General features: G+C 44.2%; 1 protein-coding gene across 1 annotated transcript; it reads left to right on the top strand.

Moving 5' to 3' along the window:
- The first annotated feature begins 52,299 nt into the window (after positions 1-52,299).
- LOC147727243 (uncharacterized) lies at positions 52,300-55,222 on the top strand. The gene is made up of 2 exons (XM_086963076.1): positions 52,300-52,786; positions 53,538-55,222. Exons 1-2 carry the CDS (start codon positions 52,477-52,479, stop codon positions 55,220-55,222), a joined length of 1,995 nt encoding a protein of 664 aa, XP_086819202.1. The 5' UTR covers positions 52,300-52,476.
- The last annotated feature ends 16,867 nt before the right edge of the window (positions 55,223-72,089 follow it).

The raw sequence follows: 72,089 nt of genomic DNA, 5'->3' as shown, positions 1-72,089 counted from the left end.
GTTAAATGTTCTCACTCTGTGATAAGTCTTGCCGCTGCATTGAGGCATGCTTTTAAAGGTGCTGTGGAAATTTTTGGAAGTCCTGCTAACGCCGTACACCCATATTCAATCCTTGTGATAACCAGTGATTGCACTGATAGTTTTAGATCTGTCTTAGTAAAAAATGATTTCATTTTTCTTAAATAGTTCAGATGAACTTTTTTGCCATTGCTTTGATGTGGGCTTTCATGTCTAGGTTCTCATCCAGTGTGATTCCAGGTGATTTCGCCGTGTCAACTAGAGTGGGGGTGCAATTTAACGCTGTGATCATTTTGGACCATTCCTTCACCTGATTGATTCTTTTGTGGCAAGATATGTAACAATTCTGTTTTATTTGCGTTTAGCTTCAGATGATTGATAGATTGCCATTTTAGCGTCATTTTGAGGGCCTCATTCATTAAGATGATGTCTTCCAGGTACGCAATCTTGATATATATCTGCGTGTCGTCCGCGTACATGTGGTAAGATATTTTGGAATTTCACAGAATTTCTGTAAGGGGTTCGATGTACAAGTTAAACAGTGATGAAGATAATGTAGATCCTTGTGGTACTCCAATTGCATTTGGGCAAGAAGGTGAAAGTGATTGGTTGACAAGGAATCGATGAGTTCTATTCTGTAGGAAGGATTCAAACCATTTCAGCACTTTACCAGATATTCCCATCCTGTCATCGAGTCTGTTCAGTAATGTTTCATGGTTAACTGTATTGAATGCAGAAGACAGGTCAAGGAGGATGAGTAGACAAGATCGATTGTGATCTAGTGCCTGAAGTGCATCATCGACAATGTGAAGGATTGCCGTTTCTATTCTGTGACCTGTTCTAAATCCCGATTGGCAGTCATCTAACAGTGAGCAATTGTCGATGTGTAGGCTCAGCTGATTCTGTAAACATTTCTCTATTAATTTGGCAAGAAGAGAGATGTTGGTCACTGGGCGATAGTTATTTGGATCTGCTGTGTCCTCTGTAGGATTTTTGATGATCGGGACTACTTGACCTGTTTTTAGGCATTCCCTAGGGATCCCCTGAGAAAGAGAGGCGTTTATATTTCTGTCCATATAGAAATCACGATATGTCTGATTTCTTTCACGCATTTTGATGGTAGAGGGTCGTTATAGTGATTGTTGGGTTTGATGTCAGATAGCGTTTTAGCAATCTCATTCTGGTCCAATAATATGAAGGTGTCCCAGTGAGCCTTGTTTTTTTATCAAATTATCCCCCTTTTTTGATGTGGTGTTGTACCATGATGGTGGATGGTAGTCAGGGTTATCGTTGTGGTGACTTCTTGGGCAGATTTTGCCAGCTTATTTGATTGTTGTTTTATGATCTCAAATAGTTTCCGTGGTCTGTTTTTGGCATTATCCAGTTCTGCTCTGATAAATTCCTTTTTAGAGTTAAGGATCTTTTTGTTGTATTCATTTCAGATTTTTCTGATGGAATTCAGCTCAGGGGACGATGAGTGTTGTCTCCATTTTCTTTCCGCACGTCTCAGTTTTCGCCTGTCTTCATTCAATATTCCATTGAACCATGGGTTTTTAACCTTCTCAGTAACTCTTTTCAATTTTAGCGGTTTGGTGGTGTCGACTATTTTCGTTACTGAAGTAGTGTAGTGGTTCGTTAGATCATTCACATTCTGCAAGTTGTCAGGTAGATTTAGGTCTTTCTTGCAGCTTTCAATTAGTAGATCCATATTCGAGTCTCTGTTATCTCGCATCCATCTTCTTCTTCCATGTGGGTATTAGGAAGGTTATGGCATGGTGATCTGACCAATCGCACGGCTCTATTGCGAGGATTGAGATGTTATCATTTTTAGAGATTATCCAGTCCAATGTTGCTCCTTTCGAGTGAGTTGGTTGTAGACATGCTTGGGATAGGTTTAGTTCAGTTAAAAAGTCTTTAAGAGCGTTGACCTATTTGTCGTTGTTGTCGTTCCAGTGTAGATTAAAATCTCCTAAAAATATGTTATTAGCGTCGGTGTTAGCGTTTCCTGTGATGATCTCCATTAGTTGGTCAATGAAGTTCATATTATTTCCCAGTGGGTTATACAGGGCGTGTAGGTTGCAACTTTGCTTGTTAGCCGATCTTATATTAAGACCTAGGTATTCGCATGACACAATAGGGTCGGATTGAATTTGGCCAACTTCTAAGTCCAATCTGTGGATACAGGCTATACCCCCCCCCCCCTTGTCTTTTTGTGCCTATCAAGTCTCACGATGTTATACTGAGGGGGCACCAAAAGGTCCATGACTATGGACGAGGATTCAGATAGCCATGTTTCGGTAAGGATTGTTATGTCTATTTCCTGGTTACTAATGATGTTGGCTATGTTAGAAGCATGTTTAGCTGCTGATCGACAGTTGAGCAGTAGGCATTCTAATGATTTCTCTGTTCTACCTGTGTTCATATTTAACAATTTGGTAATTAGTTGGACTTGTTGTAGGGTGTTGAGATTGGGTTTCCTCTCATTTATTTTAGATATTCTTTTGGCGTCTATCGGTACTGTTTTGATTCCCTCCCCCTTACTACGGTCCGCAGGCTCATAATCCTGGAGTAGGGATAGTGTTTCTTCTTCCGTTAAATATTTCTAATTCTTATCCGGTCGATTTTATCTATTTGAAAATGGCATCGCCATCTTGTTGCTCATAAGTTGAGATGTATATAATAGTTCTCGGATGTGCTCTACTTTGGTTTGAGTATTTTCCGTAATATCACGTCATTTTTCTATCCCTTTCAGGGTGCTTAGTAAGTCCTGTGACAGGTTGCTCATTTGTGTTTGGAGCTCTATGATTTTTCTTATGATCTTGGGTGACGTAGCGGGATTGCTCATCCGTTTATTTCGATGTTCACATTTTTTGTTCCCGATTTTTCATTCTGAGCTTTTCAACTGGATCTTCTTATGATTGCCCTTTGATCGGTTGTTTCTTCTATCATTGTTTACCGTGTTGGAAGCTCTATCCAAGCTTTGTGTACCTAGACTCTTGTTTGTGGAGTATACCGTTCTAGGTGGTCTCCGTGTAGGCGTACTTTGGGATATGAACGGGGTAGCTTTCTCCAAATTAGCTATTCCTAGGTTTTCATTTTGTATTTTGCTCATTGAAGATTTTTCATCATTGAGGGTAGCCATAGAATCTTCCCTCTGGAGAGGTCTGTCATGTTATATGCATGACGTGTGGACATTTCTTTTCTCTCAGGAAAGCTCCCAACCATCGGGCTTCCTGTTCCGTTAGTGTCTCCTTGTTGCGGTGAATGTTTTAGTTCCTTATGGTCACTAATTAGTATGTTGTCTGAGGTTGATTTTTCACTCTGATGGCGTTCTATGTTGATGTTCGCATTTCGTGTTCTCTCTGCATCATTCCCAAACAACGTGACTTCTGTTCCGCTTATGACTCCTAGTTGCGTAAGTTGTTCAGGTTCCCGGAGGTCTCTAGTTGGAGTGCTAAGTGTGGAGATAGTGTCAGATGGGACTGGGTTGTCTTCTAGAGGACTCTGGGGTTTTATTGGGCTTATTTCTCCTGATTGCGTACATTGTTCAGGTTCCTGGAGGTCTCTAGTCGGTGTGCTAATTGTAGTTGTAGTGTCAGATGAGAGATGGTTGTCTTCTAGAGGTCTCTGGTGTTGTAGTGGACTTGAGATCTCTACATTTCTTTTTAAGGATGAGAACATGATGTCGAATTTTTCCAATTCATTGTTAGAAGCTTGGATCATCACTATTCCATTCTTGAAGATAGTTATGCAAAGGTCCGCTCTGAGTCTTGGTGATGCTATGGTCATGAATTTTGTACCATGTGGGATATTAGTTATAGATTTTATGTAAAGCATCTTTGTAATGGTATTGCTCCATTTAGCCGTTCTTCTGGTGAAGAATATCATGTCTTTCGCAATGATGCCTTTATCTGTGCAGAAGGCAGTGTCAGAAATCAGTGTATCAGGGTTTTTCCTCATAAGGTTGTGCTTGAATTTTTTGGCTGCATTCTTGGAAAGATTGGCTGGGTATTTTATGATATATGCGTTCCTACTTATTGGTTCTAGGTAGTTGACCTCCATATTTGTGATTTGCAATTGAGTAATATTTGGGGTGCCCTCTTCCTGGTAATTTTTTGTGATGGGGGGGATAAATACTCTCTCTAAAATAAATAACTCTATTATAGTTTATTACGCTTTTTAGGTTACTTTGTGTTGCCCGCTCAGCGATCAGGATTCCCTTCTTATGTTTCAAAATACTTTCAAGATGTCCACCAGAATAGCAATCTCTCTGTGAGCTGAGTGCCTTTCTCCCTTTCTTTTGTTTTAATAGTCCTCTTTCACTTGCCTTTGTTTGTTTCTGTCATAATGTTAAGCTCCTTCTTCCATTTCTACTGATTTGCTGTCCTCTTTCATTTGCCCTTATTTCTTTCAGTATCATTGAGATTTGGGCACAGCTGAAGTTTGTTAGCGGCAGACTCTATTACATCTCAGCCACTGACATAAACCTCCAATAAAGTAAGGGCCCTCAGAGGTTTGGCCATTTCACCACCTGCCCAATTTAGAGTGGGCAGTCAAATGGCCAGATTTCCCTGTCTGTCATCAGCAGCTAAAATGTTGTGGTAAGAAGCAGTGAAAACGTTTAAATGACCCCTGCGCCATGGGAGAAATCTCCCATGGTGAGGGCGTCTTTGGTATTTTTGTTCTCAAAAAGGAAATCCCTCTCTTGGATTTTGTTTTTGAAAATAAAAAAATACTGAATGTTTGCCATGTGACTCCATCAAACTTTCAATGCATTGACAGGAACCACCATAACAGCAGTTCCTGCTAATGCAAGAGATATCTGTTGAGCTGGTGGGCATGTCTATATTTTGTGGGTGTATACTCCCTCAGGGTGATGGAGTACTTACTCTAGTGCCCTGATGGAGTAAATCCAATCCAACAAACTCAAAATCAGGTCTCAAATGTTTAATATTCTTGTTACATATTTCCTTGTCTCCAATGGAATCAACATTTCTCTGGATGTTTGCAGATATTTAAAGATGTTAGTAACCATCTCCACCAATTCACTAATGAATGACAGACAGGCATGTCAACAAGCTGGTTGCTCAGTGGAGCGGTGAGGTTATACATTCCACTTTCAGAGACTCGTAGACAAACTCTGCAAGTGGTAGAATTTATGAACCACAAAGCAACTGCAAAACCTTGTGCATCTTCAGGTTTGCAGACACTTCCCTTTCCTGGATGTCATCTACTAACATTAGCACTTCATCAGTTTTCCTTGTCGTGGAAGTTCACCTCCATCCAGCTTGGAAGGCTGTGCCTTAGTCATTGCTAATCAATCCTACGGAAGAACTGTTATGAGCCAAGCAAGAAAAGTCAAATGAGAAATTAGTGTGTATTACAATGTTGTGCCCTCGTATGAACAAGGTCACAGCATCAATAAAAAAACATTGGCACCGCCTGCAAGGCATTGATATATTCCATGAGTTACCCTTAGTTGCCTTCAAAAGAGGCAAGAGCATTAAAGACCATTTTGCCCATTCATCCAGCAACCACATGTACACCAAGAAATATGAAGGCGCTTGGGGATTAAAACCAAAAAAGTACCACTATAATTGTGTGAAAATTGTGTGGCTTGCAAGTTCACTCAGAATACTAAACTTTTTGTTCATGATACTATACGTGTTGAACTTGAACAGTTTTAAATTGTAATACATCAAATGTGGTTTACTGTGTTTGGTGTCCATGCAATTATATCTACATCAGACAAACAATGCAGCAGATAAAAAGCATGGATTGACAAGCTTCAGAGTAGGATCAAATGTAAAGTAATGGATGTTCCATTAGTCCTACATTATTGTAGAAGAATCACAGTGCAGATAAACTCAAGTGGCAAGCGATTGACGAGGCACAAATATCAGAGAATGGTGAAGATGTCTCACTGATGCTACAAAGAATTGAATGTAAATGGATATGCAAATGTTATTCAATAGAGAAAGGACAGAATAGCGGTGAAGCATGGCGGCATTGCGTGTCAATATCTGGTGACTGAGCAATGGTAAAATTAACGTACTTTCCTCAAGGGTCAACAATTGTTTTTTGAGGACTAATGTGTGTTTGGTCAGCACAATGATTGGGGATATCTATAGATACATTGATGTATCTCTGTTCATTACTTACTATAAACCACTGCACAGTACTTTTAATTCACATTGTTGAAAATGTGATGATTGTTGTACAGTATTTACTTTAAATTGTGTATTATACCTAATGTGTAATGCTTGACATGTATCAGCAGAGCTCCATTATTAACTTTGGGACGCGCTTGTTATTTACTGGCCCACCTGATCTTTGGAAGAGGCTGCCACAATCGCGCCGTGAGGGGAACGGCATCCATCATTTTTGACGAACGCCGTGAGGGGAACGGCCATCACTCTCACTAACTCTGGGCAAGAACTGCATTACCCAGAGGCCCCATTCCAGGCGCCTGGCAGCAGCGTCATCAGGCGGCGCCTGGCTACTAAAGGATGCAGAAAAGGGGGTGGTGATGAACAGAGTGTCTGAATTAAGCAGATAACTCTTACCCAGTCCAAAGATCAGGGCTTGATCCATCACCGTTTTTAGCTCACTGCACCATCCCAGCTCAGAACCTGGCTACATGCAAATTAGTCTGTTCCTGTCCCAGTGCATGATGGGAACAGGGCAAACCAAACTACCAAGCCAATTCTTATACTGGGAAGGAAACAAGCTTCCGGGGACCGGTTTCTGGCATTTCAGCCGTCGTCGGCCCGGCTTGCTTGAATCCTGATGGTGCAATGAGCAAGGGACTCACATCTGAGTATACCCGTCCACGCTTATGGTGGACAAAATGATTCAGAAAAGGGGGTGGTGATGAACAGAGTGTCTGAATTAAGCAGACCACTCTTACCCAGTAGATCAGGGCTTGATCCATCACCGTTTTTTAGCTCACTGCACCATCCCAGCTCAGAACCTGGCTACATGCAAATTAGTCTGTTCCTGTCCCAGTGCATGATGGGAACAGGGCAAACCAAACTACCAAGCCAATTCTTATACTGGGAAGGAAACAAACTTCCGGGGACCAGTTTCTGGCATTTCAGCCGTCGTCGGCCCGGCTTGCTTGAATCCTGATGGTGCAATGAGCAAGGGACTCACATCTGAGTATACCCTTCCACGCTTATGGTGGACAAAATTATTGAGAAAAGGGGGTGGTGATGAACAGAGTGTCTGAATTAAGCAAACCACTCTTACCCAGTCCAAAGATCAGGGCTTGATCCATCACCGTTTTTAGCTCACTGCACCATCCCAGCTCAGAACCTGGCTACATGCAAATTAGTCTGTTCCTGTCCCAGTGCATGATGGGAACAGGGCAAACCAAACTACCAAGCCTCTCGGATGTAAACACTGGAGGACTTTGGTCTCAGGAGGAATCTCTGCGCCACATAAACTATCTGGAGCTGACGGCCGGACTTTATGCTCTTATGAGCTTCAATGATTCGCTTCAAGGAAGGTCTGTCCTTTTGAAAATGGACAACATGTCGGCAGTGGCTTATATCAATCGTCTAGGAGGCACGAGGTCTGCGGATCTCTCGGATCTAGCAAAAAAACTTTGGATGTTTTGCCTGGAGCACAAGATTGCTCTAAAAGCAGAATACCTTCCGGGCGCTGCCAACTCATCCGCGGATTGGAACTCCAGGTTCCTTGTGGATTTCAGCGATTGGAAGCTGAACCCTCTTGTCTTCAGGACTTTGAACCACATTTGGGGCCCTCTAGAGGTGGATCTCTTTACAAGCAGACTCACCTCCCAACTTCCAGATTATTTCAGCTGGATGCCCGACCCGGGTGCTCGAGCATTCAACTCCTTCCTCCAGTCCTGGAGGGATGTCCGGGGATATGCCTTTCCCCCCTATGCGATGATTCAGAGAGTCCTCCAGAAGATGAGACAAGAACAATGTCTCCTCACTTTGATAACTCCCTTCTGGCCCTCCCAAGCTTGGTTTCCAACTGCTCTGGAACTAACTTGCAGCATTCCTTTTTTAATCCCGTCTCTGGAAGATCTTCTCACAGATTCAGACGGTCAATTCATCCCCTTATTCTCAATCAGACTTTGTCCCTTCTTGCTTGGAAGGTGTCAGGAGATCTAACGAGATCTCAGGACTTTCGGACACGGCTTCAGTTCTCCTCAGGGAGTCTTGGGCACCAGGCACACATTACAGATACAAAAGAATCTGGAAACTTTGGGTTTGTTGGTGCATGGAAAGGGACCTGGATCCCTTGGAGGCTCCTATTGTTGACGTAACCAATTTTCTAGTCAAACAATTTGAAAGGGGACTTAGTTATAGATCCATTAATTGCTTTAGGTCGGCAATTTCTGCGGGACATACCCTCGTTAATGGCAAAACCATTGGAAAAAATGTTATCATTTGTAGGGTTATGAAGAGTATTCGTCTCAAAAGACCCCCTAGACCCAAGTATGACATACTTTGGGATGTTAATTTGATTCTTCGTCTCTTTAGTAATTGGCCTTCTAATTCTCTCCTCAACCAGAAGTATCTTTCTATTAAACTGGCTACTCTCTTATGCCTGGTTTCTTGCAGAAGATCCTCAGATATCCGTTCTCTGGATATTTCCTATCGTTCCTACAATGTTTTTGGTGTTAAATTTGATATTCATAGTCGTACTAAAACCATGTCTGACTCCATATTTTACCCACGATTCGATCTACATCCTAAACTCTGTGTTGTTGAATGCATGAAAGAATATGACCTCAGAATGTCTGGACTCCGTCCAGTTGGTGTTAATCAATAGCTTATTTCTTTTATTAAACCTCATAAAGGTATTAGTTCCCCTTCTATTGCTAGATGGATTAAAATGCCTATGAAGTTAGCCGGAGTTGATTTGTCCATATTTCAGGCTCATTCTCTAAGAGGTGCTATGGCTAGCAAATCACTTTGGTCTGGAGGTAAGTTGGATGATATTTTGAAAGCTGCTGATTGGTCCAATGCAGGTACCTTCGCTCGTCATTATTGTAAACCCATCCAACACATGTCTGATGCTGTTTTAGGAAGCTTCCAACATGCATAATGTACCCTCCGGTCTTGTAATGAAATTGCGATTCTCATATTTACATGACTAGAGAATCTGGATTTCATTAAAGACTCGGAGGCTGACATTATCCCTCCCTCCTCCGGAGGCATTCCAATTATTATTGCCACCTTGTATAATTTATTATAATGTAATGTTTACTTTGATTTATGACCTTTGAATTTGATCTTTTCACATGACATGTCTCTTTATCTTTTCAGATAACGCCTGATCTGGACTGCGCCTTTTTCAAGCCTACTTCCTGCCTGACTTCTTCTTTTTGGACCTTCTCCAGTCAAGTTTCAAGTTATGCGGTCTCCTTGTTTCGAAGTTTGATTCTTCTCTACCTCAACATTTGAACATTGAACTTTATCTTCTTTGTTGTCCTCATTTAAAAGAGGCTGTGTGTTGTTGGCTCATGGCTTTTAGCTGTTGCCTTTGTTCTATTTGGAACTTTCTATTGTGATGCGGCTGCTGGGATCTGCATTAAAAGTTGTATGCATAATGTCAGCCTCCGAGTCTTTAATGAAATCCAGATTCTCTAGTCATGTAAATATGAGAATCGCAATTTCATATTTTGAGTATCCTAGAAACAATAACAGATTAATAATTAAAATACTGTCTCTATCCATTGACGGGATAGTCTACATAGTATATATAACACCCAAAGAAGCTCTCAATTATTGAAAGTGAACATTATATTTAAAAAAAACTATTAATGGAGACACAATCATAGCAGTTGTGAGATAACAGATTCAATCCATTTTATGAGCTTTCAAATTTCAGCTAATATTTACACCATATATGGCATTCAAAGGATACATTCCACAAATAGAATCATCGTGTTTAAGGAATGCTTCACTCTCGCGCAATGCATATCCTAGTCACTCTTAATGGAGACACAGACATAGCAGTTGTGGAATACAAAGTTATCGATACAATTTATGAGCTTTCAGATTTCAGACAATATTTACACTATGACTGACATTTGAAGGATACATTCTGTAAATCAAATAGAGCAGAGAATCCTCATATAAAAAAAAATGCTTCAATCTTGTGCACTGCATATCCTAGTCAGTGAAAATTCAATTTCATCACAGTATCTTACGTATCACATCTATCGTCATTTGTTTTGACATAAAGAAGTATGTTTTCACACAGGTAATCTGTTAGGCTGACACCAAGTGTTAACCCACTATGCTTGATTAAAATCGTATCATGCAGCGATCGGCAAAATAGAACAAGGGTATATTTCTTGAGTTCTTTCAAAATTAAACTAATCCCCAGATAGTCAGGGCTAGTTGAAAAAACTACCCCTATTTGTAACATATTTTTATACCTTGTTCATATAAGTGCACGGATCAGAGACTCAATTTGTCTAGCGCTGCTGTCGGTTGAATGATTAGTGTTTTGCGGTGAAGTACCCTGTGTTAAAATGATCAAACAGAGCAGATTTTGGTTACATTACAAATCCTTATATTAAATTGGGTTTCTTTCAAATCACTAAATCCTTGCTTTTTACCTTATGGGAGCCAGCAGGTGTCCCGAGCAGGCAGGGTGATTTGCACCGCAAAGGCTAAGAATTGCCGTAAGGAAGCCTGTATTTGCGGGTGATATAAAGGCGATAAACGTTGCGGTAAGGCTGATGGTATCCAACATTCACAACTATAATTTCAAACTTTAAACTTAAGGTTTGCCCTTTATCTGATCTTTCGCCTTTATAGTCTTCGGCCTGAAACAAGCCTATATATCTAAACACTCTATTATTTGTGTAGCTGGTAAACAAACTAATTGGTCGGTACCAAAGGATAGATTGTTGGTACCAATATGTATAAAGCTGATATAGTGATATCAAGTTCAACTATATATTCTTTATAACACAAATTCAGCTGACAGAGTGTGTCAGAATTATAAGGCAAAGGTGAATAATAGCTTAATAATCGCTAAATACCTGTCTAGTCAGTCACTTCCAGAAGCCACAGATTTGGAACGAAATGGAATCCTTAATAATTTTAAAAGGTTCCCTAGTTACGGTACAAAAGAAGAACAGACGTTGGATTAGACCCATAAGAGGTCTACCGTGGTTAACATAAAGTTCAAATACGTTAGTGTCTAGTTAAACTAAACGGGTCAATGCATACCTTACACATTAGAAGGTATAATAGTGTCTTCTTGCCAGAATTTCTCAGTAAGGGAGTATGCTCTAAAAAAATATAAAAGAGGCCACCACCCGATTTAGTATTTAATGTATAGGAGTCAATCTATATAGTTTATTAAGTGGCAAAATGTGTCCTGGCTCTCAGAGAATAAATACCTGGATTAAATGAGTCAGAGTCCGTCCTCACTCTGTAATTGCTTCCGCAGTAGATGCAAGGAGTTTGACCATCGGTTCACACGAATTTATACTGCTGTCGTTTGGAGATCGACAGAGGACTGAGAGGCTGGTAAGTCTAGAGATTTAATCAGCAAATAGGCGACCATTTTGTAGTGGCATATTGTTCAATAGGTAACGGCTCTATCTACCGGAAAAAGTTAACATTAATCCAGGTTCAATGAATTTGCAGTGTAGAACATAGATATATGTTCCTTACTGACCAATAGATTTTTTACGAAACCAGCATATTGGATTTATGATGCTTGTTTGCGCGGTCGTTACGACCATCAATCAAAAGGAGTAAGACTGAGGTCTTTAGTGGATCTAATACATATGCATGATTACTGATACATGCGGCTACAAAAGTGAAGGAGAAGTGTCATAATTCGATTTATGACCAAGTGTGCATTCATATATGCTAATACTAAGATAAGTATCAAAGATAAAGTAGTTAGAGACGTACATTCTTGGAGCCTATCAGTCAAGAAATTTGGGAAATAATGTTGAAAGTATAGAAACAATCTGCATTAAAGCTCATACACATTGAGTTAACATCTAGAAAAGGATAAGTGTAACACATTTAATAAAGTTATATTCTTTTTTGTTTTCATTTATCGATAGATCAATTATTTCATATGTAGTGGATATTCTTAAGGGGCCCTCCTAGTTGTGAGCCAGTTTACAACTAGCCTAAATGTCTCAAGGGAGTCCCTCCTAGCTCACAACCAGTTTACACCTAAAATATTGAACAAAGATACAGATTGAACATGGGAATTTACAGACATGCAAGTGAATGCCATTCAGTGGCGCTGTTAAGCCCTTTCTCAATAGTGTTGGCATTGCAAATGTGTTTACCTTCCCTGAGTGTTAGAATACGGTCAACGTTTTGCTGCTGTTTCGTTGGTTTGACTACTTCAATGACCCACCAAGTCATTTGGTCAAAAGTGTGGCTTGATCGGAGATAGTGCTCAACAAGTGGAGCAGATTCTACCTTGCATCGGATTCGAGACTGATGCTGGAGTATCCGCTTCTTAACAGGTTGAATAGTCTTGCCGATATAATGTAGTTCACACGGGCATTTAATGCAATATACCACGTTAGCAGTATTGCAGTTAGAAAAGGTCTTCATAGTCAGATTAATGCCATTGATGTTGCAGGTTTTAACTGTTTGTGTTGTGTGACATGCTTGGCAACTACAACACTTGAAGTGACCAATAATAGGTGCCAATTGTCTCATGTTATTAACTACATGCTGCTCCTTGTCATTGTCATAAGCATGGACTAGCCGGTCCTGAAGATTAGTTCCCCTTTTAAAGGCAAAAAGCGGCTTTTGGATCAGCTCGGGGATTGACATTAACAAAGTCCAATGTTTTAGTATGATTTTCTTAATAGCATTGGCATGAGTGCCAAAGGTGGATACACATACAAGATTATCCTTCTTAGGGCGGTCTTTGATTTTCAAAAGCTCTTCTCTTGGGTTTTACCAAGCTCTTTTGAGAGATCTTTTTAGGAGCTTGGAGGGATAACCCCTCGCCTTCAATTTCTCCTTTAGAATTTTTGCTTCAGTAAAGTAATCCGATCTTAGGGTACAATTTCTGCGCAAGCGCAGAAATTGCCCAAATGGTAGCCCATATTTAAGGGCTTGGGTATGATGACTTTGATATTTCAGAATCGTGTTGCGAGATGTTGGCTTAGTGTATAAACTTGTATGCAAATGATTGGTCATATCACTCTTAATATATATATCCAAGAAATTCATTTCAAATGAATTGTATTCCAAGGTGAATTTTAAATTGGGCTTTTGGTTATTTAACCAAACATGAAAGTTTTGTAGTTCTGTGTCTGAACCATGCCAAACCAGGAATACATCATCGATGTATCGCAACCACTTTCGGATGTTACTCAAGAAAGGGTTGGATACATCGTGAACAAATAGATTTTCGAAATAGGAGACATATATATTAGCTATATCTGGGGCATACACTGCCTCCATAGCAACTCCAGTGATTTGTTGGTAGAAGTTGGTCTCATAGAGAAAGAAATTTTCACATAACGATATTCGTACACATTCAATTATAAATTCAGTAGGCACCTTGTGCGGTCTGGGTCTGTCATTTAATAGATTTGTAAGAATAGATATTATTTCCAGTTGTGGGATGTTCGTATATAAACTTTCAATATCCATGGTGACAAGAATGTCTTCCATGGGATTGAATTCAGAGTTCTCCACTGCATTTATTACAGCCATTGTATCCCTAATATAAGATGGTGACTCAGTGGCAAATGGTCTAATGAAGTGGTCAGCGTATTGTGCCAATGGTTTAAGTATAGAGTTACAACCAGACACTATAGGTCGTCTGGGGGGGTCTGATAGGCTCTTGTGCACTTTAGGCAATAAATATATTGCTGGCACTGTTGGTGTTTTGTTGATAAGGAAAGCTGCTTCCTTTTCATTAAGCCAGCCTCCATCCAAGCCTTCCTTGCTATTTCTTTTGTAATTCGAGGAGTGGGGTTAGTTGTCAACTCCCTATAGTTGGTTTTGTTAGATAGTTGTTTAAGCATTTCCATGTTATATTTATTGCGTTCCCAGAGCACTATTCCTCCCCCTTTATCTGCAGGTTTGATTAGGGTATTATCCAATGTTTGAAGATTTCATAATGCTTTTTGTTGGTCAATAGGGAAGTTGGATTTGTATTGCAATCTCTTCTTGAAAAGGTTATCTATTTCAATCAAGACATTATTCTCGAATGTGATAACCTCCTTCCTCACCATGAAATTCAAGGGGTAAAAAGTTGAAGGGCAACGAAGGCCCGTTATGCCTTGGTTACTGCTGCTGGTATTATTAGCAAAAAAGTTTTTTAGTCTCACAGATCTGAAAAATCTGTACATTTCAAGTTTGGTTTCAAATAGGTCATTTCTATAAGTTGGAACAAAACTGATTCCAGCTGATAGAGCCTCAATTTCTTTTTCGGACAACACATGACTAGATAAGTTAAAAATGGGGATGGACTGATTTGGTGTTACCACTCGTAATATTGATTGCGAGTCTTGCGAAACCCTGGTGTATATGGGTTTCGGTTCCATCCTCTCCTCTGTGGTTGTGTTTGTGGTCTGTGCTGTTGACCGTTGTAGCACTGTTCCTGTGCTAAAAAAGTGGGCTGGCGAGAGGTAGATGGCTGTTGGTCTTGTGGATGTTGATTGTTCTCAGCAGAATTGTCACTGCCTGATTCAGAAACGGTATCGGAAAAATTAATTATTTTTCTCCCCCTGGGTTGTTGGTTGGTGTTCTGTGGGGCATAAAAGTCCTTTTTCAAATAAGGGTATGTACGTTCTTTATTATATTTCCTTATATCGTTCTTAAGTTCATCTGTTTTCTTATGGGCATTGAAGAGCTCAAAGTCCTTGATTGTTTGTTGGACTTTCTCCAGCAAAGACTTACTGTTGGTAATGGTCGAGTCACCCAAAATTTTCTTTTCTAAAGCTTCTATCTCTACAGTAAGGATTTTAATTTGCCTGCCTGCTGTTTCGATGCTTAACACCATCCAGGTGCGAGAGCACCTGTTTGCTGAATAGCTGAAGCCAACTTTAAATTCCTCGTCGTCAGTAAAGATAATCGGTATATTTCGTATTTGCAACCCTAGTGGGATTATATTTGCACTCAGGCAATCTGTAAGGAATTTCGCATGCAACTCTGTTCGCACAAGTTTCTTTTTTAATCTTTCCAGCTGATTTAGATCTGTTTCATGAGCTGGTTGGACAAAAGATGTTTTGTTGCCCAAGAGCGAGGGTCCGCTAGCTATTTTCAGAATATACTCTTCTGAGTAGGCTAAAGTCTCTGCCTCAGACATATAGCTTGAGTTTTGCAGCTATAGGAAACCACCTCAGAAAGTGGCCCACACCAGACAACCGTCTGTGCTTGATATGAGAATTGAAAGTGGGCAACCCAGTATACCCTTGAGGGTTTGGGTAAAAGTATGATAGGGTGAAGATACCTTCAAGGGATTTTAGTAAAACAAGAATTTTAGAATCACTTAAGGAATGAAATCGTGTGGACTTAGTGATTTGAGCCCACTGGTGCTGGTTATGCAACAACAGAGATTTACATATATTCAAAACTGTCACTTATGAGTGATCAGAAAAAGAAGAGAGCAAAAAGGGATTGAAAGACAGGTGTATATTTAAAAAAAGTATTTAATCTTTTGTCAAATCAAGTTTGGTATATGTATTTTTCAGGAGACTTGGTGCCTCGAGCCATGTTATAAGGTAGGGTATACCTCCCACTTTGTTCCGGCTACTCCCTCTATCTCAGGGAAAGGTCGTCCCTCGGGGGCCTACTTATTTGGGTCAGCATCTCAATAGGGCTTGATGTTGGGCAGTGTGTTTCCTTGTCACCTGATTTAATGAGACTTTCTCTTAGTGGTTCCTTTAAAGGCCGGTCTTTGGAAATTTTCAACATCTATGCCAGAGGGGGCTGTAGGGACTTGTCCTCTCCTATCATATTGGGGTTGGAACGTGATCTCAGCTTGTGTACTCCCAACATGTACGTTTTGGTTGCTGGTGACCTCAACTGCACGTTTGAGCCCCTTACTGCAGATGATACCCTTGGGATAGCAGAGGAGGACATGAGGAGGGGTATTCCACCGTTAGCATTAGCACCCATAAAAAGATGGTCCAAACGTGCTATGCAGCTAAAAACCTTAGTTCTTGAGTATGGCTAAAGGGGGGCTAATGGCAGATCCAAGTCGGACCCTTATGGTTCACATACTTTCAATAAGGTTGGCCACTCATCTAGAATAGATTATTTTTTACTGGATTATAAGCTTTGGGCTTTTATGTCTGATATGGCTGTAATTCCTTCTACAGATAGCGATCATAATCCGCTTTCCCTGTCGCTTTTGCCCATGTTGACGGCTCTTCCTCGTTTGCGGGAAGTTTCAGTCTTGCGAACAACTGGTGAAGTCTGTCCGGTAAACTGTGGGAGGTGACTTAAGTGCAAAAGGTCAGTTTGGATGAGGGAAAGGTCCAGGGAATAGGCATGATAATGTCCAAGGCCATGACTAGTCTTGGTGGTAGTCCCTTTACTTACTCATCTGTTTCCTCCCTTTTCTGTAACACCATTGATGCTCTTGGTGAGCTTTTTGTGATTCGCAATAAGGATCCTCCTAAGAAGTTGTGTAGAGAATCTAGAGGGTCCCATGGATGGTATTCTCAGGAATGTCGGAGGGCGAAAAGGGTCTTGATTGAAGCAGTAAGGTCTAAGAGTCCAGAGAGGATTGGGGTGGATAGGCTAGGAAGGCTTATAAAAATGCCATTAATAATGCCAAAAAAGAGTGGGATGACCAGTTTTGGCTAGACCTGAAAGAGGCAAGTACAGGGAGGGACTCAAGGGGTTTTTGGAACCTAGTTAGGTCAAGAAATAGGCCGGTCGACTCCTTGCTAACTCGCAATATTCCGGAGGAGGCGTGGTTCAACCACTTCTTTAAACTTTACTCCTCCTCCCAGGCCTACTTCGGCGGGTTCTTTGTCCTGCCTTCATTAAGTCCGGCTGAGTTTAGTGAAATCCAATCTTTTACACCAAAGGAGGTGGAAAGGGTAATTTCTTCTCTAGTGCCTCACAAAGCATCGGGTCCGGATGGGGTACCGGGGATTTGTTTAGTTTAAACTTGACTGAATGGGGGCTACTCATCTCTTCATTGCTCAATGCTTCCTATTGTGGTGCAGTCCTTCCTGACTCATGGATGGGTGCTGAGGTCGTTCCTATCTTTAAGAAGGGGGATAGGGACGACCCAGCAAACTATAGGCCTATAAGCCTAATTGACTCATCCCAGAAGGTGGCAGGGAAGGTGGTTCTGGGGAGAGTACTCCAGTGGATTGAGGACAATAAAATTCTTTCAGACCTGCAGGATGGGTTTAGGTCGGGTACTGGGACCATCGAGCAAACCTTCAGACTGATGCTCCTGTATTGGAAAGTGGTCATCTTGGGTAAAGGCAGTTTATATCTCGCCTTTATTGATTTACGGACGGCGTTCGATCTTGTCCCCCTGAGCCAGTTGTGGAAGGTTCTGCTCGATTTGGGAATGCCCATTTATCTTTTATCTTTGGTGATCAAGCTCCTTCTGGGAACTTTGCCCGGGTGAGGTGGGGTAAGCAGGGTGAGAAGACAGCTAAAATACCGGTAGATAGGGGTGTCCGCCAGGGATGTGTGCTCGCCCCCACTCTGTTCTCGTTGTACGTGAATGGAGTGGTGGAACATCTTCTGGAAAATCCGTCCGACTCACCATCCCTGGCGGGCAGGAGAGTTCCCACCCTACTCTTCGCCGATGACACCCTGCTCATTTCTAAGTCGCCTATGGGCTTACAAATTCTCCTCGACAGCTTTCAACTCTTTTGTGAGAAAAGGGGCCTTCAAATTAATACAGATAAAACTAAATATTTGATCCTCAATCCTCCAAAAAAGCATGGGAAACCTCCATTATTAAATCGGGTACACTTGGAAAGCGTCAAAGAATTTGATTATTTGGGCATTCCCCTGTCCGACACCATGAGGTGGTCAACACACCTTCAAAAGATGTTGCTGAGCCACAAAAGGGTGGTAGGAGCTCTTCTTAAAGAGCAGCGCTCATCTTCCTTTAAACCTATAGCTCCTGTATTGGACATTTATTCAGCAAGAGAGGTTAGTGGGGCCCTCTATGGTGCTGAGCTATGGGGTTCGGAGAATGTTGACCAGTTAGCATGCTCAGAATCCAAATTTTTGAAAGATTTACTTTCCTTCCCCTACAGTACCCCAACCTTACCATTACTTTTGGATTTGGGATGTCGCCCCATCAAGGACCAGGCAAGGCTGCGCCCTCTGCTTCTCTGGGCTTGCCTTTGGAGAGTCCCAGAGCTTCCTAGTTATGCAGATGGTCTCAGGGAGATACTAGAACTGCCTGGATGGTAAAACATTGGGTGGCTGCGGGGTGTAAAATTACTGCTTGGGGAGTTAGGGCTTTGGGAGTCATGGTATTCTAGGACTGCCCCGCCTAAATCTACCCTGAAGAGGATTTATTGGGACTGGTTGTCGAGGAAGAGAATCTCGAACCCCGATCTTTGTAGATCCTCAAGGGACTTTATCTTGGTAAAGGATATGTTTTTTCGGGAACCATATCTCGATGTAATATTAAAATCTAGAGACAGGGCCCTGTTTATTAAATTCAGATTGGGCACTTTACCAGTGAGAGAATTGACATCGACCTGGAAAATCCCGGTGCAAACCATTTTCACATGTGCTTTTTGCCCCCAGAGGACTGAGTCGGTTCCTCATTTATTTTTTGAATGTCCTGCTTACAAAGCCCCTAGAACTAGATGGCTAAAGCCTATTTGCAGGGGTTTGGGCACGATGCATTGTATGGTAGCCCTGAGAATTTCAAAACACGACACTAGGCCCTTATTCGTGTGTGGCATTGCCAAATTTTTAAGTTGGGCCTGGGTGATAAGATCAAGAAGGCTTAAATTAATTATTTAATCTGAGTTATTAATTGCGTCTGTTTTAGCTAATTTATAAATGTTATCTTTCTATGGAATCTTAAAAAATGTACTGTTTTGAATCTTTTATATTGTATGTATTGCTTTTTAAGATTTGATTATCGAAATAAAGCCCTTTTGACTGACTGACTGACTTTGGGTGTATTTTTACAGATAGACGTTATTGTAAAATTTTCTCCGACCCTCAGCCCCTAACAAACTCCCTTTCACTTCAAACAGACAATCCGGCCCCCTTTTCTCAAACTCAGAATGTAGTTTGCCGTCTATTCATTCTTGGATTGTCAGAGACAATGACAATCAATCAATCAGTAGATTTGCAGAGTGCTACTTGTCACCCATGAGGGTAGCCAAGTGCTGACAGGGTCCAGTTGATTAGCCAAATAGACAGGTCTTCAGGGACTATCAGAACTGTGGAAGAGAAGAGAAGGTCCATAGATTAAAGGGGAGCTTGTTCCATGTCTTCGCTGCTAGGTAGGAGAAAGAGCCACCATAACATCTGCTATGTCGGATACAGGGGGTGAAGGTTCGAGAATGGGACACAGAGGTGTGGTGCCTGTAGGCTGATGGAAGTTCAGGCCATGGTTCAAGTAGGTGGGTCCGCAGTTGTGTAGGACCTTTTATGCATGGGTCAGGAACTTGAGTTAGCATCTTCTCTGTACAGGGAGCCAGTGGAGTTCCCTGAGGTAGGGGGTGATGTGGGTTCATCTAGGGAGATCCAGGATGAGTCTTGCAGTGACGTTCTGCATTGTCTGTAGTCATCAGAGGGGGTGAGTTACGATCCCTGCGTAGAGTGTCACCATTGTCCACTCAGCTTGAGATGAGGGCTTGAGTGATGGTTCGTCTTGGGCTTGGGAGTAACCATTTGAATAGCTTACAAAGAATGCAGAGGATGACGAAGTAGGAGTAGACAGAGTTGACCTGAGTCGTCATGGTTAGCATGTTGTCCAGAATTATGCCTAGGTTACGAGTGTGGTCAGTGGGGGTAGGAGTAGGTCTGAGTTCTGAGGGCCACCAGAATGCATCCCATGGGGAGCTTTTGTTTCCAAAATTCCCTACCTCTATTTTCTCTGTGTTGAGCTTCAGGTACTTGGCAAAATCTGTCATGAAGTTGTGGAAGTTGGTCTTGGTGTTGATAGTGTCTTTGGAGAGGATGTGTTGTTTGTCATCGACGCAGGATATGATCTTGAGTCTGTGGGTTTTGACAATGGTGGCCAGAGGTGTCATATAAGTATTGAAGAGGGTTGGGCTATCCAGCTTCCAAAATTATTATCAAACTTCTGGAATGTATGATGTGCTCCAAGCCTTGTTTTGAATGCAGCTTTCTTAACTCGTGCAGCTCCATACCTCGCACTATACATCCTGACAAGACAGTGATGTGCATCCTTCCCGCACTGTTGCTATGTAATCAGGTTTATCCTTAAAGAGGGGACAGCTTTCTCATACCCGGTGGAAGTGTTTCCAATTGGTTGTGTGTCCTCCCATTAGGGTTAGAGTGTTAGATTTGTGTAAAATTTCTGAATTTTACGTACATTAATTGGAAACGGCAATAATCAAATTGCTTTACATCAAACTTGATATCCACTACCTTCTGAATGATACTTTTTATTGAGAAGCGCTGATGATCACTTTCACTTTCACTTTCTGGATCAGCATTATTATTTACATTCTGGAAAAATGTAGGTAATCCTCTAACAATTACTTTCCTTTATGTGTTGGCCCACAGCACAAGAACCCATTGAAAAATGGAAGTTTGTAAACATCAGAGTTACATCCAGTCAAGCTGGAATTAGGTTTTTTTTCGCCACTATTAAAAAGTTAGGCTTTTAAGATCTTTCTAAAATGCAACAGCGATGGTAGAGTGGAATTTAGTAGGAATAGAATTCTAAGTAATGGCTTCGAGAACCCGAAAGGATCTCCTGTCTCACTTATTGTATTGTTGTGAAACACAGTGAAAGTTCCTGTTTATACTTTTCCACTTCTATCATGTTGTCCTTACAGGCTCCACTATTTATATTCCTTGCCTTATTCTACTGTTTTTTATCTTCTTTATAGAAAGTGTGAATCTTTAAACATGCATATAAATTCTAGAAATGTCTTCCTCCTATACCTCTGCTTGTTTGTTATGATAATCGAGAATGCGCATTTGTCACCATGATTGTTTTGTATTATTGCTGGTTTAATGTCTGCTAGCCCCATAATAGTTTTAAAAAAATAAAATAAGGTCAATCATCATAAACAATAAAACCCATGTATTAGAACATACTTTAGAGAGGGACTTTGCATTAAGTTGCAGCATCAACTTTAGATGGAGGCGACAGCAGGAAGAGGTGACTTTCAGCGTTTTGCTGTTTATGTTCCAGCCGCAAACAAGCCGTGATAGGAAATAGCTAGCTTGCTATTTCATAATGAAAAAAACAGGTTTGTTGTGAAAACCATCTCTAAAACTCAAGAACTGGCTTGCTATTTATTGCTTTATCTAAAATTTTGAGTAGCATTTAGAAATAGCATGGGGTGTTAAGACAATTTCAACTCAATACCAATGTTTGAATATTTCGTGCTGTTTTCATTTCCCATTACATGTTTTGCAGCATTACTTTTCATATTCTGTGTGGATACCATTCATATTGTATGCACTAGATTAGAATTTTGAAATAAGCATTTTAAACTATCATGTCCTGTTTTTTAAAACCATCTTTGGGTGGGCTTGGTGTTCCACTGTGTTTTTACCTGGAAACACTTCCTACATAGTATTGCTCAATGGGTTGCATATGGGTAGCAGTCCAAAAGGATTTCTAATTTGTATTGGCCCATCAACTAAGTTCTTGTACCAGGGGATTTTAAATCAATCCCCTGCAACTTTAGAGGGTACCATCAGAGAATGCATCAGTATTTAAAATGAGGAATCATGAGGTATGGTTTAGAAGCTGATCTGATGTACGAGGGTGGGGGAAGAAGATAGCAGGCTGAGCTCACCGCTGAGATTAAGCTTTCCCCTTCCACTCTCCTAACTCACCTGGGCCAACTGTGACCATCGCGCTGTTGCTTCCAACCCACTGTGGTGGCTGCCCTCAGATGCGATCCTCTCAGGGTCACGATTGCGGACTCTATGTGGTAGCAACAATGGACACAGACTCTCTGCAGCAACAGGGCCACCTGATCTTTCCTGGCCTTGGATCACAGACTCCCTGCAGTCAGCCTTGTGGGCATTTACCCAGATTACCAGTTCATCTGCGGATGTCTGGCTGTGGCAGGTTGAACTCGTTGCCACGAATCCTCTTGCTTGCCGCTTCAGTGAATTACTGTGAACGCAGCGGATTTTGCTTCATGGCAGTTCTAATTGCCCTCGAGGAATTTGACCCTCCAGGTACCCAACCTGATACAGGTGGCAGCTGGTTGAGTAGTGCCAGTGCAGTTTCCTGGCTCCTGTACTTTAGACAGGAAATGTCAACCAAAGCATATCCATCTTCTCCAGAGGTGATCCATTCTATGTTAATCCCTGTTCATTCTGATTTTTGCAACTCTACTATGGAAAGACGTTGGAAACTCAAGCAAATAATTGATTCCTTGAAAGCTGCTCGAGCTCAGGTCTTTCTCCGAGAGCCATCTAGGCTCAAGATCATCAAAAGTGGACAAACACAGTTTTGCTTTTATGATCACTATGCATCACAGATCCTTAATACCCTGAAGAAGGGGGACTCCTTGACTGTACCAATCTCTCACTGTCCTTTTACAGTAAGGGAAGCTCTCTCTTCTCTTTTTTCTACCTCTTCGTTGGCTCTCTACTTGATAGGCTGATATGCTCTTGTTGTTAGATGGGAGCTATAGTCATCACCTTTACTTTCTTTCATCATTTTATAATTCATCTGGGGCAGTGGCTTGGTTGCACGGTATGGGAAGGTCTTTGGCAGAGCTGGGGGAGAGGGATCTGCTCTCATGGCTGCCAATTCCTGCGGCAAACCTGGGCTAGGGATGATTCCCCAAGCCAGAGCCAGTTGGGTGGTTTTTTTTGCAGGGGTTTTGAATGGTGGTGGGATGTTGGAGGCTGGTCCCCGGGGGTAAAATTAGTCAGAATGGTTGAGCATTATTATGTATTTCTGAATATGTGGGACCGTCGGTGCAACAGAAAGACACTTTCAAGCTACAAATGGGTAGATCTACCTGTCTATGTTGGAATATGTCAGGTCTTAACTCTACGATCAACTGACATTTAGTTCATGAAGAAATAAGAATGTATAAACCCAGATGATCTTCTTTACAGAACCTCACCTCGCCTATAAGGATCGAGCACTACTAAACCATTTAGGTTATAACACAATTGTATTTACATCCAAGCTGACTCCATCTGGTGGGTGACCATTCTTGCAGATAAGAAGCTAGAATATAAGGTACTTAAAACAGCTGCTGGTCTGAGAGGCAGATGGGTCATAGCCCAACTACCCCTTTTTGGATCTAAAGCAGTGTTTTGCACTGTTAATGGTCAAAACATGGACAAACCTGGTTTGATTGATGGCTTAACATTACCTGGTGGACTCTTAGTTATGGGTGACTTGAACTGCGTCCTTGTCTATAGTATTGGCACCACAAATCATGGTGCTACACCTCGGATGGTGAAAACACAGGCCTTTATTTAAGAGCTGGCCTGTTTGCATCAGCTGACAGACACTTGGAGGCCCTTACATCCGAGGAGCCAGTCTACACCTACTATTCTGCACCCCATCGATAATACTCCAGGATCAATATTATTTTAGCTGGTCGTAACCTCCCACAAGATACAGTCATGGAAATGTAAATGTACATGAATTTATATAGCGCAAATCACCGAGCGGTTTCTAAGCGCTTGCTTAGGGAACCCGTCCTGGTATTCCCCTGTGAGATAACCCCGGCAGGGAATCCGCAAGGTGAAAGCCAGGCACCCCGCCGCGAGGGGCCGTTGTGGAGATTAAGCAAGCTATTGCCCAGAGTCGCAGAGTGTGAACCCGTGAATCGAGTAGGCACTGGTGCAAGAATTGTCGAGTCCATGGACATTTTAGGACTCAAGACCCCGCTGAGCCGGGAATTGAACCCTGGTCCCGGGCTGACCTCTGCTTCCAGGTCTGCCTCCTCTAACCAGTGAGCCACACTTCTCCACTCCATGGAAGCATGCCCCAAGGTATTTTCTGATCATAACCCCATGTTTGTATAGGATGAGTGATGATGTCGGGCAGAAGTATCTTTTATCTATAATTATCATAACTGCCAGGCTATGTACAGCAAGAGCTTGGATCTCCCACAGTCCTCCCAGTGCAACAGAATGGTGGATTAACCTCCAGCAAACTTATGACTTAGAATTTGCATTAGCTAAATCCAGGGGGTATCAATCCATCAAAAAATTTGACTGCATCTGGGGAATATTTATTTGGGACTCCTATATGAATACAAGCCTGGGGAACGTAACCTAACCTGTTTCATCTTTAGGCTCAGATGTGAATCTATTGTACTGATTTTAGCACAATGTCTGGGAAAGGGGTCATATTTCGTATCATAGGCTTTTTTCATGTTGATTTTGCTTTTTTTGTGATGTGTGTATTTAACTGTATCTTTGTATATCTGTTCTTTTTACAATTAGGTATTTGAGATGTATTTACAGATGATTGTAAAACCCCACTTTTAACATGTTTAATACAGTGAATTAGACAGATTTATTTTTGTTTTTTGTATGACCATTTCTGACTAATAAATAAATACGTTGAAAAAAGAAGATGCTGATCTTAAATGGCGAGAAGAATGTCCTTTTTGAATGTTTTGGCAAAAAGGGCAGGAGTTCCCTTGTAGCTCTTTTACATGCTGCAGGGGGTTTTAAAGGTTATACTCTTCCTTATAGACAGCCACTGAATTTGCCTAAAGGAATTATGAGTCATTTGCAGTAAATTGATAACTTTAAGAGGTAATCCCAAACATGCAGAGTTTGCATAGTCAAAGCACTATTGAACAAAAGCATTTATGAGAAAAACTAAGGCAGGGTAAAATCTATCTTACAAGACATACTTGATATAAACAGGACCGGGGGTCCTTGTAACGCTGAAAATATAATTTAAGGTCTGTGTCTAACCAGAAAGCAAGTTATTCTGCTGAAGTGACAGGTTGAAGACAGTCCCCTAACTGGAAAGCCATTAAGGTATTGCCCCACTCATTGATATATTGCCAAATGGGAGAATTTCAGAACTACTGGGATTGAGTTTAAAAAAATGTCCTTTCTAAATTGAGATATCGAAGTAAGAATGATAGGAATATCAGTCATTGAAATGATTCCTTCTTTAAGATTGAGAAGGATCAGTGCATCATCAGTGTAAAGATAACTAGTGATGTTAAGGTTCTTTAGTTGTTTGGTCATATTCTGCAAATCATTACTCTCTTTACCCATACCTCCATACCCTAAACCCTATACCTTTAACCTTTATACCCCTCACCCTATATCCCAAAATATATCCCAAAGCCTATACCCTTAATTCCTTATATAATCGTACATTCTTCCATGTTGTTCATTAAATTGTTCATGTATCATTTTTCTCACACATCCTTATTCTTTGGTCAATCAGTTTATAAACAGTCATAGGATTCCATAATTCTTGCCTTTTTACACCTATTCCACTTCCAATGTTTCAGCAATATGTCCAATGCCCCGAACCATGTTATTGATAGGTGACAACAGTAGCAAAAAGACAACATGGATTACCATACAGCAACCGTTATCCGACCTCAAAAACACCAACCATGCACATATAAATAGTCCCTTTAACAGAACATGACCATGGACCAAAGGATAAGGATGTATGAGAAAATGTATATATGAACAATTTAATAAATTACACGGAAGAATGTATGATTAAATAAAAATGTAATATATGGAAATAACAACAGTTTAAAAGGTGGGGTCTAAAAGCAGAAAAAGGACTGGTTATAATCTACCTAAGTAAAATTGATGGATCAAAGGATTAGGATGTGTGAGAAAAATCATATAGGACTAATCTAATGAATAACATGGGAGAATGCATGATTATATAAAATTGTAATAGATGTAAATAACAACAGACCCCGAGGTGGGGTCTAAAAGTATTGGTATGTGTGTGGGCACGAACAGTGATGTGATCAAGTGGGAACAGCACTACTCAGTTGTAACACCTATGGTAATCGCTTCATGTAGTGGACCGATGGAAAAGTTGTGGTTTGTTTGCTGTATACAATGTTTGACCTTTCAGATATAATCGTAGATAGAGGTAGTGTTCCAGTGGTTGAAACCCGGACGTAGTGAGTCTGTATGAGCCTGTGTGTGAAAGGTGCTAAAATCCGATGGGAAGTGTATTACGTAGTCATAAATTCTATGGGACATCTCATGCAGTCATAAATGAGTATCAGGTAGAACGTTCAAGTCTCTCTTGCCTCACACGCTACTTGGGTATTTTAGGCAGCCATGATAACAATGGTGTTTTGAATGAACTTTTATGAACGCTGATTACGCGCTTCGCTGAATGCCTGAACACGGGTGAGAGATTAGGGAATTTAGGGAATGTGCTCTGACAGGACACTAGCCGTAGCGATTTGGAGTACTACCTGTTGGTGACTATCATTCTCCAAATATCCACTTATCCATATGAAATATAGCATTTCGTCTAGTGTTACGTAGTATTTTAAAAAGGATGGGGGACGTAGGGACTTTCACAGTGTTCATGTGCCAAAACATGCACACCTAATTGAATATAGTTTCTGGCCTGGTCTTCCAATGTGAACAAATGGATGACTAAAAAGCATAGATATTAATTTGAGACTCTAACTCAATGTTATTGGTTCATAATGGAGGTACAATGCAATGAGATAAACAACTTACAAACCTAGAAACCTGGGTTATCATTATATATATATATATATATATATATATTGTTGTGAGCAAGGCAGTTTTGCCGCCGAACCGCATCAAGCTGATCGTTGTTGAATAAAATAACTTTTCTTTGACTTGATCCCACGGTGTCAGCACCTTATTCCGGATGAAAGGAACCAGGATTGGAAAAAATGTATATATATATATATATATAGATAGATAGATAGATAGATAGATAGATAGATAGATAGATAGATAGATAGATAGATAGATAGATACATACATACATAGATAGATAGATAGATAGATAGATAGATAGATAGATAGATAGATAGATAGATAGATAGATAGATAGATAGATAGATAGATAGATAGATAGATAGATAGATAGATGGATGGATGGATGGATGGATAGATAGATAGATAGATAGATAGATAGATAGATAGATAGATAGATAGATAGATAGATAGATAGATAGATAGATAGATAGATAGATAGATAGATAGATAGATAGATAGATAGATAGATAGATAGATAGATAGATAGATAGATGGATAATATATATTCACTGAAAAAACCATAGGTTTCACACCAGTTATAGTTAGCTGGAAATTTTACTGACATAAAACCATTGAATTTCCCACGTTATAGCTAGTTGGACTCACTATAACTTGCGCGCCTGCAATGCACTGCTGATGACGTCACATATTACATCACTCATGACATGGTCAGTGACATCCCTCATGACATCACTGATGACACCATCCAGTGAATGCGTGTCTTTCTGAAAAATAAATATGTTTTATAAATGTATATGTAAAAGTCAATGGAAGAATAAATGTTTAAATAAGTGTCTAAATTGATGTTTTTAAAAAAAAAATTGATTGATTAACTGACTTATTAAGTGTATCCTAGTGAATACATATATTAGCGAGAAATGTTTAAATATTTAAATATATGTATTAGTATTTCACTTTGTGTATAAGTGGCTGCATGGGTTTGTGAGTAGCTACATGTGTGTGTATATGGGTTATTAGATGTTGTTTCTAGTATCAGTATGAGTGTCTGTATGGTTTGGTGGGGGTATGACTTAGCACATAGATGCATCAATGACTCACTCTCTGTTTGTATGTGTTTTGAACACAACATATGTGCAGGACTGTATGGGTGGATGAGTGTGTATATGTGTGTGTTAGTGAGTGAATGACTGTCTCACTAGAGTCTTTATCAGTAACGACATATGTTTTAATCTAGTATATGTGAGTATAGTGTGTGTATAGCTGTAAATGCAAATAAATGGATGTTCAAAAGTTTCTTTGCATGTGTGAGTATGTGTGTGAGTAACTTTTGGATGACTGTCGGTGTGTAACAGGATGTATAGGTGTTTCACTACATATGATGAGTGAATATATGTATGAGTGACTATATAGAACTGTTGGTGAATGTGTGGATGTGTATATAGATGGTGGTATTACTGAATTGGTTGTTGTAACTGGTATGGGTATCTCCATTGTTTTGAAAGTGTTATTTTCTATTTTTGAATATGTGTTTCAAGGGTTACATTACACTGGAAGGAGGTCTGTCACTCTGTCACAAGGATGGTGTCATCAGTGATGTCCTGAGTTATGTCACTGACCATGTCATGAGTGATGTAATATGTGACGTCATCAGCAGTGCATTGCAGGCGCGCAAGTTATAGTGAGTCCAACTAACTATAACGTGGGAATTTCAATGGTTTTATGTCAGTAAAATTTCCAGCTAACTATAACTGGTGTGAAACCTATGTTTTTTTCAGTGAATTTAATAGGTTTTTTAAATGCTAATTCCTAACTATAACTGATCTGAAACCTACGGTTTTTTCAGTGAATTTCATCGGTTTTTTAATAGCAAATTTCTATAGCTATGAAATATATATTATTTTTTTTAATGAATCCTATATTGTATATTTATGTAATACTATTTTTTATATGTATATTCTTCATTTTTTTATTTTTATTTTTTGCCCTGGAGCGCTCCCTGTGCGCGTCCCGTTGAGCGCACCGGTAAGCGCAGTCTTGCGGCGCGTCCCAGGGCGCGTACCGGTAAGCGTCCCGTTTGCTCTATTGCCGCGAACAAAAACAACATTGTGACGTATTGTGTAGCGGCGTCCGCGTGATATGCACGGCGTAAGTGGACCTGGAAGCATCCACGCGCATACAAACGTGCTACGTAAGGCGCGCTGGGCGCGACCCGGGGCGCGCCCCCAGTCGCGCACCGGGGCGCGTAGCGTAAGCGCGTCGGGTCATGTGACCTGAAAATAACACTTTTCACAGGTTCAGAACAGTTTTGGTTTTCAAATGATGAAAACCCTGGTCATGTGACCTGAAAATAACACTTTTCATTGGTTCAGAACAGTTTTGTTTTCCAAATGATGAAAGCCCCCACCTTTTTTCCTCATTCTCACTTTATTCTTTGAGTGAGGAAGACCTGCTTCTATTGATAGAGAAATGTCTACAGTAGCAGCAGCAGCTGGAGTATCTGCACCACCACCACCACCACAAGGACCACCACAACATCACATTGGTGGTGAAGAAGAGGAGGAGGAGGAGGAGGAGGAGGAGGTGGAGGAGAGAAGGCAGTTCCTGGCTGAAGACAATCCCCCATATAAACCTAAGGAGCACTTTATATGGGAGTTTTTTAAAATCCCAAGGGGTTTCAAAAAAGTTAATGCTGCAAAGGTGACCTGTCTCATCTGTGGAGCAGAACTTTCCAGGGGAAACCCTGCAAAAAAATATTCATTTGGGAATCACACAATGCTACGCCACATGCAACGAAAGCACCCCAATAACTATTCAGCAGCAGAGGTCAGAGAACTGACCAAAAACCCTCCCCAATCTTCTCCGAGCACCTTTAAACTACCCACTCTATTGGGTCTTGAAACTAGAGAGATGGTCCCATGCATCCAACGCCAGTTTGGAGACTACAAGATTACTTGTATATTTTGTGGGACTGCCATTTCTTATGGGGAGCAGAACATCAAACTTATAAACCGTGCTGGAGACAACCACTGGTGCCGAAAGAAGCCTTAATTTGTTCCTGTTTTTTTTTACTCCAGTTGAGCTGTTTACAATTCCCTGTTTTTTGTTTGTCCCCATAAAAAATACAAAAAGATATAAAACTGTTCATAAAAGCCAAAAAAAGTATGAAATGCTCCAAAAAACAAAAAAATATATAAAACAACAAAAAGAAGAAAAAAACAGTTGTTTTAAGAACTACCTCCAATTTATAAAAAAAGGCTAAATTTTTTTAAAACTCTGTCATTCTTTTTTCCCCATGGTCCGCTCCCCGGTCCGCTCCCCGGTGCGCGTACCGGGCGCTCCCCCGCGCAAATAAAAAAAAAATGATTCTTTTTGCCCTGCTGGGCCCTTTTATGGCCCCCACATCAAACCTAGGGGGTCAGGGGGGGGGTCTATCCCCTTTTGGTCATTTCCCTCTTTGTTTTTGCCACCTCTTGTGTATCGATCCTACCGAGACACAAGATGGCGGTCGCTCCGGACTGTTTGGAATAATTACAGACACCCGGGAGCCAATCAGCTTTCCGCGCGCGAACTCGCGTAGCGGGCTGGTTCGCGCCCCGTTGCGCGTACTGGGGCATGCTTATAGATATATATATTTTTTGGAACCTAAATTACTCAAAATCCACTGGAGCACATATCTTGAGACATAGCAAAGGCACATCGGGCTACCAGTCCCTATAATTTTGTCAATTTTGGTGGAAATCCATTCAGCCGTTCGGGCTAAAAGTGAGGTTGACCGCCCTATGGAAATTAACATGGAGAAAACACGTTTTGGGACCCCCCTTTTATCTCAGCCCCCGCTTGACGAATCTCCACCAAACTTTCAGGGAAGGAGCGGAGCGCCGCAAGGCAAATTTGAGTAATTTTTCAGGAAGATTCCTCAACCGGCGCCAAAGTTATTCCCAATAGAATGTTGCGATTTTCCTATTGAAAAAAATCCTAACTATAACTACCTACTGGCGACTGCCAGTAGGATATATATATATATATATATATATATATATATATACATATTCACTGATACTCTGTGACTCATACGTGGCGCGAACGTAGGCGCTTTCGGGGGCACTTACGCGGCGCGCCTAAGTGACGTTTTGATAGTTTCACGGAAATGCTAAATTATTTTTATTTGCTTATTCAAAAAAACTTCTTTTATATGTATGGTACTAAATGTCTTGCATTATTATTTACTTTTCATTCATATGTTTTTTACACAAACGCAAGTAGCGCTCTGGGTGCGCTTTCCGGAGAGCTTACCGGTGCGCGGACCCAGAGCGCCCCAAGAAAAAATGATAACATTTTAAAAAAAAAAAATATTATTATAAAAAAAAAATACTAATTAATACTCACACAAAACAGCAAATAAAAAAAAATCATAGGTTACAAACTCGATATAGAAAGGAATTAGCATTTAAAAAACCTATGAAATTCACTGAAAAAACCATAGGTTTCACACCAGTTATAGTTAGAAATTAGCATTTAAAAAACCTATTAAATTCACTGAAAAACCATAGGTTTCACACCAGTTATAGTTACCTGGAAATTTTACTGACATAAAACCATTGAAATTCCCACGTTATAGTTAGTTGGACTCACTATAACTTGCGCGCCTGCAATGCACTGCTGATGACGTCGCATATTACATCACTCATGACATGGTCAGTGACATCACTCATTACATCACTGATGACACCATCCTTGTGACAGACCTCCTTTCAGTGTGATGTAACCCTTGAAACACATATTCAAGATTAGAAACTAACATTTTCAAAAACATGGAGATACCCATACCAGTTACAACAACCAATTCAGTAATTCCGCCATCTATATACACATCCACTCATTCACCAACAGTTCTATATAGTCACTCATACATATACTCACTCATCATATGTAGTGATACACCTATACATCCTGTTACACACCGACAGTCATCCAAAAGTTACTCACACATGCAAATAAGCTATTAAACATCCATTTATTTGCATTTACAGCTATACACACACTACCATCTTACTTCTAAGGAAACTTACACATACTTACTCTCTTAAACAATCACTTATAGAAACACATAATTATTTAAACAGGAACTCTTTCAATATCTCACTCTCACATATACTCACTTTTATACATCAATACTCACATATGCTAGATTAAAACATATGTAGTTACTGATAAAGACACTAGTGAGACAGTCATTCACACACTAACACACACGTATACTCACTCATCCACCCATACAGTCCTGCACATAAGCTGTCTTCAACACACATACAAACAGTGAGTCAGTCATTGATGCATCTATGTGCTAAGTAATACCCCCATCAAACCATACAGACACTCATACTGATACTAAAAAAAACATCTAATAACCCATATACACACACATGTAGCTACTCACCAACCCATGCAGCCACTTATACACAAAGTGAAACAGTGATACAAACATTTAAATATTTAATCATTACTCGCTAATATATGTATTCACTAAGATACACTTAATAAGCCAGTTAACCAATCAATTTTGTTTTTTAAAAAACATCCATTTCGACACTTATTTAAACATTTATTCTTTCATCCACCTTTACAAATACATATATAAAACATATTTATTTTTCAGAAAGACACACATTTACTGGATGGTGTCATCAGTGATGTCATGAGTGATATCACTGACCATGTCATGAGTGATGTAATATGTGACGTCATCAGCAGTGCATTGCAGGCGCGCAAGTTATAGTGAGTCCAACTAACTATAACGTGGGAATTTCAATGGTTTTATGTCAGTAAAATTTCCAGGTAACTATAACTGGTGTGAAACCTATGGTTTTGTCAGTGAATTTAATAGGTTTTTTAAATGCTAATTCCTAACTATAACTGGTGTGAAACATATGGTTTTTTCAGTGAATATATATATAGATATTAGTGTTATGTATCCTGGTCTGTTTCACACATGTGGGGTAGGTGTCTTCTTTCCCTTTTTGTGTTGTGGTAAACGGGGCCCCTTGCTGCCTATACTTGTTTAGTCTTACGCCAATATTATTCTACAGTTCTTTGCTTCCACAAAGCTAAATATCAATTCCATATGCCATATACTTGTAATTACCATTCCACATTCATTTAAAGTCAGACCTATTGGCATTGCCCATGTTTGTTTATCGATTTTTTCCAACAGCTTTGATCAAAGTGCTTCTCATTCATTCATTATTGTTTATTTCGGAGATATACCCCATAAAACACATCAACACATTACATACAATTAAAAGAAATAGATACATAGTGTATGTACCTATATATACAGATACCAAATAAAAAAGCCATAATATAGAAAACAATTATTTGTGCTGGCAATTCATAATAAAAGTCTCTGCTGCTTTATTCAAACCCAAACAGCATATACTAATTTGATCAAGCCAAAATCAAGGAAACTGCTAGTGTCTAACTGGAATACTCTTGGTGCAGATTAATAATATCTAATACCCTACTTAAAACACAGCAGTTTTATCCACTTCCTTCTTACAGTTTTATAAACTGGACAAAAGAATAAAACATGGTCTATACTCTCAACTGCATCATTACATGTTTTACAAATTCCATTTTCACCTAGATTAGACTCCCATTTACATTTGAACCTTTACAAACAGTTTTCCAAATCTAAATCTAATATACAGAGATCTAGCCTGATATGGAAAATTCTCATCCATGTAGAATTAAAAAGAGAATAGACTTAAAGACCAGAAATGTATCTGTGAAAATGATGATTTTCATGGTCCTGTGCCACTTTTCTAAGGCATGATCGCAATAGGCAACTTTAGCAAAATCCCTTGTAGCCCTATTCATAAATAAGGGATCATGCCACAGATTTTCCAACCCCAAGGTCTTAAGCCAAGATTGTACATGGCATAGCCATAGTATGGTATGGACCTTGTCAGTATTCATAATTCTAGACCATTTCTCTATGTGACCGGTTTGGGAGTTGATCACAATCTCAACCAAAAAAGAAGATGCTGAAAAACACCTATATATCCAATCCTCTTCAGGCCAGCATCAAGAAAAAGTGGTAAACTAGAAGTACTTTTTAACAAATTGGGTAATGTCCTCAAAACATTGGTTCCGTCCAATACAGTCTCTGTCATTACCCGTTACTTATAGTTATATCCCATATAGAAGTGCAGTTTGTGCCTTAGCTTGATAGACCTCGACAGACCTTTCCCTTTTCTTTTAATCTATTTCTCTATGGGAAGAAAACCTGATGATGAGTGCTATATAAATGCATTTTCAGTTCAATTCAGTTCAATTCAATTAATTGCAATTCAATTTAATATGTAAACACAGGCATTTACTAATGCTTCATACATGTAGAAATGCTGTTTATCACATCAAAGTCTGCCGTATTGGCTTTGCTATTCTGAGAAAAGGTAGTGAAAAAAATGACAAGCAGCAAGATTATTGAGTGCACTTTTCAGATGCAAAATGCTCCCTTATATATCCTAATGGGAGCTGTCACTGGAAGATGGAATGATACACCAAATAGTTATTTACATGAGGCGAGAGTCTACTATTACTGTGGATGAGCCAAAGCCTACTCCATGTATATTCAAAGAATTAGAAATACTGTGTCTTGCAAATAGATACACTCTCAACCAGACCTAATAATAAGCCCTTTGGAGCATTAACCAGAGAAATGCAATTGAGACTAGCAAAGAACCTGTTAGCTTTGCTCACTGTCACCTTTTATTTTCTGTTCCCTGCTCAGAAATGTCATTTGTATTAGATGCAGGTAGCAAGTTTAATTTAATTGTCCTTCTTTTACAGCTGGATTTATTTGATTCCAGTTTCAAACAACAATTTACAGCAAATTGAATTTAAAGTTTCTCAATATCCGAGCAGGCAGTTAGAGTAAAGAAAAACTCAGGTGTGATAGAAGTCCAGAGAAGCATTACTATTTTCAGTTTTGAAAGAGCCTTGTCCCTTACACATTTCATATTCTTCTAAGTCAAAGTAAATCCCTGTGCTTGTCTTCACAAGAGATAAGAAAATGCTTTGAACTCAATTGTTAGCCAGATCCTGGTGTGGAGTATATTTGAAAATGAGCACCAAGGTACCTCCAAACTTTTTCTAAGAACGTACGAATTTACCCTAAATTTGAGGAAAGCACATGAATTCACAATTTCTTCGACATCAATTTGCACTTAGTAAAAGTGAGAATAACCATCGTCCCATCTCTTTGTACTAATGACCAAACCAATTCCCAACTCTTGTAAGCAAAGTTTATGTTTCCATGGTAAATTACAGTGCTGCTTCGAGTCAGGCTTGTATACTTTATGTATTGCAACATTGCCATGTATCTTTTGTCTTTATTCATGCACACTCTAAGATAAAGAACTTTATGGTCCCATCCTTTTTCTGAGATTTTGTTGCCAGCATGCCTTTGTTTTACAAATGGATGTTTGGAATGTTTCAAAGAGTTTCTGTTGCGGAAGTGCCTGGATAGCACCCATTTTCAGCATAGAAATCTCTAGGATGGATTTGAAAATGTGGTTTTACCTATATGTTGTTACATAAAGTTTCAGATGTACCAACACATTGCTCTGTGTTTGCATCACCTTTGTGGCACAAACCAGGTGCAGAGTGCTAGGTTGGGGTTTACTATCCAACGCAAAAATAGGATTTGCATTGGGAAGAATCTTGAAATTGCACTATGCGCTACTTTGTGATATTTGTATCCAGGTGGCGTTCCATGTGTGGTACATTGGCATTGCCATGCAACCACACATTTGGTTTGAAGCTAATCCCTATCTACTAACATTCAAAGGATTTGTCCTTGGGGCAGGCATAACAAGATAATTTTTCATTTCTCCTTATTTTTCCAACTTTGCATATGTAATGCGTTGTACAGCATGCATAAAAAGTGGGAAAAGTATTAAATGATAGAAAGGAACCATGAAATTTGAGATGTCATCAGCGATGTCACTGACCATGTCATGAGTGATGTAAAATGTGAGGTCATAAGCAGTGCATTGCAGGGGTGTAAGTTATACTTAGCTCAGAGTTTCACTGTTTTTTTTACAAGTGAAATCTGAGCCTAACTATAATGTCCATGTAATCTTGGGTTTTTCAGTGGATTCCTAAGGAATTTCACATTCAATTTCCTAACTTAATGCGTGGCAGTGGTTGCATTAATCTACGGTAAATATATATTTTGTTACGTTAAAAAAACATAGAAATTCACAGAAAAAACAAACGTTACAGGACAATTAGTTAGGTTCACGTTTCATAGTTATTCTTTTAGTTATACTAATCTGAAGAAACTATAACTCATGCCATTAAGAAATTTTAGGTCATGAGTTATAGTTACTGACTAGAAGTATAACTGTCTGTGGATTCCGGCAGAGCTCAAGCTGAGATCTGATTGCCTGCCACCACCTGAACTAGGAAGTGGTGGCAACCTTCTTAAAACTCAGGACTCGGTCCTGAGTCCTAATTTTTTTTATAAAAGACACAAGGGGGCATGGTTGGAACACCCTGACCTTCTAAGCATGATGAGGGGCCTCCTGAGGCCAACAACCTGTTCTTTAATTTTGTCAGGAATTCGCAGAGAATCCTTAAATCTGCAGAAACTTTCTTTTTTTCAAGAGCAGACTCTTGCCCTTCTTAAAAAAGAACACGGGAGGAACATGGCCTGTGGGAATATTTATTTCTGGGGCATGCGGCCCCCCTCCCTGGACAATTTTCAGCTCCAGGGGACCCCATCCTCTGGGTCCCAGCATATTTCTAGGGGAGAGGGGTTCATGGGCCTCCCTCTATGAGCCTCTAAAGTCCCAAGAGAGCCCACGTCCGGGGCTGCAAAATTAAAGTAAAAGGGAGGGGGATGTGCAGCCCCCCCCTCCCTGAGTCAATAATGGCCCTGAGTACCCCATGCTCAGGAGCTGGCTCAAATGCTATCTCCCAGGCAGCCCAACCCCTAGATATAGCAGTTTCCCTGCCTGCAGTGACATAGGCAGGGGCTTAAAAATGTTTCCCTCCCACTGGGAGCTGACTTTTCATCTGTTTCTCTCTACCCACACTGAAGTGGCAGGGAAACAGATAAAGTTTCCTGCTCCAGCTTATGCAGGGAGTCAGCTGGGGAGCTCCCCCAATGGCCCCAAACAAGTCTATGGTGGGTGCCCTGGGTGGGCACCAGAGGATGAGGACCCCAGGGCCAAAATCGGCCCGGGGAGAAGGGCACTGTTCCTCTTCTACCTCTAAAAATATTGCAGGACCTAGGAATGGGGTTCTTGGGGACAAAATTAGTCCAGGGAGTGGCACATGTGCCTCCTTCCCACTAAAAATAAACACCAGGCCCCAGCGAATGAGTGGCCCCGGGGGAGGGAGTCCCCACAGCCTACCAAGGCTTCGCGATGGGGGCTGTGTGGCCACCCACTCCTTTCTTTTGAAAACATCCCTGGGGGATTGAATCCCCAGGTTGAAACAAGGCTCAGAGAGGGCGCCATGTGCCCTCCTCCCCTTTAATTTTAACTGTGGCCCTTAGGAATGAGATTCCCATGGACTTATAATGCATTAGGAGGGTGACCATGTAGCCATCAATGCTGATTAATTGAAAAGAAATGACCTGGGGATGGGGCATGGAGATTCGGCCCTCTCCTCCTTCCTAAAAAAAAGGCATGGGTAATAGGATCCCCAATGTCTCGGGGGGTTCAGGGAGGGGGGGCCATGCAGCTCCCCTCCCTTTTAAAATATATATTGAGATGGGGTACCCAGGGCCCAAATAGGTTCAGGTAGGGAGCCACACAGTCCCCTCCCCTTTAAAAATAAAGGCCCTCTGGATGAGGTCCCTAGGGAAAGGCCCTGTGGCCAATCCCTGCCGTGCACAACGGAACACCTTGTGCAGTATGGGGTTGCCCACCTTTACGGGGGTTGGCACAGGCATGGCAGTGCACGGCAGGGTTTTGGATTTATGTCTAGTAATTAAATATTACTTTACATTTAAAAAACTCTTGAAATTCACTGAGAAAAAACTAAGGATAAAGTAAATGTTCAATTCAATTCAAAATATCTTTATTCGATTGTTTCGATGCAATCATAAAAGTACAGATAAAAAATATCATAAATACATAGTTATATAAAAATACACAATTTCATAATATTCATTTAAAACCAATAAAAGACAAAAACAGTTTCATATATAAAGTGCAAGTTAAGTGTCCCAACGTTTCCTGATAGTTATAGCATTTTTTAGAAACAAAGTTGTTCTTACTACAGATACATGATTATCTAGAGCTTGAATACTAATCATCGCCGCACGACAATGACGAAGTCCTAGTTCTCTTAAAAAAGGCAGTAAACAATTTTCCTCATTTCATCGTAAAATGTACAAAAAAGAAATACATGAATTGTACTCTGGGGGGAAATGTTATCGCAGGGGCAGAAAAGTAGCTCATGTGTCCAGTTATTGATTGTAGGAAAGCTAACCAATCAGTGGAAGATGTTGAATCTGAAACGTGTGAGCAGAAAACGCTCATAATTGTTTGTTACATGAATTAAATAGGGCTGAATCTTAAAAGTTGCTAAAACCAGTTGGTGCTGCTGGAGAGAGGATTTTAGGACCTCCGCAGCAGTCCTATTGGAATCCAAAAGGGCTAAACACTCTTTCTTCAAATCTTTGCAAGAAATCGCCTAGATATCAGAGGGATTCAGTAAGTATTCTTCTCTCCCGATGTCTTTAAGAAAGTTAGAGACATACTTCACCCATGGGATTTTTGTGGCACCATCCAATTTCAAAATATCTGTCAGGACATCTCTGTTTAAGTGTGTCGCTTCTTGGGTCCAAACTCTATGCCATAGTAAAACTGGCTCTATTTTGATAAGATCAGTAATATAAGATAGGCCAAGTTCTGAGTGACAATTGAAATTAGATGAGCTTTTAGGAAGTGTCAGTATATATTTTAAGAAGGAATTTTCAGGTACCTGTATGGGTGCGGGGTTAGCAAGACCCCAGACCCCACTGCCATAGATAGTGCTGGCTACACACTTAGCTTTGTAGATTTTAATCAATCCCACAGGGGGTCTAGTTCCTAACTTACTGGGAAAGATTTTGAGAGCGGCAGTAGATCTTGAGTGCTCAAGCTTTTTAACCCCTTCGGTGCTCATGACGGAACGGTTCCGTCATCAGTCCGTTGGCTCAATAGAACCTTCAGCACAGCGCAAAAATTTGCGCCGCGCTGAAGGGGTTAACAGAGATAGCTTGAGACCACGTCTCATTTTGAGCAAAATGTATCCCGAGATAGGAGAAGTGTTTAGCAAATTTCAATTTTTGCCCTGCTATGAAGATTGGTCTCTTGGATTTGTTTTGCCTACCACAATACATGGTGAAAGTCTTTGGTGTACTGACTTTCAGACCCAACTCTTTCATAAATCGGCAGAAACTGTCGACCACGCGCTGCAAGCCCACCTGTGTACGTGACATAAGTACAGCGTCGTCAGCGTACAAAAGTGCTAGTATTAGGCGGCCAGCTACGAAGGGGGGATCTGAACTACCTTTGCAAAAGACACCTTCCAGCCCGTTAATGTACAAGTTAAAAAGGAAGGGGGCCAGGACACAACCCTGCCTGACCCTGATTGGTATTGTGTCAGGGCACTCTCCGTTTAGGCCAAAACATACGCGGGCCGTCGCATTACTATAAAAACATTTAAGATAATAAATAATATTGGATTCAACCCCAAGATGTTCCAGTATAGACCACAGTTTGGAATGTACCACACAATCAAAAGCGGTCGAGAGATCCACAAAGGCCAAGAACAAGTTACCCTGTTTTGCCCTCATGTATTTCCCGACCAACATGAGCAGATTCAGACACTGCTCTACTGTCCCCAGACCAGGGCGAAAGCCATACTGGAGATGAGACAGGGCAGAGTTTTCCTCAGCCCATTCCAGAAGTCGGTCTAGAATAATTCTGCCTGCAATTTTAGTGAAGGAGTCCTGTAGGGAAATAGGCCTATAGCAGGCAGGATCCTGTTTGTTTCCCTTTTTATAAATTGGGACAATTACAGATTCCACCCATGTGGGCAAGAATTCAGCAACGAAACTAGCGTTGAGCACCTGAACCAGAAGGGGCGCCCACAGAGCTGAGATACTCCTAAATAGATCAATGGGAACCCCGTCTGGCCCAGGCGTCTTTGCGCCCTTGCTTCTACTCAGCGCCTTTTCCACCTCCTCCAGGGTAAAATACAAAATACTATTAAGGGAATAGTTGTCAAGGGAGGTCAAAGGCCCCAGTTGTTCTTCTTCATATTCTTCTCCTTTGTAAACTCTTTCGAAGTGTCTGACCCAATCTGAGTTGCAGATAGCAATATCTATTTTCGGACCAGTCTCTTCAGTAAGGAAGGGAGTTCTCACGATTTTCCAGAAACTCACACTGTCGTTTGTTATGGAGGCTGTATGAAGAGCTTCCCAAGCTTCGGCTTTCAGAGTATTTTTTCTATCTTTGACTGCCTCTTTATAATCTTTCCTGAGTCTGCGAATTTCCTCAGCTGATCTAGGATTGTTATGCAGAGCCTTTTTTAGCGTTGTGTAAGCCTTAGTGCATCTAGAATCAAACCATCCTCCCTATTCTTGAATTGTCTAGTTAGGGAGTTTTTAATTTCATTTGATATTACTAGGAAGGATGCAAGGCAAGTATCAGGTGATAGATCTGTCTCTAGACACTTATTAATTTCCAGGGAACAGTTGTCAACCACTATTTTGGTTATCTCTGCCTCATTTATCATGGCCCATTTTAAAGTATAACCATTGGTTTTACCAAATGTCAAGTCAGCATCTAAGCTATTGCATTTTCTATTGTTAGTTAGTGTTGGGGCAGTGGGTAGCAAAATAGACAGACATAATGGAAAGTGGTCACTCAACGCTATATCAAGAACATTGAAGGAATTAATTCTGTTCCTGCTGTTATTAGAGATAGTAATAAAATCTATAGTTGTAGAACAGCCTCTACCATAAAATGTTGGGACTACTATTGGAGCAGAAGTGCACATTTCATTAACGAGGCCTAAGTCAAAATTGGCTACGAGTAAGTTCAATTGGTCCCCTAGAAAATTGTGCTTAAAATGAAGATGTCCCTCGCCTTCATCCTGAGCTAGACCACATCTGTTATCCATAGTTAATTCACACAAATTACAGTTAAAATCTCCTAACATGATTACCATCAGTTTCTGTTTAAAATACTTTTCTTGCTTAAGTAAAGTCTTGGTCAGTTTCCTCCGAATACTCATAACATCATCAACAGAAATGTTGTTATATATATTAACCACCACAATCGGAGAGTCACAACTCATGTCAAAAACCAACATTTGAAAATAGATATCTTTAACAGGTTCAATAATTTTCCCACACTTTAGTCTGTAGATAGATAAATACTCAAACCACCCTTAGTTCTCCCATGGGGAACGGCTACAGCTGGGGTACAAAATGTTCTATAGCCGTTCAAGTGCACTGGTTCCAAGGTCCATGTTTCTTGAAAGCAAAACAGGTCTTGTGATTCAACAAAATCCGTCCAGATAGGGTGATCGATTTTAGATCTAATACCAGCAATGTTCCATGATGAAATTTTAAGAACAGGTGGATCTTTCGAAGGGGTAGACAGAGGGATAGGGGTGGCATGTAGAGGGGGGACTAGCTGGTTGTCCCCCCCCCCCCGTATACTCCTCTGTCGCCAGGCCTCCCCCCCGGGCTCCCCATCTTTACACATACTTGGGATTGATAGTGGTGTATTCTCCCCAGATATAGCTATGTTTTCCCTCGTGCAGCGTTCACAATAGAAGTCTTTATCTGTACCTTGGACAATGGAGTTTACAGTAGTTAACCTCAGTCAATCAATGTTTTCCAAACCACTAGGGGCCCCATTAGGATAGCGGGCGGAAAACCACCCCGCCCGCCATGGATGCGGGAAACAACCGCCCGCCATGGAGGCGGTGCAACCGGCAGACAAATTAGGATCGACCGCCACTAGAGACCGACCGCGGCGGTAGCGGTGAAAATGAAACCGCCCGACGTGTGCGGTGATGACAAAACTCCGACCGCGGCGGTCGGAAAAGCAGCTGGAAATACAACACCGCCCACAGGGAAAGCGGAGACACCGCACAGGAAATTACGATATCCCCGAGGGTGGCGCGGGCGGACCGGCAGGCACCGACCGCCGCGGTCGAAGGCAGGATTGCATGGGAGAAATGACGGACAAGCACCAGCAAAGTCACCGTAGCGGACGAACACGAAATCCATCGCGGTCGATGTCAAAGCACCGCAGCGATGCAAAATACTGCATAAACAAAGTAGCCCAGCAACAAATACATACAACACACACACACAGATACAGAAATGGCAAAGAAATACACAATACTACATAACCACACCCACTACACACCTGACAACCACTATCCAATTGGACACACCCACACAGCTGAGTACAAATCCACACCCTCCACTCACCACAATCCTTTGCATCTTCCCAGAACAGAAGGCCACACACCACATCTGAGAGAGGCAAAATCGCACACAACACCCACCACCACCATCAACACCACCATCACACCATCACAATCAAACCCCCAGCACAGAACACACCTCATCACCACACCCTTGCACCCACACACCCCTGCACCCACAAACACCTCAACACCCCCACACCATGACCTCACAAAAAATGCCCAAATTCACAGAGAGTGAGTTGACAGTCATGGCCAACGAGATTGTGAGAGTAGAACCACAACTATTTGGGAACCTAGTCCAACAGACACCATTAGCCACCAGGGCACAAATGTGGGAAAGGATTGTCCAAAGGGTTAATGCAGTTGGGACCACCCCAAGATCCAAGAAGGAGATCATGAAGCGGTGGCATGATCTCAAGAGGGTTGTCAAGGAGAAGAGGAGCAAGAACTGGACTGTGGCAAACTTGACTGGCAGTGGCCCTCCCGTCCCAATGAAGACATTCACACCATGGGAGGAGAAGGTGCTTGGTATCCTGCTACCTGAGAGTTACACAGGAGTAGCCGGGGGAGCGGAGGCTGGTAAGTACAGACAACCACATTGACTTTTACCTCCTTGCAATACCCAACCACCAATACACTGTCCATCCCTAAACAAGATGTAGCCAGCCATTCTGCTGAGGAGGCCTGTATGGGGCCGGAATGTCAGTACAACAACTCCCACCATAGCCCCTGTCCCACAGCCCAGCAGCATGGAGGCCTGCCCCACCCAGGAGAAAGTGTCAGCCATTGCACTGTGTAACAAACAAACTTACAGGTAGGTAGCCATCTGCACTTGGAGGGTGTTTGTGGGTGCGAGGGAGGGAGGGAGGGAGGCCTGTCTCACTACTCCCAGCATGCCCCTTGTCCCACAGCCCAGCAGCATGGAGGCCTGCCCCACCCAGGAGAAAGTGTCAGCCATTGCACTGTGTAACAAACAAACTTACAGGTAGGTAGCCATCTGCACTTGGAGGGTGTTTGTGGGGGTGAGGCCTGTACCACTACTCCCAGCATGCCCCCTGTCCCACAGCCCAGCAGCATGGAGGCCTGCCCCACCCAGGAGAAAGTGTCAGCCATTGCACTGTGTAACAAACAAACTTACAGGTAGGTAGCCATCTGCACTTGGAGGGTGTTTGTGGGGGTGAGGCCTGTACCACTACTCCCAGCATGCCCCCTGTCCCACAGCCCAGCAGCATGGAGGCCTGCCCCACCCAGGAGAAAGTGTCAGCCATTGCACTGTTTAACAAACAAACTAACAGGTTGGTAGCCATCTGCACTTGGAGGGTGTTTGTGGGAGGGAGGGAGGGAGGCCTGTCTCACTACTCCCAGCATGCCCCTTGTCCCACAGCCCAGCAGCATGGAGGCCTGCCCCACCCAGGAGAAAGTGTCAGCCATTGCACTGTGTAACAAACAAACTTACAGGTAGGTAGCCATCTGCACTTGGAGGGTGTTTGTGGGGGTGAGGCCTGTACCACTACTCCCAGCATGCCCCCTGTCCCACAGCCCAGCAGCATGGAGGCCTGCCCCACCCAGGAGAAAGTGTCAGCCATTGCACTGTTTAACAAACAAACTAACAGGTTGGTAGCCATCTGCACTTGGAGGGTGTTTGTGGGAGGGAGGGAGGGAGGCCTGTCTCACTACTCCCAGCATGCCCCTTGTCCCACAGCCCAGCAGCATGGAGGCCTGCCCCACCCAGGAGAAAGTGTCAGCCATTGCACTGTGTAACAAACAAACTTACAGGTAGGTAGCCATCTGCACTTGGAGGGTGTTTGTGGGGGTGAGGCCTGTACCACTACTCCCAGCATGCCCCCTGTCCCACAGCCCAGCAGCATGGAGGCCTGCCCCACCCAGGAGAAAGTGTCAGCCATTGCACTGTTTAACAAACAAACTAACAGGTTGGTAGCCATCTGCACTTGGAGGGGGTTTGTGGGAGGGAGGGAGGGAGGCCTGTCTCACTACTCCCAGCATGCCCCTTGTCCCACAGCCCAGCAGCATGGAGGCCTGCCCCACCCAGGAGAAAGTGTCAGCCATTGCACTGTGTAACAAACAAACTAACAGGTTGGTAGCCATCTGCACTTGGAGGGTGTTTGTGGGTGCGAGGGAGGGAGGGAGGCCTGTCTCACTACTCCCAGCATGCCCCTTGTCCCACAGCCCAGCAGCATGGAGGCCTGCCCCACCCAGGAGAAAGTGTCAGCCATTGCACTGTGTAACAAACAAACTTACAGGTAGGTAGCCATCTGCACTTGGAGGGTGTTTGTGGGGGTGAGGCCTGTACCACTACTCCCAGCATGCCCCCTGTCCCACAGCCCAGCAGCATGGAGGCCTGCCCCACCCAGGAGAAAGTGTCAGCCATTGCACTGTTTAACAAACAAACTAACAGGTTGGTAGCCATCTGCACTTGGAGGGTGTTTGTGGGAGGGAGGGAGGGAGGCCTGTCTCACTACTCCCAGCATGCCCCTTGTCCCACAGCCCAGCAGCATGGAGGCCTGCCCCACCCAGGAGAAAGTGTCAGCCATTGCACTGTGTAACAAACAAACTAACAGGTTGGTAGCCATCTGCACTTGGAGGGTGTTTGTGGGTGCGAGGGAGGGAGGGAGGCCTGTCTCACTACTCCCAGCATGCCCCTTGTCCCACAGCCCAGCAGCATGGAGGCCTGCCCCACCCAGGAGAAAGTGTCAGCCATTGCACTGTGTAACAAACAAACTTACAGGTAGGTAGCCATCTGCACTTGGAGGGTGTTTGTGGGGGTGAGGCCTGTACCACTACTCCCAGCATGCCCCCTGTCCCACAGCCCAGCAGCATGGAGGCCTGCCCCACCCAGGAGAAAGTGTCAGCCATTATACCCTGCACGCTCACCTTACAGGTATGTAACTACCGTTTATCTTCATGAAGTGTGTGTGTATTAATCGATTTACTATTGTACAAAATGCATAGACAATCAACCTTTAGGACACCATGATCTACCTATCCACTATGTAATGTAACACGATGTTGCCATGATTTGTACAACTGATGACAGCACAATGCACTAGTGTACAGACAGCTGATGATACACAGATGACACAAACACTGACCACTCCCCATCTACTCCACAGGTGATGAAGAACTCACTGCTGGGGACAACACCAACGACCCGCAGAGCCAGTCTACACCTCCGGCACATGGACTCACAGATGCAGACTCCCAGGACAGTATGGACGATGAGCTCCAGCCCGGCACATCCGGTGTTCCACACACCCAGAGGTCCCAGGCCCCCATCCTCCCCACCACCACCTCTGCTGCAACGACAACGCAGCAGACCCCTGCTGTCACAGCCTCTGCCTCCACCGCAACCACCACCGCAGCCACTGCCACCAACACCACCACGACCACCAGTACCACCTCCCGCACCCTCCCTGTCCCTAGGGATGACCAGCCCACACAAACAACTGTGGAGGGCAGGGAGCCAGTGCGTGGCGCACCAGTGGCGAGGGAAGAGGTTCGTGGCAGCAGAGCAGGTGGGAGGGCCAGGGCCAACACCAGACCTCAGGCGGAGTGGACACCATCCCTGGACCACTTCACCAGAGTTGTGGATGCCTATCAAGAGGTCCAGGGACAAAGTGGCCGGTCGGAGGAATTTTTCAGGGAGCTCATCCTGCTGATGAGGTCCATCAATAACCACATGGGACAGATGGTGGACCTCATGGGCCAGCAAGTGGCGTTGCAGAGGGACAGGCCTGTGTCCCAACCATCACCGACATCCCCTCCTGTTGTGCAGCAGGATGCCAGTCCACCATCCTCCCCTGCGCCAACAGAGAGGGGCGAGTCCTCTGACGCCGCTGGCCATTCAGCAGGCCCCCCACCGCCAAAAAGATCTAGGGGGCGTCCAAAGAAGAGCCTGGGAGTCTCTGGAAGCCAAGCACCTGCCACACGCCAGTCACGGAGCCAGCCTTGAAGACAACCCTCTCCCCAACTGCATTGACTCTTTTGGACTATCTTTCCCCACATTGCCTTGGCAATGGCACCTGTCTGTTGGACTGGGTCACCACATTCATGTGGTGTCTACTCTTGCATCTCAGCGACCATGACTGTCAACTCACTGCTCATTCCCCACCTTCCTGTAAATATTCACGCACAATTCACATGTCCACCCCGTAAATAAAATACCTTACAATCCAGATTTTGTGTAGTGAATTCTTTAGTGCATAATTTACAATGATGATTATGTCCATGATATGTAAACATGATGTACAGTATGCAGGGCAGGAACACGCTGGAGAACCTAGGGAGACACAACAGAACTACAGTCACTGGTCTCATCGTGGCAACACACACAGATCACTGATCCACAAATATCCTAATTATCACAGGTACCCTACACAGTGTCTATCTGAAATGCTGTAATGCCGTCCATAATACATCTCCGGACGTAACGTCCATTCCAACAATCCCATACATAGGTGACAGAACATGTGGCTATTGGGAACATCTGCGCATAACCATTCATAAGATAAGCTAAGACACTAGACTATGTAGACGTTGTAACTCGTCACACACCTTCAAGTGAAGTAGCGTTGGATTAGCTGCTGCCGTTGGTCAACTCCTTCCTCCTCTCCACTCTCCTCATCACTGGATTCAGGTCCCTGAGCAGGTTGTGGCCTTGGTTCCTCACCGTCATCCAGGAGCAGGGGGACCCCCTTGTGGATGGCCAGGTTGTGTAGCATACAGCATGCCACAACGATCTTGCACACCTTCCCAGGCGAGTATGCAAGTGCGCCTCCAGTCCTGTCAAGGCACCGGAACCTTGCCTTCAGCAGCCCAAAAGTACGTTCAATTACCCGTCGTGTCCTGCCATGGGCCTCATTGTAGCGGATCTCTGCAGGTGTCTGGGGATTACGGAGTGGGCTCAACAGCCATGGCCTACTGGGATAAGCCGAGTCCCCTGTGGAAAAAAAAATACACATTGCAATGTTGTATGGCCACAGTAAAGGCAGTGACACACAGCACGCGATAGCAGTTGTGTAACTCACCCACAATCCAGGCACGTTCGGGATGCAGATTCTCCATCACCCGTGGCACCATGCTGTTCCTCATGATGAAAGAGTCATGTGCGGAACCGGGATACTTAGCACACACATGTGAAATTGTCATGTCTGCAAGGCACACCACCTGCACATTCATGGAGTGGTAGTGTTTCCGGTTTCGAAAAATGTGCTCCGTCGCCTGCGGTGCCACCAGAGCCACATGGGTGCAATCTATCGCACCGACTACATGTGGGATGTGCCCAAGTGGATAGAAGTCCCCCTTAACGGCAGCCAATTCATGTCCCCGGGGGAAATGGATGTAGCGATTCCGATAGATCATCATGGCCTCGAGTACATCCCTCAGCACCATGCTGAACATGGGCTGCGACATTCCCCCAGCGTTAGCCACGGTCTCCTGGAAGGAACCAGTTGCAAAGAAGTGTAGTGCTGCCATTACCTTGTGGGCGGGTGTGAATGCCGTAGGATAGTGACGGCGAGGCTGCAGGTGGGGCTCCAATAGATCACACAAGATCTTCAATGTCGGTCTGTCCAACCGGAATTTCCTGATGATTGCCTCATTCTCCATGTCCTCAAGCACAATCACCTGACGTCGGAGATCTGGCCTCCTCCCAGTTCAGGATTAAAAACAATAGGTCAATGACAAGCATCATGAGATGGCCATAGCACAAAACATCATTGATGTAATGGGTAAAAAACAATGGCCAGAAAGCTGCATGGCACATCTGGTTACATGGCTGCCCAATAGCTACACACAGAGGGCAGGCCTCTCCAGTGACAATACCCAAGTGACAATAATGTGGATACAATGATTAAACGAGTGACATGCGCAGACATGGAGCTACAAGAGCCACAAATCTAATGTGACTTAACATGTCTGTCATACCCATCTGCCGTACCTGCCAGACCTCAATGCATCATGTACATTGTGGAAGCATTCATCAACACAATGATCACAATAGCAGGGACACTTCTGGTTGTGTGCATGATCAGTTCTGAATGCACAAGTAGGGTGACCAACTGGCATTGGTCCAAATTCAGGACGGTGAGTGTAAAAATTCAGGACAAAGGGTCAAAATTCAGGACACAAATTCAGGATAGGAGGTCAAAATTCAGGACTAAACTTCAGGACAATAGGTACGTTTTACAGACACATCAGAGGTCGCGCAATAGTATATAAGTAAGCCCAGCCATTTCCAAACATATTCAACCATTTGCAAACCTACCCATCATGTATCCTTCCATCTATCATTTCACTCATCCATCCCCTCATCCATCCTTTCACTCATCCTCCATTATCCATCCATCCACCCTTTCACCCTATCCATCTGTACACTTATCCATCCACTCTTCATCCCATCCATCCATTCACTCACCTATTCAGCCATTTACCCTTTCACCAATCCAGCCATCCTTCCCCTCATCATCCATCCTTTCCCGTCATCCATCCATCCTTCCCCTCATCCATCCTTCCTTTCACCCATCCTTCCCCTCACCCATCCATCCATCCCATCCATTTATCCTGCCCCTCATCCATCCTTCCCCTCCATCCATCATCCTTCCCCTCATCCATCTTTCCCCTCATCAATCATCCAGCTACCCTTCCACCCATACATCCAGCTATTTACATTTTCTCTCCATCCTTCCCCTCACTCATCAATCCATCTATCCTCTCTCATTATCCATTTAGTCAATCTTTCATTCATCCATTCACCCTTTCACTAATTCATCCAGCCATTCACACATCCCTTCACTTACTTACTCGCCCACCTTTCCATATTAATTTTGAGCTGAGCCCTTTTGAGAAGAGGCCCATCAAGAACTTCACCCTCGCTGCAGGGGCCGTTCCAGGACTGGTACAGAAGCCACCCAGGGCAGAGACAGGATCCACCACAGGGGGGGACAAGAGCCATCACAGGAGGGGGTGGACTGGAGCCACAACATGGGGGACAGGAGCAGGAGTCATCACAGGAGAGGGAACGTGATCCACCAGGGTGGGCACAGGGGTGGCCATGCAGTATGCTAGTATCATCTTGGGCTTCTCGCCCCCTCCTGCACAAGCTCCAAAATGCCATCCCCCACTGTGATATACAGTACTCACAGGAGATACTCTAAGAGAACTGATTGTCCTCCATACTTTGTTAATCAGTGTGGGTGCGATTGTGCCATTTCTTTATTGTATTACGTTATGCATGTTTGAAGAACCGAGGTTTGCTTACAAATTAGTGGCAGTAAGTAAGCTCGGTGAAGAGAAGCAGGTGCTGCCTCGGTGTAATCAGGGGTGTAATCTGGCCGAGTCTCGGATGTTTGGGGCCCTGGGTAGAAATGGAATGTGCGAGCCCCCCTCAAAATAGCAGATACAAGACGCATTCAGGGCTGTTTGCATGTGAATGGATGCCCCCTGCTCCTGAACCTGCGCCCCTCCCTCTGTCACCTTCAAGCACCTCTTAACAGCTCATCAAGGGCTGGAGGTGTGAGGGTTGCCATCCCGCTGTGCCTCTACAGTGCTGCTGGGGGTCTGAGCTTTCATGCAGCATCGGAGTCAAGAAGGGAGGTGGGGGAAAGCTGTGCCCGGTTAAAATTACGGACAAATGGCGTCCGATAAAGAATCCTTCACGGACAACGGACAGACAGCCAAAATTACGGACTGTCCGTGAAATTTACGGACGGTTGGTCACCCTATGCACAAGTCAGGTACGATACAATGCAGTGCCACCAGCCTGGTCAAGGTCTGCACTGACCAACAACACATTAAACCTCACTGCATCTATGTAGAGCACCTGACGTCTGTCAATTATCAGCACCCATCAAAAGCCTTACTAAAATGGCACAAACACATGCTAAAGTGGCTCAGACTGAACGTGCGTCCTCCTGTGGATGCAATGGCTCTGTGGCATCGTGTGTACAATGATGTGCCCTACACCATGTAGCTGCATGGCACTTATACATTGTCCATGATTGGCATACAGAGCAATGTGCACGAAAATGCCAGAACCTAGCGCCAGTCCCTGGCGGTGTGACCCCAGCACCACCATCTACCCAGCCAAGGTAGCCATTGGCACATGGACTGGTGTCCATGCCGCTGGCTAGGCTCCGCCGCATCAGTCGCGGTACCTACCGCCGGTCCCCGGCGGAGCGTCACCGCCATGGTGCATTGCATACAGCCAATGGCATGGGTGTTCAATGTGGCATGATGCAGATTTGAATAATGCGGAAGCGGCGCGCCGCCGCCGCGGAGCCGGTCATTGGATGCTTTTGAATGATGCACCATCGCGGTAGCGCACCCCGGACACCCGCGGTGCGTCACCGCCATGGTGCATTGCATACAGCCAATGGCATGGGTGTTCAATGTGGCATGATGCAGATTTGAATAATGCGGAAGCGGCGCGCCGCCGCCGCGGAGCCGGTCATTGGATGCTTTTGAATGATGCACCATCGCGGTAGCGCACCCCGGACACCCGCGGTGCGTCACCGCCATGGTGCATTGCATACAGCCAATGGCATGGGTGTTCAATGTGGCATGATGCAGATTTGAATAATGCGGAAGCGGCGCGCCGCCGCCGCGGAGCCGGTCATTGGATGCTTTTGAATGATGCACCATCGCGGTAGCGCACCCCGGACACCCGCGGTGCGTCACCGCCATGGTGCATTGCATACAGCCAATGGCATGGGTGTTCAATGTGGCATGATGCAGATTTGAATAATGCGGAAGCGGCGCGCCGCCGCCGCGGAGCCGGTCATTGGATGCTTATGAATAAGGCTGACCCAGACAACCAATTGTAGCACCTTATCAGCTTCCTAACGACCCCATGGGCCTATAAATCTGTGGGAGTGAGCCACACATTCCCACTGCTCACAGAGCCTGCTGCCTGGGACCCTCTCCTGCTGCTGCCTGAGACCCTCTCCTGCTGCTGCCTGGGACCCTCTCCTGCTGCTGCCTGGGACCCTCTCCTGCTGCTGCCTGAGACCCTCTCCTGCTGCTGCCTGGGACCCTCTCCTGCTGCTGCCTGAGACCCTCTCCTGCTGCTACCTGGGACCCTCTCCTGCTGCTGCCTGGGACCCTCTCCTGCTGCTGCCTGGGACCCTCTCCTGCTGCTGCCTGGGACCCTCTCCTGCTGCTGCCTGGGACCCTCTCCTGCTGCTGCCTGGGACCCTCTCCTGCTGCTGCCTGGGACCCTCTCCTGCTGCTGCCTGGGACCCTCTCCTGCTGCTCACAGAGCCTGCTCCCTGGGACACCTCACAACTCACTTCCGCCACAGGTCTGCCATATCCACAGGGATGTCAAGAACAGATAAGATCCGTGCCAGTCCATTCACGAGTGAGGAGCTGGATGTCCTTGTGAACGAGGTGCTGGCACAGTACCCACGGCTGTTTGGTGGCCCCAATGTCGTGGTAAGTCACCATGTAGGGAGCTGTAGGGCAGGGTGGTGTCAGACGTGTATTCATGATGCAGCTGTATGTTATTTTGGATGTGTGGTGCTGACAAACACTGACAGACAAGATGTTTGCAGGTGGTGGGAGTGTGTGTTTTGCATTATGACTCTGTCCTAGGCCAATACTTGTATGTGTGAGTGGGATGTGCTACTTTTTGGGGCAGACATGACCAACGGTTGTTTGCCTTGTAGCTGGTTGGACAGTGTCCGCTTGTGATGTAATTTCAGGGTGCCCCTGTAGTCATAGTCAGTGTGCCCCACAGAGTAGGTTCAGTGGCTGCCCTTCCAAAGTTTGTCCATCAGCCAACTTACATGCTACAGTTGCTGCACACTGATTAGTGGATATGCCACATCAATGCCCTGTACAATTTATGATTCATACAGTGCTGTCGATGCATTTGTGTTGAATCATCATTCTTCAGTGTGATAATCATGGAGACTACGAAGCTCAATGTGTGCATGCATTCACTAATGTTTATGCCATGCAGAGTGGCCTTGTGAGGGTACCCCCAGTTCTGGAGGGAGGGGGGTCACTGTGCGTCCTGATTCAGTGTCTGGCTGCTGTACTGATAGATGCTGACATATGACAATGTGTAAATGTTCATTAGTCCTTCTTTACTCTCATACCTGCAGCTCAAAGTACACCAACGTAAGGCTGTCTGGAGGGCCATAGCAGCAAAGGTGCGAGCCCTGGGGGTATCAAACAGACGACACACACACTGTCACAAGAGGTGGGACGACATCAGCCGGCTGGCTAAGCAAGTGGCAGAGATGAAGTTGGGGATGGTACCACGCACAGGGCGTGTGGCACGCCGCACCATGACTCCGCTGATGGCACGCATACTGGCAGTGACCTATCCAGACCTGGATGCACGTCTGAAGGGGCTTCAGCAGCAAGACAGCGATGGTGAGTATCCGGGGAGGGAGAGTTTGTCTGGGAGTGGATGCATGTGTAGAGTGCCTGTGTCTGCGGTGACACATGTGATGTGCGTGTGCTGCCATGCTGTGATATGTGATGTGAGTGGCAACTGTGATGTGTGTCTGTATGAGGCATTGGCCCACCATGGCCTTACTCTGCAGCTCCTGGCTGCAGTTTTCAGTCCTTGACATATATTTTGTTGTCCACATGGTCACTCTTCTTTGTGATGGTGGGTGTAGTCCCTATTATGCTGTACAGCTGTGTCCACTTAATGAGTGTTACACCATGTCAGTGTACTTTGCATGCACCTGCATGGTAGTGGCCCACACATCTGACAACAATGTGAACCCACATTGGCACATGGTGATTGTAATGGCCTATTTGACAATGTGGCATGTGTAGACAAAACAGGTGTGTGTATTCCCCTCTGGATCCCTTTAGGCTCTGGAAGTGGTGATGTTAGTTGTGGCTACATCATGTCCGTGGGGCAGGTCCATGTGGGCTAGGGGAACACCATCCATGGGCAGGGTGTAGTGCTGTGTGTCATCGACATTGGTCCACTCCTGCCTGTTTGTCCGCATGACAGGCTCAGTTGTGGTGTAACTGGTGTGTAGCAGCACAATGATTTGAGGGTGTGGTGGTTACCATGTAGCTCTAGGCCTCTCATGTGCTGCATTGCTCTGATATCGTGTGACCAGACTATGACACTTATACAACCATGTTTCTGTCACTAATGCAGATTCGGAAGACACCACGGCGGAACATGATCCTGAAAGTGGTGGGGAGACCAGCACGACAGCGGCAGCAGGGCAGGGTGAGACGGAGCAAAGTGACACTGACCACACCAGCGCTACTGAGGGTGACAGGAGTATGCATGAGGAATCTGTGGCTGAGACACAGAGTACCACTTCATCTGATGGCAGGGGGGATGAGTCCCTGTTAGCAGCCACAGGGGATGGGGACTCTGCTGCTGCATCTGACTACCAACGGCCACTGCCCACCCTCCCATCCACTTCCTCTGGGGCTGGCCGTATCCGTGTCACTAAGAGGGGACGTGTGACATTCACACATGGCACCGCAGCACCTGCACCTGTCCCCCCTGCTGCCCTCAGTGCAGAGTGCGTAGAGCTCCTGCGGCAACTTTGCGTGGGCCAGACCGCCCTGCTGAATGCCTTCAGTGCCCACGATTACAAAATAGGGCAGGTTCTGGCATTCATGGAGGGCATACACTCTGACGTGGGTGGCCTACATCGTACACTCCTGTCATTGTCAGGTACAGTGACGTCAGCCCTCCAACATGCCCCCTTTGCAGCTCAGGTGCCTGTGACGTCCACCCAGTCAGTGGCCACATCAGATGACAGTGAGCACTTGGGACATACATCAAGTAAACGTTACAACACTAGGAGCACAGCTCAGACCCAAAGCAAACAATCCCGTCCACAGACTCCATCCCCAAAGAAGGGCAGGGACCCCCCAATATGCACAGACCAGGTGGAGTCACAGAAGAGCAAGGCCAGAACAACATTGTGTCAGACATCAGGCTCACATGCTGCTGAGCCATCACCAGATATTGACTCTGCTATGCCCACAGAGGATGTGTGGGATGTCATGACTACACCTGGGGTGAACACAGGGACACACCCACCTACCACATCAACCCCAGAACAAAGTACATCGAGGCAGGTGGAGGGAAGCCCTGCTGTGACCAGCCCAGTCATTGTGGCAAAGAAGGGCAGTGTAGTGGCCATCCCTGGCAAGAAGGGACAGGAGGGCAGTGTAGTGGCCATCCCTGGCAAGAAGGGACAGGAGGGCAGTGTAGTGGCCATCCCTGGCAAGAAGGGACAGGAGGGCAGTGTAGTGGCCATCCCTGGCAAGAAGGGACAGGAGGGCAGTGTAGTGGCCATCCCTGGCAAGAAGGGACAGGAGGGCAGTGTAGTGGCCATCCCTGGCAAGAAGGGACAGGAGGGCAGTGTAGTGGCCATCCCTGGGGTAAGTGGGAAGGTGGTCACTGTGGGGGGTACACCTTCCAGAGAGGCTAAAGTGGTCCGGAGGCGTAGCCAGCACAAGCGTACTGCAGGATCAAGCACTTCTCCAGAGGGAGTGGCAGTGTCTGCCCCTGAAGTGGAACAGTTGGGGGGTGTGCAGGTGGTGTCAACGCCACTTCCCATCAACCCCATGACAGGGAAGCAAATTCATATTCCAAAGAAGTGGAAGGGCACCCCTCCAACCTCTCCCACCCACACTGTGTCAAGGGCGTGCATGACTCCACCTCCACGTGCCACGGTGCCACCTGGTCCGCACAGCCCTCCACCTGGCAGGCCCTCTGTTATAGCCACACCACATGTCCCTCTGTCACACCAGTCAAGTCGACCTGCAGTCCCTGACACACAGCCAGGTTCCACTCCACATGACAGCCAGGAGTGAGTTGTCAACACCCTCAGACGCCTGTGCCACACATAGGTGTGCTACAGTACACCATTGTTAGCGATGTGGGTGTGTTCCTGGGCCTGTTGCTCTGATGTGCTGTACCCTGCCAAGGACACTGGGCCTGTTGCTCTGATGTGCTCTCCCCTGCCAAGGACTCTGGGCCTGTTGCTCTGATGTGCTCTCCCCTGCCAAGGACTCTGGGCCTGTTGCTCTGATGTGCTGTACCCTGCCCTGCCAAGGACACTGGGCCTGTTGCTCTGATGTGCTCTCCCCTGCCAAGGACTCTGGGCCTGTTGCTCTGATGTGCTCTCCCCTGCCAAGGACTCTGGGCCTGTTGCTCTGATGTGCTCTCCCCTGCCAAGGACTCTGGGCCTGTTGCTCTGATGTGCTGTACCCTGCCCTGCCAAGGACACTGGGCCTGTTGCTCTGATGTGCTCTCCCCTGCCAAGGACTCTGGGCCTGTTGCTCTGATGTGCTCTCCCCTGCCAAGGACTCTGGGCCTGTTGCTCTGATGTGCTGTACCCTGCCAAGGACTCTGGGCCTGTTGCTCTGATGTGCTCTCCCCTGCCAAGGACTCTGGGCCTGTTGCTCTGATGTGCTGTACCCTGCCAAGGACACTGGGCCTGTTGCTCTGATGTGCTCTCCCCTGCCAAGGACTCTGGGCCTGTTGCTCTGATGTGCTCTCCCCTGCCAAGGACTCTGGGCCTGTTGCTCTGATGTGCTGTACCCTGCCCTGCCAAGGACACTGGGCCTGTTGCTCTGATGTGCTCTCCCCTGCCAAGGACTCTGGGCCTGTTGCTCTGATGTGCTGTACCCTGCCAAGGACTCTGGGCCTGTTGCTCTGATGTGCTGTACCCTGCCCTGCCAAGGACACTGGGCCTGTTGCTCTGATGTGCTGTACCCTGCCCTGCCAAGGACACTGGGCCTGTTGCTCTGATGTGCTCTCCCCTGCCAAGGACTCTGGGCCTGTTGCTCTGATGTGCTGTACCCTGCCAAGGACTCTGGGCCTGTTGCTCTGATGTGCTGTACCCTGCCCTGCCAAGGACACTGGGCCTGTTGCTCTGATGTGCTCTCCCCTGCCAAGGACTCTGGGCCTGTTGCTCTGATGTGCTCTCCCCTGCCAAGGACTCTGGGCCTGTTGCTCTGATGTGCTGTACCCTGCCAAGGACTCTGGGCCTGTTGCTCTGATGTGCTCTCCCCTGCCAAGGACTCTGGGCCTGTTGCTCTGATGTGCTGTACCCTGCCCTGCCAAGGACACTGGGCCTGTTGCTCTGATGTGCTCTCCCCTGCCAAGGACTCTGGGCCTGTTGCTCTGATGTGCTCTCCCCTGCCAAGGACTCTGGGCCTGTTGCTCTGATGTGCTGTACCCTGCCCTGCCAAGGACACTGGGCCTGTTGCTCTGATGTGCTGTACCCTGCCAAGGACTCTGGGCCTGTTGCTCTGATGTGCTCTCCCCTGCCAAGGACTCTGGGCCTGTTGCTCTGATGTGCTCTCCCCTGCCAAGGACTCTGGGCCTGTTGCTCTGATGTGCTGTACCCTGCCCTGCCAAGGACACTGGGCCTGTTGCTCTGATGTGCTGTACCCTGCCAAGGACTCTGGGCCTGTTGCTCTGATGTGCTCTCCCCTGCCAAGGACTCTGGGCCTGTTGCTCTGATGTGCTCTCCCCTGCCAAGGACTCTGGGCCTGTTGCTCTGATGTGCTGTACCCTGCCAAGGACTCTGGGCCTGTTGCTCTGATGTGCTGTACCCTGCCAAGGACTCTGGGCCTGTTGCTCTGATGTGCTGTACCCTGCCCTGCCAAGGACTCTGGGCCTGTTGCTCTGATGTGCTCTCCCCTGCCAAGGACTCTGGGCCTGTTGCTCTGATGTGCTGTACCCTGCCAAGGACACTGGGCCTGTTGCTCTGATGTGCTCTCCCCTGCCAAGGACTCTGGGCCTGTTGCTCTGATGTGCTCTCCCCTGCCAAGGACTCTGGGCCTGTTGCTCTGATGTGCTCTCGCCTGCCAAGGACTCTGGGCCTGTTGCTCTGATGTGCTGTACCCTGCCAAGGACTCTGGGCCTGTTGCTCTGATGTGCTCTCCCCTGCCAAGGACTCTGGGCCTGTTGCTCTGATGTGCTGTACCCTGCCCTGCCAAGGACTTTGCACTTCCCGATTGTGATTCACCAGTGCATAGTCTATGGCATTTGCACATGATTTTGAGAGTTGCTGTTGTCTACTTATGTTGTGTAGCTACATCTGTGCAATATGTGAATAAATACAGTACATTATGGTGTGTTTTCTCTGTCTCCTTACTGATTAAAGTCATTTTCTTGTTTGATTGAGTTCCATGGTCTATTTTGTACATCACCATTGCAAGGTTGTATGTGGCCATATGATTTTTAGACAGGGGGACAGGTTCTTCAGTCCATTGTGGCCCTGCTGATGTTGTACTCTGTGATGGTTATTTGGCAGGCCATGCAGTTTTCGTGTGGGTGAATTGCTATTGCTGCATACACTGTTCACAGGTCACCTTGGGGGACACTGGCAGCACAGGGTGTGCAGCTGTGCTGTGGTGTAGTAGATGTTTATGATGTGATGAGGTGTGTGTTTCCCATTCTGTGTGCCCTGGCGTGTATGTGTATGGTCGTCTTGTGTTGGCCCTTGGTCCTGGTGGCATGGCTTACATGGCATGTGTGTGGCAGAGGTGTGCAGTGTGAAGGGTGTTAGTTTGTAGTGTATGTATGTGTGCCCCTGTATGGTGTGAGACACACATGTGTCAGGCAGGAGTTGTATGCCTGTTGTATGTTTTGTCTTGCCCTGTGTGGATGTTTGTATTCAATTGTGTGGGCTGTGGGGAGTGCACTGGTGTTGTGTGTCCGTTGTCAGGCAATCCTGCTGTGCCTTTGTCCCTGGTTGTGTGTCGCAGTGTGTGTGTATTGTGCTTGTTGTTACAGTGCTTGTTGATGTGCAAGGGGGTGCACGGGATTGGCACCTGGCCTGTGACTACTTCGGGTGGTGTGCAGTGTTGGTCGGGGTGGTGTGTCGCTGTGATGTTTGGAATGTGTCCATGCCTTGCTGTTGCCCTGCCTTCTGCATTGTGCGCATGTGTTGACCGCGGCGGTGACGTGTCCGTGACCGTGACGTTGCTGCAGGTTGGCCGACGTTGTGTGTTCCGGATCCCGTGGGGTGCCTTGTTCTGAGGTGGGTGATGTGTGGGTGCCCATGTGGATGTGTTGTGCCCCCCAGCAGGATGCCAGTGTTGTGCTTGGGACCTGTGTCGGCATGTGTGTTGTGTGGTGTATATGTGTAGTGACGTACCTGCGGCGGCGTCCGCGGCGGCCCATCTGGCGATAGTGTTGCAGCAGGTACATGACCGGATGCATGTGGAGGGCTGGGTCCATGGGGTTCATGTCGGATCTCGGCGTGCGTGCTCCGCTGTAGACTTTCCGCCTGCTAGAGCTGTGCGGTGTCTCCGGCGCGGTGCGTCAGCTTGTTTGGCCCATCCTAATATGTCGAGCGGGGCGGACGTCATCGACCGCGGCGGAGGGTCTCGATTGGCTGCAGCCGCCGCGGTGGCGGGCGCACCTTGATGGCGGAGCGAGGCGCTCCGCGGCGGACGGGAAATGACCTGTGTTTACATATCCTAATGTGGCGGACGTGATTTCCACTGCTAGCGGGCGGAAAAAGCTGTTTTTCCGCCCCGCCATCGTTTCGGTAGTGCCACCGCCCGCTATCCTAATGGACCCCTAAGTGTGTCAAAATAATTAAACGTAGGAATTCCATAGCTTCTAGCCCATGGCTCTTCCGAGTTCCTAATCGGGTAACAGACAGGGGCAATATGTCTGTTTGGTCGAGGAGGAGGGTAAAAGTAGCCAAGGGGAAGAATATTGACAAGATGTGGATCGTAAATTCCCATAGCCGCTCTCTCCATCACAGTGTTAACCAGTTGTATTTTGAGCTTATATAGCGCACAGCTACCCACAGTGGGTGTCCCGGCGCTTGCTTAGGGAACCCGTCCTGGTATTCCCCTGTGAGATAGCCCCGGCAGGGTATCCACAAGGTGAAAGCCAGGCATCCCGCCGCGAGGGGCCGTTGTGGAGATTAAGCAATCTATTGCCCAGAGTCGCAGAGTGTGAACCCGTGAGTCGAGAAGGCACCGGAGCGAGAATTATCGAGTCCGTGAAATTTTTAGCCCAAGCCCCGCCGAGGCGGGGAATTGAACCCTGGTCCAGGGCCGATCTCAGCTTCCGGGTCTGCCGCCTCTAACCCCTGAGCCACACTTCTCCACAGTTGAGGGGATCGAAATGATAAGACTACACAGTCACCTCTCAGTGTTTTAGTTGAGGTGCCTATCCATCTTGCTCGTCTGACCATTTTAAATTCTGTGAAAAGATAACTTTTAAGTCCTACCCTAGATGACAAAAAGTGGAGGGATTTATTTTTCAAAGTTGTCCAGTTTTCATCAGTATTAAGTGAGAGTGGGGGGACGTTTGCCAAGACCACAGTGTACGGTGTTGCTTCTGGTGAGAGATTTAAATTAAAGAGGTTCGGCGTTACTCCTTCCTCAAATTGATCTTCTGATGTTCTATGTTTATGAGGTGGTATAAGCGAAGATGCATTCGGGGCTACAGAGGGTGAATCGACGGGCCCCTTTTCATGAATAATATTATCTCCTCTTGAAGTACTGTGATCAGATTGATCAGTGGATTTCGAGTTAATGTATTTGGTTTTGGTTAGCACTTTGGATGGAGCTGATGTTTTAACTGTAGCAACCGCTTTAGGTGGAACTGGCACTTTAGCAGGAGCTGGGGTGCCAGTTTTAGAGCAGGTAGCACTAGGGTGAGGTTGGGGCTTGGTCTTGCTTGGTGACAGCTGTTTGTCAAACTTACCCTCAATGTTGGTTAACCTCAGTTCTATATTTTTAACCTTTGAGGTAATCGGTTCCAGGAAAGTCATTAGAAGAGTTTCCATTCTTTGCCAGAAAGATTCATCTATTAGGTCTCTATTAACATCTGAGTGGGGGACAACCATTGACTGGCCATTATCTTCACTTACACTAATCCCGTTTGAATTCCCCGGGGCTTTGCTCTCTTTCGCTTTAGTGTACTTTTTATAAGTTTTGTTAGGTTTATTATGTTGCTTTGCTCTAGCAGAGTGTTTTTGCTTATATCTGGCCTTCTGTCCTCTAGTTCTTACACATGGACTATCACTAATATTTAGGATAGAAGTTGGACTCTCTAGAGTTTCGTGTCCCTCATTTTCTAAATTCTCCTCACTCAGAGGAGTAGAATCATCATTGTTATGGGTGCTGGAATGTAGAGAGGGAGTTACAGATAGTCGAGTAGTTGAGGGCAGTAGGTTATTAACATCCGTTACATCACTATTAGGCTTGTCAATCGTCGGTGTTATGCTATTTCTTCTGGGCAAAGCAACAAAAGAAGGGGCTAGCAAGGATTCCTGGGAGTTGGTAGTTAACATAGACATGTTTGGGTTAGGTAAGAGGGGAGGGAGGCCAGGTGGCAAAGACAAACGTCTTTCTGTGCTTTCAATAGCAGAGGCGACCACCCCAATTGTCTGCTGCAGCATTCGATCTATTGGTGTAAGTGTCGGTAAAGGGGGGTTGACAGTAGCTTTAGACTTTCCAGTAATAGGAGTGTTTTTCCCCATGTTTTTTGGGTGGTTGATCTAGGTTTGTATACAAACACAATACACTAAAGAGAATATGACCAAAACCTTGTACGAAGAAAATTCAAGTTACTACAGTGATTGCATCGAATAAGTGATAAGAAACAAAGAAAATACAACATTTACAAGAAAAGGGTAATAGGTAATAGTTACTTATGGCGTAGCCGCAAAGTGAAGCTTTTGAGATTGTGGGAGGAAGGGGAGTGGCCAGCCCAGCCTCGGCAAGCCCCGGACGGCCACAGACAGCCCGCCCTTTGCCCGGGTTTAACACCAGGCACTCCCTCGCGCTCCCGCGACGCGGGGGTCAGAGGTCTTTTAATGCGCCTCCGGGCGCTCTAGTGACAGCGTCAGAGTGCGCAGGTGATGTAGGGATAGCGAGTCCTCCGCTCGGCGGCCGCTAAGGCGAAGGTAGCGGCGGCGGGAGGACACGCTATGCAGGGCTCTGACTGGTCCCATGGGCAACAAAAGGCAGAAGCAGGTCCTCAAGTCCGGTTTCCATGCAGCAAATGCGGTAAGCTAAGCCCGCTTCCGCAGAGGTCAGAGGTCTTTTAATGCGCCTCAGGGAGCTCCAGTGATGGCGTCAGAGTGCGCCGCCGCAGGTGATGTAGGGATAGCGAGTTCTCCGCTCGGCGGTCGCTAAGGTGAAGGTAGCGGCGGCGGGAGGACTCGCTGTGCAGTAAGACTAACATTTTATACTCTAAAAAACGCTGAAATTCACTACTTATATTTACCTTAAGAAACTATAACTCATGCCCCAAGATAACTAGAATTTGCACCCTCACCATGCACTGCTAATTACCCCACATATTACATCACTCATGACATCATTGATAAATATTACTGCACTTGTTGGTGTCATGAGTTATGGGAACCTCAGGGCACGGGTTTTAGTTACTTAAGATAGCTGTAACTATAACTGGTGACTTTCAGTGATTTTTAGGGTTTAAACCATTACATTGTTACTCAACATTTGACCTAATTATAATGTTAATGTATCCTTTGCTTTTTTAAGTCAAACTGTTAAATATATATATTTATATTTAGAGTTATATATATATACTAGCAGCCCGTCCCGACGTTGTCCAGGTATGAATTGCTGCCGGCCAGTAGTATCTTGTTTTGTAGGGTTTCGTTTTGATAGCATTTCTTATCTGTGACAGGCCTGTGAAACGCTCCGATTCACAGTGCACTGCTGATGCACTTAAAGTGCGCGTTCAGTAGTGTGTGAACTCGAGTTTCCCTACTTTATTTTTCCTTGCAATATTATATTGCACAAACTCGACAACATGGCATGAGCACAATTTACATTACAGAAGAACACATTCATTTGTGGTAGGCACGGGGAGACAAAGCGATTTGCCTGGAATCACAGGATGCTGAGCTGATGCCGAGATTCGAACGTAGCTCCCCAGCTCTAGAATTCCCAATTCTAGAACTTGTGGCGGGAGGTGTGTCTAAAAGTGTATGTCGGTGCTGGCCATCAATGAGAGAGACCTGTGCAGTTTTCAAATGGGTGGTGAAAAAATATGAGTATGTTGCTGGAGATGTGGGCCGCCGTGCCACCAATGTACTTGCCGGGGAGGGTAAACACCCATTATTCCGCAACTTCCTTTCCGCATACCATCACTCCGCATACTTTCATTACAAATGTTCCATGACTCCGCAATGCCATTATAATGCCTGCCATTAAGTTTTTATATGCTTTTACCACACATACATTTACAACAAAATTCGTTGTAAATGCATGAATGGTAAAAGCATGTTTTTGTAATGTTTGGATAAGGTAAGTATGGGTATAAGGGTATATGTTTTGGGGTACTGAGGTATATGTTTTTGGGTGTTTGGGTATTTTAAGGGTTCAGATATAGTTTTGGGTTATGGGGTACAGGGGTAGTTTTAGGGTTTAGGGATAGGTATGGGTTTTGGGGTACAGGGGTATTTTTAGGGTTCAGGGCTAGGTTTGGGTTTTGGGGTATAGGGTTTTTTTAGGTTTCAGGGCTCGGTTTGGGTTTTGGGGTACATGGGGATTTTAAGGGTTCAGGGCTAGGTTTGGGTTTTGGGGTACAGGGGTATTTTAGGGTTCAGGGGTAGGTTTGGGTTTTGGGGTACAGGGTTATTTTTAGGGTTCAGGGCTAGGTTTGGGTTTTGGGATACAGGGGTATGTTTAGGGTTCAGGGGTAGGTTTGGGTTTTGGGGTACAGAGGTATTTTAAGGGTTCAGGGCTAGGTTTGGGTTTTGGGGTACAGGGGTATTTTAGGGTTCAGGGGTAGGTTTGGGTTTTGGGGTACAGTGGTATTTTTAGGGTTCAAGGCTAGGTTTGGGTTTTGGGGTACAGGGGTATTTTTAGGGTTCAGGGGTACGTTTGGGTTTTGAGGTACAGGGGTATTTATAGGGTTCAGGGCTAGATTTGGGTTTTTGGGGTACAGGGGTATTTTTTGGGTTTAGGGATAGGTTTGGGTTTTGGGGTACAGGGTATATTTATAGGGTTAAGATGGGTTAGTGTTTAAGGGTGTTGGGGTATTTTAAGGATTAAGGCACAGCCCTTAGCTCTCAAGGCACGGCCCTTAGCTGCATGCACACCCCCTCAATATGTACCAACTGCAATTTAAGCCTCCTATCCATACCCTCCGCAATTAATTTGGAAACCGCCGACTTTCCACCGTCACGGTCCACACAAGATCTTACTCCACCCCTAAATGAATTCTCTTTTAGTAGTCTGAACTGCAGGGTATTACCAAAACATAAAATGGATATCTTTGATCTACTTACAACATCACAACCAGCTGCACTTTTCCTTACTGAGACCTGGTTGAACAACAGCTCGGGGCCAGATATAGCAGCAGCCCTACCCGCAAACTATACCTACAGTAGCAAAAATAGACTGCATAAAGAGGGAGGTGGGATTGCAATCATTTTTCAAAATATATACACATGCAAATGGATAGACGTTGATATCCAAACTGCGAAGCTGGATCCTTCAAGCTCCTACTATCCCCAAATTTCACCTTATCAGGTGCCCTAATCTATCGTGCTCCTGGCACAGCCAGCACCTGGGCAACCTCCTTTCCTGAGTTCATTGCCCCGTTCCTGTTAGAGGCCGCTAATTTTCTGATAGTCGGAGACCTAAATATCCACTTTAATGATATCTCCTGTCATACCAGTACCCACCTCATAGCTGACCTAGCAGCATTGAACCTTACTCTCTGCAACTTTGGCCCAACCCATAAGGCCGGCAATCTACTTGACCCGGTCTTTTCCAATCTTGATAATATTGTATGTAAACCACATGTACCCATCCCCTGGTCCGACCATTACTTGGTGGAATTTACAATAACTGTCCCCCTGCCTGTCACCTCTCAGAATGCTCCCACTGGACCTAGGGTAATGAGAAATTGGAAAAAACTCGATACTGCTCAGCTGAATGCACGCCTTGACGAAACCAGGCCCCTCATTAACATAACAAACATCGAGGAAGCCGCAGTTATTCATAACTGGCTTAGCTCTGCCATCAATGTACGCCTTCCACAAAGAAATCAAAAACAGAACCCACATCATCCCCCGCCCTTTGGTTTACTGACTCAATTAAACTTGAAAAAACTGCTTGCAAAAATTTAGAGCGTCAATGGCGTGCACACTACGACCCCTAAATAAAGCTACTATATAAAGCTGCCCTATCGAAATATCATGCTAAATGTAAAATAGCCAGAGCTGAATATACCAAATCAACTATTAAAAATGCTCAAAACCGTCCCAAAGAACTTTTTAAAATTGTGCAAGAACTCTCTGGTTCCACCTGTCAACCAAAAGCCCCTTGTTTGGACTCCTCACAGTGCAATGTTCTCGCAGAATTCTTTATAAACAAAATAGTTAAAATGTATGCAGACTTCATAGACCCTACTTCATCTCCACTAGTACTTGAATCCCCCAAAATGACTTCTCACTCGGACGATGTTAGACCGGATCCATCCTTAGGTAACACCCCTCAGAATTCAGCTAACTGGGATCTGCTCAATCTGTCATCATTAGGTGAAATCATTAAAACTATCAAATCTGGTTCCCCTCTGGACCCCTTCCCTCCACAAATCTTTCTGACACTTGACACCTCTTCACTTACGCTTATTCTGGAGCTCCTTAACTCCTCCTTAAGGAAAGCCAAAGTCCCCAAGGCATGGAAACATGCCATGGTATCACCCTTATTGAAGAAAGCTACTGCGGATCCACATGACCCTACTAACTTCCGCCCAATCTTGCTCCTACCCCTATTTTCTAAAATCTTGGAAAAACATATTGTTACCCAACTTACTTACTTTACAGAAACAAATAACCTGCTTCATACATCCCAGTCGGGATTTAGAGCAGGTTTCTCAACCGAATCGACCCTTCTAGGGGTCTCTGAGACCATACTCCGGCAAGTTGACAATGGGGAAACCGTGGCACTCATCTTACTCGACCTCAGTGCCGCGTTTGACACGGTTTCCCACACCAGTCTCCTTAACACCTTGCAAACTTGTGGCATAACTGGATCTGCCCTTGCATGGCTCAAAAGTTTCCTTACTGACAGTCTTCCAAGTCTTTTCTTCCACATCCTCCTCAAAACCCCATGACTCTCAATTTGGGGATCCCCAAGGCTCGATTCTCAGCCCCATTTTATTCAATTTATACATCAGTCCCCTCGCTACTTTAGCAGAACAATCTGGGTTGACGATTTACTCATATGCTGACGACACTCAGCTTATTTACTCACTCTCTGCTAATGCACACTCTAACACGTCTTCCCTCTGCTCCGGCCTTAACAACATTGCCAAATGGATGCATGATAACAAACTGAAACTCAACGGAGGAAAGACCGAACTGCTTCTGTTTGGTAAACACACTGCTTTATGGGGCCCCCAACATTGGCCACATCAGATGGGTTCCACACCCTCTCCCTCCAAAACCGCTCGCAATCTGGGCATCATTTTTGATGACCAAATGTCTATGAAACAACAAGCGGTCAGAGTTGCAGCCACTTGTTTTACCATCCTCAAGTGGCTCAGGAAAATCATGTGGATGCTCTCCCAGGACACACAAACTGGACTACGGCAACATCTTGTACCTGGGAGCCTGTAAAGAAGTCACGAGGAAACTTCAAACAGTACAAAACAAAGCGGTTAGGCTGCTCTGCAAACTGCCCAAAAAATCCTCCACCTCCTCTGGTCTACGTAGTCATCACTGGCTTCGAATCGAAAGCCGCACAAAGTTTAAAGCCATGTGTTTCATGCACAGAATTAAGGCAGGCAAAGCACCATCCTACCTGAGCACCCTTGCTCATAAATATTGCCCCCCAAGAACCCTACGCTCCTCATGCCAACATAAGTTTCAGGTAACCAGGATAAACCGAGCAAGAATGGTTGGACGTTCCTTCTCAGACCTTACCCCTTCTCTTTGAATTCTCTCCCCATCCAGCTCCGCACGGACAAATGCTACCTCCAATTCCGTAGGAACCTAAAAACATGGTTGTTTAACCAATAACCCTCTTAGAGGCCCCTCTATCCCCCTACTGTATTTTTCGCTCAAAATGTCTTTAGCGCCGGGAAACCTCCGGGTAGCTGCGCGCTCTATGAAAATAAATATAATAATAATAATAATGATTATGGCTTGCAAGGGTATTTAAAGGGATCAGGGTGGGATTAGCACACAATATGAGACATGGCATGAAGGGCGGAACGTACCACACGCCCCCAGTGTTTGTCATGCCCCCAGCACACGCCCACAGCACAACACAGACACGCCCACAAGGGACTACTTTGCTGGCACAGTTCTTTTACCTTTTAAATGTATAAGGTGGGTGTCTGCATTGCCTATGTCATTCTGCTGCAACTGCCCTTTCCAATGCTGTATTGGGTGTTGTGATTGGTGCTGTGGTTCCTGAGATTACCCGCCTCAAAGGTTTGGGCTCTCTCTTTATTATATTAGTATAGATTTTTTTTCACATAAAAATACAAAAGTTACAGAAATGCAGATTTCACTGTACAAAACCAGTGAAATTCAGCAGTTATAGTCGCCTGAGTTAACTATACCTTATGCACCCCACTTCTTATGACCTCACATATTACATCACTTATGACATGGTTAGTAAAATCACTGATGACATCTCAAATGACATCACTAATTATATCATCAAGTGAGTGTAAGTGATTTTAAGAGTTTGTGGGTGTTAAACATATATGCAAACCTCCTACAAAACTTTAATTAGTATATTAGGTGCACTACTACTGAATGATACTACTTCTAACATATACTAAGTGAGTCGCTGTGTGACTGTATGCAGCGTTGTGTGTATGGCTGTATAAGTGGCTGTATTGGTGTGCATGTTGGTGTTTGAGTAGCTGTCTGGGGGAGTGAGCTGATGTGTGAGTGGTGGTTTTGGTGAGTGAGCGGGTATGTTAGTGGTTGTATGGGTGAGTGAGTGGCGGTGTGAGTGGCTCAATGGGTGGGAAAGTGGATGTGTAGTGACTGTATAGGTAAGTGAGTGGGTATCTGAAGAGCTGTATGAGTGAGTGACTCTGTGTGTGTGGTAGTATGGGGAGTGAGTGGCTGTTTGAGTGGGTGATTGGTTGAGTGAGTTAGTGTGTGAGTTGGTGTATTGGAGAGTAAGTGTATGTGTGAATGGCTGTATGGGTTAGTGAGCGGAAGTGTGAGTACTTGTATGGATGTGTAAATGGGTATGTAAGTGGATATGTGGGTGTATAAGTGAGAGTTTGAGTTCTTTTATGGGTTAGTGAGTGGCTGTGTTGAGAGGCTTTATGGGTGAGCGGTGGCTATGTGAGTGGCTGTACGGGTGAGTGACTGGTTGTATGAGTGGTTGTATGGGTGAGTGAATGGTTGTGTGAGTGGCTGTACGAGTGAGTGAGTGAGTGAGTGAGTGAGTGAGGGAACTGGGGACCACAGTAAAAAAACAGAAACATCTCCCTTGCAAGAACATCTTCCGCTCTACAGGGCTTCTCGAAAAAATTGGGGGCAAGGCCAATAGCAACATTAATGAAAATCTATAAAGCAAAATGCCTTGCGGTGGCCACATATGGTAGTTCAATTTGGGGATATTGTTCCCCAGATAGTATACAGACTACAGAGAATACATTTTTAAGAGCTGTTCTCTCTGTGCCACAGTCTACCCCATCTTATACAATCCACACTGAACTTGGAGTAGGTTTTATTTCAGACATGATAAAAAGGGCCCCTCTACTAGCATGGCTAAAGATCTGGTTGAATCAGGAAATTCCCCTTAATCATATCATTCTGAAAGACTGCTTACAGCTAGATAGATCTAACAAAATTTTGTGGCTAGCATACAATAAAGACAGTTTTGCCAAGTTAGGGAGACCAGAGCTTTTTTCCTCCCCAGAGTCTATAACAACAATGGACATTGCTCTGATTAAGGGAACAATGGGAGAAATGCTAAGTCTGGAGAGAAAACAAATGGAATTAAAAAAAACTATGGTGAGGGCTAACTTCATTATGAGTACCCAAGAAGGCCCTGAATTGTATTTAACCATTGTGAATCGACCATATCACTGGTTCCTTTTAACTCGATTCCGTTTTAACTTGATCCACCTGAACCTTGGTCATTTTCCAACTTAGAGTACCCCTGAAAACACAATGCCGTGTTCTTGTGACAATTTTTCCACCCAGAATACAATGCACTTTCTGATGTTCTGTGGTCACTACACGGCTATAAGGGCGAAATATCTGATCCCTATTCTAAAGGAGGCTGGGTTTATTCAAGTAAAGCCAGCACTTTTGTTTCTACAATTACTGCAGACCCCTAGGATTATGTTCCATGTTGCCAGTTTCTTAGTGGGAGCTGTTAGGATTAAGAATAGGAAGGTGACCAATAACTCCTATAATGCTGTTTTATAGTGGATGAAAGCGAGTACTATGTTTACATTACGGGAATGTTTACTGATTGAGAATGAAATGTGTGAATCTATATTGTATGTTACTTTGTATTCTTTTTAAATGACCTCTTTTTTAATGTATTTTAATGTACTTCTAAAGGATAATATCTTTTTTTTTTAAGTTTGTACATATTTTTTACTGTGTATACTAATTGTGATTTTATTTTGTATAAATTATGTATTTTAGTATATGTAAATTTTGTATAGTGCTATTGTCTTTTTATGATATTGATTTATCGAAATAAAGTATTTTGACTGACTGACTAAGTGAGTGAGTGTGTGAGTGCCGCTTTGGATGAGTGAATGGCTATGTGAGTACTGGTAGGGGTCTGTAAATGGATATGTGAGTGGTTGTGTAGGAGTGGGAATGGGTGTGCAAGATATATATGAACTCAGTTCCCGTCTTCTTTCAACCACTTCCATTCACCTCCAAAAAGTAGAGACTGCACCAATCTGGTGTATTCCACTATATCATTTTATTATTTTTCCGTATTCACAAAACATTGCTCCATGCTGATAATATCAGGCTGATGCATTTTGGCAAAAAGCCTTCTACTAACCATCAAGTTTTCATTGTTTAGAGTATCTACTTAAAGGGATACTTCCCTCATGTTTTTCACATCACCCAATCAAAATCCACCTCAAACCCATCCACCATTTTAGCATTCTGGTACAGTACCATTTGCCAGAAACCAGCTTTTCAAACCGTTATGGGATAAGAAATATATATATATTACATTTATCAATATTGACCCACATGATTTCTTTGTTTTTACTCTTTGTTTTGTTTTATTTCGTTGAGGTAAAGTACCTTTTATCTCTTTCCTGCTATTATCCCCCAGATTTTCTATGAACAATACATTTTATTTCAGACTTTTACACAACATGCAAATACTTTTCCAATTTATTTGCAGAATAAAACCACAAAGGAGGTGAAAGAGAAGAGTCATCATCAAAGAAATCCCTGATTAAGAATCCTTTACATTTTCCAAAATAGACCATCTAGATACTCTTTTTTTCCTTCCTTCCTTTCAATAATCCTGCTGCATAGCTTTCCAAAAATAATCTCATTCAAATATTTAAAATCTTTATATTCAATCAGGAGCTATTAATATTCATTGATCTAATTCCCAAAATAGGTTTCTTCCAACTCATGTCATATTTGATGATCTCAAATATAGTTATGTCTAAAAAGAATTGCAAAAGAGCTCAAAGAAAGTGCAACAGACTCATGCAAGTAATGCAATAAGATAAAGTGCCAAATAGTTTGTAAAGGAAAAGCAAATCAGTCAAAACATTCAAAGAATTCATACATCTAATGCAGCAGGAAAAGTGCAAAAAGTGCATACCAGTGCAATTCCAGACCCTTTTCTTTTATTCTTCCTCTTTAAATCATTTGTCTTGCAGTATACAAAATACTAGAATATTTCAAAGTGGGTTCTTGCAGCAGCATACTACAATGTAAGGAAATCGCAAAAGATCCATGCATCTAATGCAGCATGAAAAGTGCATAACACTGCAAATCCAACCCCTTTCCTCTTATTCTCCCTCCTTAAGTTATGTAACTTGCAATGTACAAAATACAAAAATGTTTTAAAGTGCATTCTTATAGCGGCATAATACAATTTGAAGAAACTGTAAAAGATTCATGCATCTAATGTGACAGGAAAAGTGCAAAAAGTGCATAACAGTGCAAATCCAGACACTTTTCTCCATTATTCTCCATCCTTAAATCATGTATCTTGCAGTATACAAAATCAATCTTTTTTTAAAGTGCACTCTTATAGCAACACAATAAAAGTACTAATGTCAATATTATTCAAAATGCACACATTTCGCTACATTTAGCAACATCATTCAATATTAACATTTCATATCTAACTGCATAAGGTGCATTTTCATATTTAAATTCATCCTCACTATAAAATGAATGTATACCTTCACATTATACTCTTAATTCATGAAAGAATAATCCATTTGTTCTAAAATCATCTTTCCCATATGTATATATATATCTTAAATAGTTAGGATCAATTGTAGATCACAGAGGTGTTGGAATTGATCCGTCTTTCCCAATATGACTAAACATAAGTGAATCTTGTTGTTAAAAAGACTGTAGAACTGATTCAAGATAACAAGGATTACATCCAGATTTCACTGCAAAAGGGAATCCACAGTAATGAACTTAAAAACGTAAGGATGTACATAAAGTTCAGCAACTGTGCTCAAACCCCAGAGGATCTCAGTTCCTATTGTCAGTATCCATTCGGTTTCGCACCTCATCAATGCCAATTCTCAATCTCCTCCCCTGGGTTTGGTTCTTATATATTGTATCCCATAGTAGCAAAGTGTGACTTTGTCTCCTCTATGTTCTTCCCAGCTATGTTTCACACCTACATTACTGTAGTCGAAATTAGCAATTGCTCTCAGATGCTGAAGTATACAAAGTTTCCATTTATTACAGTGCTTCCAATATAATTCCTGACACAGCCACATCCCAAAATATCGATCACATGTGTGGTTTCACAATAAATCCGTTTTAAGCTGCCATCTGATGTTTTAAAAGTTGTCACATTCTGACCAATTTGGCACGCCTTCCATTTCTGGAATTTATTAAGTCATGCTTTTTTCAGCCAGTTCTTTGATTCATTCCTTTGATTTATAAAGTGGCTCTGTATTAACATTTCCCCTAAAGAGTCCATCTTTTATATGTAATTTTAGGAAAGTTAGAAATCTCCTCTTTCAAATCATCATATTTTGTAAGAAAATTCCAATAGTTACTTATTGTTTTTTTTTTATTTCCACCTCTGCCTGGTTAAAATCGGTTATATATCTTGTGACTTTTTCTTCCTCTGTCTTTCTGGAGTTTTTTGGAATCAACAATCCATCTCTATCCCTAGACCTGGCTCTGAATTAAGCATCTTCAAGCACACTAATTTGGTATCCTCACTGTCTGAATCTCTGGAACATCTCTTTTCCTTCTAATTCAAATTCTTCCGTTTTGGAGCAATTCCTCCTAGCTCTTAAGAACTCTCCATAAGGAACACTCCATTTTAATCCTTTGGGGTGGGTACTCTTCGCAAATGATATACTGTTGCAACTAGTTGCCTTCCGATGTAAATTAGTGCATATTTTTACTTTTTCAATGTAAACTTTGGTACCTAAGAAGTTGATCTAGGCATTACTTATCTCATAAGTGAACTGCAATCTCTGAGGATAGTCATTTAGTGGTTTCAAAAAATGTATTAAATCCTCCTCCCCTCC

Source organism: Lissotriton vulgaris, chromosome 3_1, assembly GCF_964263255.1.
Source record: "Lissotriton vulgaris chromosome 3_1, aLisVul1.2, whole genome shotgun sequence".
NCBI lineage: Eukaryota > Metazoa > Chordata > Amphibia > Caudata > Salamandridae > Lissotriton > Lissotriton vulgaris.
This window is presented reverse-complemented; position numbering and strand designations above follow the sequence as displayed.

Bases quoted from the DNA above. Each gene is read 5' to 3' on its own strand.
- LOC147727243 (XM_086963076.1), top strand. From the start codon at position 52,477: ATGTTCATTAGTCCTTCTTTACTCTCATACCTGCAGCTCAAAGTACAC. The intron at 52,787-53,537 runs GTGAGTATCCGG...TCACTAATGCAG, and splicing joins TCAGCAGCAAGACAGCGATG to ATTCGGAAGACACCACGGCG.